Source organism: Dendropsophus ebraccatus, chromosome 10 (genome assembly GCF_027789765.1).
Source record: "Dendropsophus ebraccatus isolate aDenEbr1 chromosome 10, aDenEbr1.pat, whole genome shotgun sequence".
In the NCBI taxonomy this organism is placed as follows: domain Eukaryota; kingdom Metazoa; phylum Chordata; class Amphibia; order Anura; family Hylidae; genus Dendropsophus; species Dendropsophus ebraccatus.
In genome coordinates, this window is record NC_091463.1 from 91,335,596 (window position 1) to 91,407,684 (window position 72,089).

At 44.7% G+C, this 72,089-nt stretch overlaps 3 protein-coding genes and 1 long non-coding RNA gene across 7 annotated transcripts; 1 reads left to right on the forward strand and 3 right to left on the reverse strand.

Annotated features, from left to right (window-relative positions):
- Positions 1-3,097: 3,097 nt before the first annotated feature.
- Positions 3,098-17,464, forward strand: DDX39B (DExD-box helicase 39B). 2 transcript variants are annotated; one of them, XM_069943912.1, is made up of 11 exons: positions 3,098-3,306; positions 5,644-5,875; positions 6,115-6,242; positions 7,540-7,632; positions 8,065-8,248; positions 8,619-8,737; positions 14,784-14,915; positions 16,080-16,189; positions 16,300-16,444; positions 16,680-16,827; positions 16,923-17,464. In XM_069943912.1, the coding sequence occupies exons 2-11, from the start codon at positions 5,665-5,667 to the stop codon at positions 16,937-16,939; spliced, it is 1,287 nt and encodes a 428-aa protein (XP_069800013.1). In that variant the 5' UTR covers positions 3,098-3,306; positions 5,644-5,664; the 3' UTR covers positions 16,940-17,464. The 2 variants fall into 2 exon arrangements, with proteins under 2 accessions (XP_069800013.1, XP_069800014.1); XM_069943913.1 differs by having other exon boundaries at positions 3,098-3,301.
- A 2,422-nt stretch (positions 17,465-19,886) lies between these two features.
- Positions 19,887-25,271, reverse strand: LOC138765766 (decapping and exoribonuclease protein-like). The gene is made up of 5 exons (XM_069942821.1): positions 25,048-25,271; positions 22,743-22,962; positions 22,519-22,654; positions 22,144-22,238; positions 19,887-21,464 (listed from the first exon to the last, which is right to left on the reverse strand). The coding sequence occupies exons 1-5, from the start codon at positions 25,223-25,225 to the stop codon at positions 21,341-21,343; spliced, it is 753 nt and encodes a 250-aa protein (XP_069798922.1). The 5' UTR covers positions 25,226-25,271; the 3' UTR covers positions 19,887-21,340.
- A 6,989-nt stretch (positions 25,272-32,260) lies between these two features.
- Positions 32,261-56,877, reverse strand: LOC138766349 (decapping and exoribonuclease protein-like). 3 transcript variants are annotated; one of them, XM_069943923.1, is made up of 7 exons: positions 56,859-56,877; positions 45,713-46,076; positions 45,330-45,556; positions 35,781-36,000; positions 35,557-35,692; positions 35,180-35,274; positions 32,261-34,966 (listed from the first exon to the last, which is right to left on the reverse strand). In XM_069943923.1, the coding sequence occupies exons 2-7, from the start codon at positions 46,009-46,011 to the stop codon at positions 34,858-34,860; spliced, it is 1,086 nt and encodes a 361-aa protein (XP_069800024.1). In that variant the 5' UTR covers positions 46,012-46,076; positions 56,859-56,877; the 3' UTR covers positions 32,261-34,857. The 3 variants fall into 3 exon arrangements, with proteins under 3 accessions (XP_069800024.1, XP_069800023.1, XP_069800022.1); XM_069943922.1 differs by lacking the exon at positions 56,859-56,877 and adding an exon at positions 55,116-55,739; XM_069943921.1 differs by lacking the exon at positions 56,859-56,877 and adding an exon at positions 55,104-55,739.
- A 7,305-nt stretch (positions 56,878-64,182) lies between these two features.
- On the reverse strand, positions 64,183-68,868 carry LOC138765768 (uncharacterized). The gene is made up of 2 exons (XR_011358634.1): positions 68,772-68,868; positions 64,183-64,590 (listed from the first exon to the last, which is right to left on the reverse strand). It is a non-coding gene; the product is annotated as an uncharacterized lncRNA (long non-coding RNA).
- Positions 68,869-72,089: the final 3,221 nt, after the last annotated feature.

Genomic DNA, 72,089 nt, shown 5'->3' on the forward strand with positions numbered 1-72,089 from the left:
GATGGGAGTTGTAGTGCAGCAACAGCTTAAAGTTGTTAAGCTGTTCACCAAAATGTCTTTCAAATCAAACTTGTTCCAGATATTTGTAACTTACACCTATTTAAAAATCTCCAGCCTTCGAATACTTATCAGCTGCTGTATGTCCTGCAGGAAGTGGTGTATTCTTTCCAGTCTGCCAGGGCTCTCTGCTGCCACCTCTGTCCATGTCAGGAACTGTCCAGAGCGGCAGCAAATCCCCATAGAAAAACTTTTCCAGTTCTTCTGACTAAAGAATACACCACTTCCTGCAGGACATTCAGCAGCTGATAAATACTGGAAGACTGGAGATTTTTAATCTTTGGCACTTGCTGTGACCAGTTTATCTGAAAGAAACATTTTTGGTGAACTACCTCTTTAAGAGCTACAAGCTGTGTGAACACTGCTGTATAGATCTAGGGTGGACAAATCTTACTGCTCCTCCTCTCCATGGACTACAACCCCCAGTCTTTCATTCATTCTATCCACTTCTGTTGGTGCAGAGTGTGTCAGAGCGTTTACTAAGGCATCAGAGTATTCAGAGACTCTAGTCTTAGTGTCATCAGTCACACTGCTGTATACCCGGGGTCAGGTATGGAACAATGCCACCCAGTGCCATGTGATAGGTGTCAGGTGATCAGGACACTTACCCTTAGTCTCTGCGGCTCTGGATTATAGTCAGGATGGACCTAAAAGCAGAAGGATAAAGTCAGAGTTACTACAGAGCAGCAAATAATATTACTACAGAGCAGCAAATAATATTACTTCACTTGACATTAGAAATATCACAGGATGCTGGGAGTTGTAGTATTTGAAGGACAAGCTGGGAGCTGTAGTTTTCAAAAAACTTAATTCTGAGGAACTTGTCAGTTCTATAAGAGCATAAGGAGCAGATGCATCTATATAAACATTTGATTACTAAGGAATAGTCACCTGCACCCTGACAACCCCCAAACGTTACTTAAAGGGGTTGCACCAAAAAATGTAAACTTTCATCAGGAGGATAGGTGACCGGCATCTAGTCTGTGGGTGTCCCAGCACACTGGATTCCCTTGTCCTATGACTGGGGGAGCAGCATGCACTATAGGGATCTCTCTAAATACTGAGAGCTGTGCTGCCACAGCAAGGAAACAAAGATGGTGTGCCCATATGCTGCCCCTGTATGCCTGACCATAGGGATCCCAGCAATCACATACATCTCACATAACCTGTGTACAGGCAACTGGTAATAATGGGATAACACAATTGATGCTGGATTGGCACAACCAGCTCACAGCAGATCAGGGTCTAGAGGGTATATGGAGGGTACCAGGGTCCCTACACATATAGGGTATACGGGTCCCTACACACATTGGGTATACGGAGGGTATACGGGTCCCTACACACATTGGGTATACGGGTCCCTACACACATTGGGTACACGGAGGGTACATGGGTCCCTACACACATTGGGTATACAGAGGGTACATGGGTCCCTACACACATTGGGTATACGGGTCCCTACACACATGGGGTATATGGAGGGTACCAGGGTCCTTACACACATGGGGTATATGGAGGGTACCAGGGTCCTTACAGACAGTATATAGAGTGTATCAGAGCGTTTACTTGAACTTCATGAGATATCAGAGACTCTAGTCCAAGTATCATCATGTACACTCATGTCTTGTCAGGGGGGCTGGTGGGCACAGGCGGTGACCCCCCCCCACCCAGACTAAACCAGTACTGATCGCCACTCCAACAATGCAGAGTAGCTGAAGCTACAGGAATCCTCACCTCAGGCAAAGTACAAGACAGGAGGGAGCAGTGCATGATGGGGAATCATGTGACATCTATTCATGACCTATGACCTGGCATCAGTCTGCGGTCTCACCTCCATCCATTACAGCTGATCTCCGCTCCGTACAGTTCAGCAGCTGTAAGAAGAGAATAGGTTAGCCTCGGGGGGGAAGGGGCGCCGACTGCGTCCGAGAGGTGGAATGGTCCGTCAGAACGCTGCGTGGATAACATCACATGGCGAGTCAGTGAGTGAGATCATCATGATGGAGACCATACACGTGTGATAGATGGATGGAGATGAGCCACGGGGACTTACCATCCTCAGGAGAACGGCCCTGCAGCGCCACCTAGAGGGTAAAGCACAAGAGTCAGGAAGGCAGAACTGGTTACACCTAACAGAGTGGTACACAGCGGCCAGGGCCGCCACCACCGGTACACAGCGGCCAGGGCCGCCACCACCGGTACACAGCGGCCAGGGCCGCCACCACCGGTACACAGCGGCCAGGGCCGCCACCACCGGTACACAGCGGCCAGGGCCGCCACCACCGGTACACAGCGGCCAGGGCCGCCACCACCGGTACACAGCGGCCAGGGCCGCCACCACCGGTACACAGCGGCCAGGGCCGCCACCACCGGTACACAGCGGCCAGGGCCGCCACCACCGGTACACAGCGGCCAGGGCCGCCACCACCGGTACACAGCGGCCAGGGCCACCACCACTACAATGGCTGGCACAGGTTTAGATGCCAGCTCGGGAATGGGCACTGACCTGTTTATTTGTAGCCAACACCCCTAAAAAAAAAAAAAAAAAAAACTAACACTACTCCACCTAGAGAAAAACTACAACTCCCATCATGCCCAACAGCCTAGGACTATCCAGAGCATGCTGGGAACTGTAGTTTTAGAGTAAAAGCAGCGCCCTATACTGTTTAGGAGCCACGTGGAGCCCTAATCAGTGCAGTCACATGATCACTTCCAGCCAATAAGCACCAGTATCTACATACTACATAAAGAGCCGGCAACCTATCACGTGACTGACCACCAGAGAACATAAACGCTGCACAATAAGCTTCCGCTATGCCTCACACCACCCGGTCTACTTTACAACTAACATTACTTCTATATGGCTGACACCAACCCGCACCGATATAATCGTTACCTTTACACATATATCGCAGGATGGCAGCGATATCGCGTAGATTGCGCAGATCACCCGCTCCACTACAACGTCCACCCGCCATGTTGGATTCACAGGAAAGAACCAGCAACGCGTCGGGGCCTTCTTATATCCTCGCTGAAGGACCGCCCCTCCCGCGCGCAGGTCTGTCCCATTGCCGCCACTAAAAGCGGATGTCTTTGTTTTTTTTTCAGGCACAGAGAAGGGCAGCTCCGGTTGGCAGACGCGTTAAGGGGCTTTACTGATTCCCAGTCAATTTGCCAACCAGGCGGCGCTTTCCACCGGAAGTAGAATTCCTGACGTTGGCGCCTTTGGAGAAGAAGGATAACGGTGAGGTAAGGGGGTATAATCCGGCCGGTATCGCCGCCATCCTGTCCCGTGTCGGCCACCTGAGACTCTTAATTTACCGTGGGGGGAGCCGCCGTTATTGTGTGCCTGATATTTTTGTTTGGAAAACTGGAATGGCGGCGGGAGAGACAAGATGGAGGCGCCCAGGCTCTCCCGGCCATTCAGTGTGTAGCCGCCATGTCGGCTCCTGTGAGGAGAATAGCGGCCTGTGTGTCACTGGTTCTCAGTATGGCCTGGGCTGGCTGGGACTTGTAGTTGCTGATAAATATCCCGTATAGTCCAGTCCAGAGCGGCCATAAGTGTTGCCCACAACAACCAATCACAGCGCGGCTTTCACTTTACCACATCGGTCAGAACTGTAAGCTGCGCTGTGATTGGTTGCTGTGGGCAACAGTAGTGATGTAATGCCTGTCTAGCTGTTCTCAATGGAGATAAGTGCACGGGAACTATAGTACCTCACCTAGGCCTCATTCACACAGGCAGGATGGAGGGTGTTGGTGATCTGCATCAACAAAATAGTAAAATATAGCTGCTGTTTCCAAAAACAGCGCCCCGATGTCCTCAGGTTGTGTGCGGTATTACAATCCAGCTCCATCTACTGTACAGCGTCCCTGTACTGGCATAGTGGGGCGTGTCTGGTTTGGGGGTCGGCCTTTCATTGCTGCGGCGGGGAGTGGATCTGGCGTGGCCTAGAGCGTCTGTGCCCTAGGCCTGTGGTGCCTTTCTCCCCTGGGCTGGATGGAGGTGGGGAAAGGGGTGCCGCAGGCCTAGGGCACGGGTGCTGTAGGCAACGCCAGATTGACTGCCCGCCGCAGCAATGAAAGCAGGTTCTCTTAAACACTGACACCAGGGAAAAGCCGACCCATGAACCGGACGTGGCGAGAAGACCGCACAGAGTCACTCTAAAGTGACTGTACCACCAGGCCCAGGCTGAAGCACTGGAGACGGGCCGACCCCCCCCCTTAGTGGGAGGAAACCCCCGCCCCTCTATGATAGGGTTTCATTGATTCTTATGGAGTCACGTCATGGAGGGGCGGGGGTTACTTCCCACTAAGGGGGGGTCGGCCCGTCTTCAGTGCTTCAGCCTGGGCCTGGTGGTACAGTCACTTTAAGGGTAGCTTCACACATTCCAGATCCGCAGTGGATTTCACGCTGTGAGTTTGCAGCGAAATCCGCTGCGGATCCATGTAGTGTGAAGGTCTATGGGGTCACATACCCACAGTGGAATTTTAATTCTGCTGCCAGTATGTGACCCGGCCCCTTTAACCCCCCACAGCATACATTACCTGCTCGGCGCCGCGGCTGTGTGTGAGGCTCCCGTCGGTCCCCATCAGCCAATGAGTGCACGGCAGCACTGATTGGCTCATTGGGAGCCTCACACACAGCCGCGGTGCCGAGCAGGTAGTGTATGCTGCAGGGGGTTAAAGGGGCCTGTTTTTTGGCGTGGATACACTTCAGGAAAAAATCCTGCAGGGTGTCTGTGCTGTCTGGCCTGTGGGTCAGGAAATCCATCAGGATAGATGTTCCTGAAGTGTGAGGAGGCCTTAGTATGTTCTCATTGAGCGGCTGCTCTGTAAACTTTCTGCAGCAGATTCATGTGCACAAGACCTAGTGATCAGTGTGTATGTGTGTGTGGGGGGTCTTCTCATGTGTCGCTATATTTTAAAGCAAGGATGGGGAACCTTTGGCCCTCCAGCTGTTGAAAAACTACAATCCCCATCATGCTTGGGATGATGGGAATTGTAGTTTTGCAACAGCTGGAGGGCCAAAGGTTCCCCATCCCTGCTTTAAGGTGACTGTACCACCAGGCCCAGGCTGAAGCACTGGAGGCGGGCCGACCCACCCTTAGTGGGAGGAAACCCCAGCCCCTCTATGATAGGGTTTCATTGATTCTAATGGAGTCATGCCATGGAGGGGCTGGGATTTCCTCCCACTAAGGGTGGGTCGGCCTGCCTCCAGTGCTTCAGCCTGGGCCTGGTGGTATAGTCACTTTAAAGCATGGAAGGGGAACCATTGGCCCTTCAGTTGTTGAAAAACTACAATTCCCATCATGCTTTAGCTTCGGCTGTCCAGACATGATGGAAATTGTAGTTTTGCAGCTGGAGGTTATTCCCATCCCCGTTTGATTTTCGGCTCCTTTGTTCTTAGAATAGAAGGATCAGAACATCCCAGTTCATGTCATCTGGGTGTTTTCATCTTTCCTTATAACCTTTACTTTTTGCTGAACATCAAATAAGCCTTGAGGAGGAGCTGATCCATCTGTAAATAGTCACTGTGCTGTGTAATAAAGCTCCATGTGCTCATCCGCAGTGTCTGTGTCCTAGATCCTGCAGCGGGAAGAAACCATGGCAGAAACAGACGTGGACAATGAGCTGTTGGACTACGAAGATGATGAGGTGGACAACCAGGCCGGGACCGATGCCCCGGACATCACCCCCAAGAAGGAGATGAAGGGTTCCTATGTCTCCATTCACAGCTCTGGATTCAGAGATTTTCTCCTAAAACCCGAGTTGCTTCGTGCCATTGTAGACTGCGGGTTTGAGCATCCATCAGAAGGTGAGCAGACTTCCCTGTATCCATCCCCTCCTTGGTTGAGCTTTATGGACATTTGTCTTTCTGCAACCATATTAACTATGTAAAAATGGAAAGTTTAAAGTGGACAATCTATATAAGTTGCAGCTTTAGCATCGCATTCATCTTCGGGTTTCCTTTGCTAGTAGATTGTATTTCCTGCCTGCTCTTTGGTTTTACATATATTCAACATATTCATCATGTTCCCTTTTACCTTTTTACAGTGCAACATGAGTGTATCCCTCAGGCTATCCTGGGCATGGACATTCTGTGCCAGGCAAAGTCTGGCATGGGGAAAACAGCAGTATTTGTCTTGGCCACATTACAGCAGCTGGAACCTATTACTGGACAGGTGAGTGGTTAATTTCTTAAAGGGCCCAGAAGCATTCATCAGCTGGCCACTGAATAGGGGATAAAGGCTACATTGGTGGGGCTGATCACTGACCCATTCTACTCCAGCCACAAGGTCATGGAGGGAGGTTGAGTTGGTTAGTGGCCAGGCATGTGCTCGTCTGGCTTAGGGCCCTATTCCAAGGTACGATTATCGTTCACATAATCGTTAACGATCTCAATCGACCCCTATTGCGAAATACCTGAAAACGTTCACTCATTTCCATGGAACTATAATCGTTACTTATGATCGTATTTGCGATCGTTTCTTCTTCGCTATTGCGTTCGTATCTACTGCAAACGACCGAATGATGTCTTATTCAATGCGACCGAGCAACGATAAAAATAGGTCCAGGTCTTATAAAGCGATCAACGATTTCTCGTTCGGTCGTTAATTGTTAACTGCTATTCAAACGAACGATTATCGTTTAGATTCGAACGATTTAACGATAATCTGAACGATAATCGTCCGGTGGAATAGGGCCCTTAGAGCCCATTTACACAGAAAAATTATATGGCAGATTATCTGCCAAATATTTGAACCAAAAGCCAGGAATAGATTTGAAGCCAAAGCCAGGAATGGGTTTGAAAAGGGGAGAAATCTCTGGCTTTCCTTTGTGACCTGATCCCTGTTTATAGTCTGTTTCTGGCTTTAGCTTCTAATCTTTTTGCAGATAATCTGTCGGCTGATCATTGATATAGGTTAGAACCTATAATTGTTGGGCGCCAACTGCGCACCGCTACGTGTAATAGTGGTGCGCAGCCGGCGACTGTCCATCTACATTACCTATCCACACTCCAGGGCTGCTCCTGTGGTCTGCTTCTCCCCGATCCCGTGCGCTCCAGCTTCAGAGCATCCTGTCTGAGTTGACAGGCCGCTCAGCCAATCACAGGCCGGGACCGCCAATCGGGCCGTGTAATAGGCCTAGTAAACGAGCGCCGATCTAGCAGATCAGCGCTCATTTACAGTTGTTATTGGGCCCCTATCGACCCGTCTAATAGTACCCTTACTCAGTCCATTCTTCCCAAAGATCCTACCCCTCCCCCCCACTACACAGATCAGGAACAAATATCAGTCCTCTGTTCTAGTGAAATGTTATCACATGAATAGAAACAACACTTGCAGAATCTCCCTGTCCACTTATGCAATGAGGAAAAGATGATGATCTCGTCCCCTCGCCTCTTCCCTTGTCAGATGTTGCGGCTCCTTTGTGACATAGACTGTATAATATGTGATAACATTGTCATTACTTCACCAGGTTTCCGTGTTAGTCATGTGTCACACCAGAGAGCTGGCCTTCCAGATCAGCAAAGAGTATGAACGTTTCTCCAAGTACATGCCATCTGTGAAGGTAAGCGGATGATTTCCTATGTGCTGTGTTGCTTACTTCGTTTCTAGGTTCTACTTGCTTATGTTTTTAGTGATTGAATAACCCTTGTGCCTTCAGACCACACTTAGGAATATAACCAGGTGTTTGTGAGACTCTGGGTTCCTTAAAGTGCGTGTCTGGTATTTATGAGAAATTACTATTGGCCGGTACTTTGCATGATAGTCATTTCTCTCATTTACATCTGTTTTAAATTTGGCATCAGAATAGCGCCCCTTTGCTATAGACTTAGGGCCCTATTACACCAACAGATTTCTGACCAATTTATCTGACAGATTTTTTAAGCCAAAGCCAGGAATTGAGGGAATTTTTATAATTTTCTATTTTTTTTTTTTGGCTTTGTGTGATTATAGGCTTTGTCTCTTACTCATCTCCCTCTTTACTTTGTCCCACTAGGTGGCAGTGTTTTTCGGCGGCCTTTCTATTAAGAAGGATGAGGAGATGCTGAAGAAGAGCTGCCCCCATATTGTGGTGGGCACCCCAGGCCGAATTCTAGCACTGGCAAGAAACAAGAATCTGAATCTGAAACATATCAAACACTTTATCTTGGACGAATGCGACAAGATGTTAGAACAGCTAGGTAAGTGAGGGCTTGGCATAAGGAATAACCTCTGAAATAAATAGCTGTTTTGAAGTGTGTGTGTGTGTGTGTGTGTGTGTGTGTGTGTGTGTGACACCTAGTGGTCATATGTATAATAGTGATTTAAACATAGAAAAGTAAAAAAAAGTATATTGAAAAACTGCTTGCCATCACAACCCCTGTTGATTCCATTATTTAAAAAAATATTTTAGTGTGGCAATTTATTCATGGTGGGGTCTCATTGGCTCACTTGACTGGTAGAGTGGCTAGTACTTTGTTTGCCCTGCTGCATGGATGGGTTGTTAAATATCTGGCAATGACATCCACGGAGGAGATTGACTTTCAGTATTTTATAACCTTTCCATTACAGACATGCGCAGAGATGTTCAAGAAATCTTCCGTATGACTCCTCACGAGAAGCAGGTCATGATGTTCAGCGCAACCCTGAGCAAGGAGATTCGCCCAGTCTGCCGGAAGTTCATGCAAGATGTAATAACCAACTCTTCACATCCCTACTCCTCCTCCTGCATCATCCCTCCAGCAGCCCCTGCCTGAATTGTTATCAAAGAGATGTCGCTGAAACAAAACCTGCAAGCCAAGGCTCTGGGTCTAACTTCAGTCCTGTCGTGACCCTGAACCAACCAGCCAGATGGGCTAACCCGATGCAGGCCTCATCTCTGCTCTCCCCTCCCATCCATCACAGAATCATCAGTGTGTCACGGCAGCTAGGTTTTTTTTCCCCCCTACTACTTGTTACGCACCACAATTTCAAGGTGTGTTACATACGTCAAGCAATGGCAATGAGTTTTTACAGTGTTCCTTATTTAGTCAGTGTTACACGGGTGAAATTTATCACTAAAAGTTAATGACCTAAATGACCTGAATAACAAATGTCGCCCAGGTCATTGTCACATGTCAGATCTCTGTGTGATACACCCGCAACAGTATTGCACACTGCCTCAGATACACCAGCACTTGTGCTACATTAGTCAGGATACAGTATCCGGTCCTGTGTGACACAACTGCATAGACCACCAATCTAACAGATAGGGGAGAGCCTCCTAGTAACACAGCACAAGCAGCACGCTCAGTATATGAACAACGTGGCCACTGAAAACACACCGATCACATGTTACACCACCTCATACATAGCCATGTCTAGTGACCCCACTACAGCTTTTTCACCCTAAAAAGTCCTCGAATGGGACACGCCAGCCACCAGATTCCACCTACATCCTCATGACGCAGCAGAACACAGTCACACTAGTAAGTCCTCCACCCCACAACGCTGCACATGACAGAATTTTTCTTTTTTCTTTTTTTTTCTTTTTAAATTCTAAAAGCTGTATATTGCAGCACTTTGCATCCTTTTTTCATTTTTTTTTTTATTTCAAGGGACACAATTTTCTTATTTAATTTTTTGTGTCTCGAGTTTAACATTTTTTTTTTCTTTTGGATTTTCAGCTGGAAATTTTTCAGGATTTGTTTAGGTGCTTTAATGCAGCATCGTAACCCTTTCACGACCTGGGGTCATTGATGTTTTAGGACATCAGCTTATGGGATCATAATGATCCCATAAGCTGATGTCTCAGTGTCTGCCCCCTCTCCTCTGTCCCCTGCCGCTATCTTCTAACAGCGGCAGGGGAGAGAGAGGAGGGGGCAGAGCTTAGGGTGCGCACCCAGCCTTCCCTCCTGACCCCCCCCCCCCACCAGCTTCCGTAGCCAGGTTTCCATGGCTACCATCAGGGCTGTGCGATCACTTAGCAGAGCCCCGATGGACACCGGACAGAGAATTCTCCCTCTGTAGAGGGAGAATTCTCTGACTGGAGCCCTATAGATGCTGCGGTCGTGCTGATCGCAAAATCTATAGGGTTAACTCTCAGCACTGGAGTGCGGCGGGTCTCCGGCCATCACTGATAGCAAGGATCCACTGCGGATGACACAGGCGCACCTCCTGCGCCTGTGTCATCCTGGATCGTTAATTAACGTCGCTGCAGCATCGGGCATAGGCTGCAGCGACATTAATTAACAGTGCGGCAGCGGGAGGGGGTTAAAGTTAGGGTGAGGAGACAAGTAATAGGAAGACTTTTCTGGATATTATATTTGGGCTTTGTCTTCCTGGTGGATCTTAGTTTTTTTTTTTTTTTTTTATCTATTTCCACCTGAAAATCCTATCTAGTCTTGTTGAGGGATGAATCCAGAGCAGTCACGCTTTTTTTGTGACATATTATTGTCACTTTTTATTAATATCATAGAATGGGGAGTTTTTGCTTTGAAGAGACGGAGAGGATGTGCAGGTTGTCCTAGGGATCAGTTGTTCTATAGATAGGCACCTTATAGAGTGTATAATACAAGTTGGTCTACCAGCAGATAATTCAGCAATGAGAGCCGACTCCTGTAAGAGGTGGCCATACCTTTCATCAGTATTAGACTGTAGAAGAAAAGGTGGGGGATGGGCAAGGACCGGTTGACAGTTCGGAACTAGGGCAGAATGTCAAGCGGAGTCCACGCCGCAGACCCTGCCTGAAGTCCTATTGATTGAATAGAATGCCTCATGCACTATCTTCCCAAAGAATTGATGTCAATCCTTTTAGATGGATGGCAGAGTGCATGTGAGGCTTCCTATTCAATCAATGGGACAGTTCTGCCCTAATTCTGTAGTGTGAATAGGTCCTAATAGTGATCAGATGCAGAAACTATCAGTAACAGTCAGTACATAAAAGTATAGGTCAGATGATGCCAGGATGAGTTCAGGACCCATCTTTATTTCTTTTGTCTTTCTTCTTCCTCTCATCTATTTTCTTTGAAGTCTATTTCCTGTACGTGAATGTACTTTGGCTATGAGACTCTCTGGGTGCATGCGTATGTATTGAATTGCGCACATACAGATCGGCATTCTCCTTCCATCTTAAGTATATAGAATGTGACAAGTCAATTCCATACATACGTGACTGTAAGTCAAGGTGTACATTTTGGATCTGTGGTGTGTTTGCATGTACATAGTGTTTGTGATGTTTCCGGTGTACATACGACCTCTGTAACTAAAATACACATTAATGAACATGATTGGACCGCAAAGCACATAACTGTGCAGTGCTCCTAAGGATGCTTTAGAGCGGAGTTTACCCCAACAGTGCGGGACTGGCGCCGAGGAGTAAGGCAAGACACATACCTTCCTCCTTAGCATCCCCGGTGCTATAGGGGGCTATCAGCAGGTTAGATTAGTCTAAGCTGCTGATAGTTCCCCTTTAGCGTACGTGCACATTACAGAATGGCGACAGAAAATTCCTAAGCTCGCACCCGCTTATGGACTGTGGCGGGCGTCTCCGTTCATGTCATAGACTCCATTCTATGCTCGGGCGGATTCCGTCGTCCATTCAAAGTGTGAACCTGATCATTCTTTGGACGGAAGATTGAATCCGCCTGTGCATAGAATGGAGTCTGACGCAGACGGAGACGCACGTGCCCGCCTCAGTCTGTGAGCAGGCACGGGCCACAGGTTTTCCGTCGCCATTCCTTAGTGTGCTTTTACCCTTAAGCTAACAACAGATATCACAATGTTGATCTGATCTAGGGAGAATGGGGCTGGGTATGGGGTCTGATGGAAAGCCATTGGTTGCTGCCTCATAGAGGAACTTCTACCTATCTTGATTTAATTTCATAACCTTTTTGCATTCTCCAGGAGGAATAACGAGAATAAAACATTTATCTTTAAATAAAAAATTTAATATTGAAGGGGTTATCCCGGATTTGGGGGAAAAAAACAAGCTATTTCTCTGCAAAAACAGCACCTATGTCTTCAGGTTGTGTGGGGTATTACAATTCATTAAGTTGCAAACCCCCACCCATAGGGTGGGTTCACACTGAGGAATTCTCGCGGATAAACGCTGCGGAATTCCGCCGGCTGTATGCGCTCACGGACGTGCGCCTTTCCGCCGGCTCCATAGACACCATTCTATGGGACGGCTGATTCCGCATTCCACCGAAAGAACTGACATGTCAATTTTTTTGGCGGAATCAGCCGGGACAATAGAATAGTCTCTATGGAGCCGGCGGAAAGGCGCGCGTCCGTGAGCGCGTACAGCCGGCGGAATTCCGCTGAGTTTATCCGCGAGAATTCCTCAGTGTGAACCCACCCATACTGAAGACAGAATTGCTGTTCCTGGGAGAAAGTAGCCATATTTTTATAATCCTGAATAATTCTCTTAGGGAGAACTGACATCTTCAGGGTACGTTCACACTTACCGGATCCGCAGCAGATTTCATTTAAATAACTGAACACAGCATCAAATCTGCTGCGGATCCTGTAGGTGTGAATGCAACCTCAAGATGTCCCAAATTCTCCAGTGGTCAGTATATGAATGGGAATAGACTGCCTTTTTCAAAGGTTCTGACAGTCCTCCGTCCACCATCATTGGGCCCACACCGTCTGCTTTTTATTTGTTAGGTGTATATGATCATCTAGGGGATATATTTCAGGGTTGGACAAATTCCATGTGATTTTTAAAAGCACGGTCAATTTTAGTGGCGGGACTAAAGGTCTGGCTTAAGAAATCTTTAAGAAGCTGCAGCCGATCACACATAAAGTATTACATGCCAGCCATCCTAATGCTGAGCTATGTTCTGTGAAGGGGTCCCTCCCTTATTTAATCATTATAGATCTCGGTTCTTGAGAGAGCCCCTTTAAGAAAACTTCCACAGACATCAATAAAAAAACAGCACAAAAAGTCAATTAAGGGTGGATCATTTTTTTTTTTCTGCATTGACTGCCTTGATCCTGGGATTTGTCCAGCCCTGTTGGTTCATTGGTTCATGAATTAGTAGATGAAACCACAATTACTTGTTATGATCAGATGCTTTTCTGGCAATGTCCTTTTTTTCTGTTTTCACCAATACTTCTCACCCTGTCTTTTAGCGTTTCTCTGATACCTTTGATCCGCTCTATGCAGTTCAGTTCTCAAAAGATTAGAGGAAGTTTCGATGTATTCATATCATCAGTATAACATATTGTCGTTGTTTAAGCGATCTGTACGGCATCTTTTTGCTCTATTAGTAGCTGAGCACGTGCATTGCCCATAACAGAGAAACAACCAGTCGCCTTCCTCTAATCTTCAGAGCTTGTTGTGGCTGGTACTGTCCTGTGTGATACAGTGAATGCATGTCAAGAAAATGTACACCTTGAAGTGCCTTTGGTAACCTCTTATTTTGTAAGTTGTACCCCTTCTTTCACAGGCTAAGATGGCTTCTCGCATTTGTCCTAAATAATGTTTTTCGTTTAGGGTTGGTGATCAATGGAGAGTCTGTCAATATTGTGTCTGAGGGCAGCCTAGGGTAGAGGGAAAAATGCAGAGCTCGGGAAAATTCTTATCTGTCAAGAGTAGTCTTTTATCCTATTGCTGCCCTCAGATGAAACGCCTGACAAAGCCGCTTCATTGCTGTCTTTATAAGTTCCATGAAATTATTTTTCAGAACGGAAGCAATTTTGTAGAAATCGTTCCTGATACCTGTTGTGTAGCTTCACGTACGCAACTGCAGGCTGGCATTATGTATCCGTACGATGAGGGGAGTTCCGAACCTGTGCAAATCTAACTGCTACTGTACTGACTCGTACTGTTACTGCCGCGTGGCTGTGTCAATCTAGTAGCTGGGAGATTTGAACAGGTTTGGTGCTCCCAGGATCATAATGATACATGATGACGGGAGTTCCTGATGCTGGCTCCCAGCTTCACATTGCGTAGAATCCATGATTTACGGAGCCTTTCAATGCCCCATTAGCCTAAAATGAACAGCTTTAAATACACAACTCTGGATACATGTTATAAAGAAGAACCCTAGAGAAAGCTGTCAGTGTGGAAACATGATGAGTGTCCCTATGGATACAATGTGTTGTGGTTAGAGTTGAGCAAACCGGGTTCGAGTTGATCCGAACCCGATCGTTCGGCATTTGATTAGCGGTGGCTGCAGAACTTGGATAAAGCTCTAAGGTTGTGTTGAAAACATGGATACAGCCAATGGCTATATCCATGATTTCCAGATAGCCTTAGGGCTTTATCCAAGTTCAGCAGCCACCGCTAATCAAATGCTGAAAGTTCGGGTTTGGATCGACTCGAGCATGCTCCAGGTTCGCTCATCTCTAGTTGTGGTAGTTATGAATGCTGATGTCGGGCACCGGTTTTGTTCTCCCAGGATCAATGACAAGGAAGTCTCTAGGCTTCACCATATGTGATGCCTGACTCCCAGGGAAGATGTATTGGTGCTTGGGGAAAGAGAAGTTACCTGTTTTTGTTTTTTATTTGTTTTTTATTTATGTAACACAGGAATCTAATTGGTCGCTATAGATAACTTAAACTTTCCTCTTTTGCATAAATCTTCCTCCTTTTTATATGCGAGACGCCAACTTAGCCTGAGAAAGCTGTTATTATAGGACGCCACCTTGATCCAGTCCTGACCTGTAATAGGACATCTCAAAGAGCTATATCAAAAGCCGGCGCCGCCCCTTACTGTTTAACCCTTAATTTCCCACCCCCTCCTCCAGCCAATGGAAATCTTCGTGGACGATGAGACCAAGCTGACCCTTCACGGCCTGCAGCAATACTATGTCAAACTCAAGGACAATGAGAAAAACCGCAAACTTTTTGACCTCCTGGACTTGTTGGAGTTTAATCAGGTGAATTAAGTTTATATTGTACTTCTAGCATGAAACAGTGAAGGAAGGTGGCTCGGGCTTTAAAGGGAATCCTATCAACATGGAACTGATTACATGGGTCAAACCTATCAGCAGTTGAAAGCCCTTTTACATGGGTAACCAGTTCTGATGTCTGTGATCAGCTATTTTTTGCTGAGCCTCCACCACGATGTACTCTGGCTGTGTGATCATTAGTGCGGGCCTTTTAAATTCAAGGCTTGCTAGTTTGTTGACTTATCGCTGGCCCTTTGATTGATGGGAACTAATGTTCCTACAAACATGGCCAAATGGCCATGTAAATAAGCTTTAACTTCATATCAAAAGTCATCGCTAGTACATACTTAATTGTTTAAAGCGGTTGTGCCACCATTAAAGGGGTATTCCAGAAAAAAAGAAACTTTTCCTCTATCCACAGGCTATCTATCAAAAGTAGGAAATTGCAGAGGTTCCGAGCACTGTACTCACCCGCCGATCACCGTATGTGACCCATGGCTCAATTCATTCCGGTGGAGCCGATGGAAAGAGCAGAGTACAGCAATCTTCCGGCATACTCTGCTCTTTCTGTCACTCAATAGGAAATAATAGAGCCACGGGTCACGTGCCGTACCTGTGGCACTATTCATAATACAGAAGCGGGGGGCCAAATACAGAGAGAAGCGAAGGATACAGATCGGACTCCTTGTGATCTACTTTTCTCCTAGCCTGTGGACAGGGGAAAAGTTTGTTTTCCTTGAATACCCTTTTAATGCATTTCCCTATCCATAGAATAAGAAATAAGTGTGTGATTGGGACAGTCCAATGATTGGGAAACCCCTTGCAGTTTTAGCTACAAGCTACTGTCTGAGTAGACTAGTGATTGAGAATGAGCCGTGACATTCGTTGTCTGTGGGGGCGCCAAAGATAGATGAGCGATCATGCGTTAAAGTGTACCTCTAAAAGAGTTTGACTGACCCGACTGGTCAGTTGATCGATTGTGGAGAGAAGTGTGTGGCTGAGCACTTCTCCCTGTTCTCTATGCACAGTCAAGACTGGAAAAGAACATGTCCATTTCTACACGGTTGGCCTAATATCTTTAAAGATAATAATATTGCCGGGGGGTAAGGTCTGGCTGGGAAGCAACACTCATTAAATGTTATTATACTTTAGGTGGTCATCTTCGTCAAGTCTGTGCAACGCTGCATCGCCCTGGCTCAGCTCCTTGTGGAACAGAACTTTCCTGCAATCGCCATTCATCGTGGGATGCAACAGGAGGAGAGGTAAGGATGATGTTTATTGCAAAAGTGAGCTATGGAAGCTAGGTACCTCAGCCTTGGGAGTTACGGATCATTATTTTTATTCATTCATTTATTCATTTTTCCCCTGACAGACTATCCCGATACCAACAATTCAAAGATTTCCAGCGCAGAATCCTGGTGGCCACAAATCTGTTTGGTCGCGGGATGGATATTGAAAGAGTGAATATTGCATTCAATTATGACATGCCAGAGGACTCGGATACTTACCTGCACAGGGTATGTGCACTGGCCACAATGGGACACAACAAACTATTAATACTCTGTAATGTGCTTAGTGCAGGGTTGGAGGGAAGGGTTCGTGATACAGGGATTCTTTCTTAAAATCTGTGTCACGCCTTACACCTTTAAGTCTTATATTAGTATAACGTGAAGTGTTCCTGTAATTCCCTTGTGATGTCTTAATTTTGTTCCTGTCAAATGCATCCTGTGACTTGTCGTACTCTATTCTTAGGTGGCACGAGCTGGCAGGTTTGGTACCAAGGGTCTCGCCATCACATTCGTCTCTGACGAGGGGGATGCAAAAATCCTGAATGAGGTTCAAGATCGCTTTGAGGTCAACATCAGCGAGCTGCCCGATGAGATCGATATTTCGTCATACAGTGAGTGCTGCCCTTGTTGCTTCTGGAGTGGAGAGACCCCTCCTGCTATCTTCCTGTATAGCGGACATTTCTAAAATCCTTTTTGTCTCTTCCAGTTGAACAGACACGATGAGGTTGGTCTCCTGTTCCGGACACTGCAAACCACTCTTGTTTCTCCCTGCATCGGATTGGGATTAGCAGTCACCTGTTTGACGTGGAGCATGGCTCTTCCCATCTGCATCCAGCAGATTGTTGCTCTTGTGTTTCCCTCCTGCCAGTGATCCGTTCTCCAGAGTTACAAAGACAATGGAAACCCTTTTTTAAAGAAAATTTGCAGGAAAATAATTTACAGAGAAATGTAAAGCTCTGGCAGCAGTGCCGCCATATTGAGTGTTCTGTTTAGTGTAGTTCCCAGCCGCACAGCCCCATTCCTTGATTTATGGCAGATTCGGTTGTCTCCTGTCTGTGGTTGATGAATGAATGTTAGAAGCCAAGGGGCCCGCATCCAGCCCACTGACTTGTTTAGTTCTGGTGTAGTATTTAGTTCCAGTTTTATACAGTAAGAATGGTATTTTTTTTTTTAACTGCACAGTGTTGTATTTAGTGACCTATAACACAATGTCACATGATTAAAAAAAATATTGTGTTTCCTCAGTGATTTTTGTGTGGTGATATGAAATTGTATGCTGCATCTGGTATTGCACCTTAAAGAGTCACTGTCGTATTTTTTTTTTTTTTTTTTGCAGAAATCAATAGTCCAGGCGATTTTAAGAAACTTTGTAATTGGGTTTATTAGCCAAATCTGCCATTATCTGCATGTAAAAAGCCTTTTCCCAGGTCCCCCCCTCCTTCCTCTTTTTCATCCACTCTGAAAAATCTGAAAATTGTGACTTGTTGCAGGAGACGTACCCTGTCTGCTCTATGGAGAGGGGAGGGGGGAGGGGGAGGAGGGAGAGGAGGGAGTTAGCGGCAGCAGAAAGCAGATAACAGAGGATTACAGGCACAGAGCTGGGTGACAGCTGTAATCCGAGCTCAGACAGGTCACTGGTGACTGTCACAGGAGATATCCCCTGAGGGATTTGTAGATTAACTCTTTGTTGTCCTGTTTTGGTCTTTTCTTTAGCTCTCCATAGGAGAACAATGAAGACAGGGGGGAGAGCTTCAAACTGCTTTTTCATGATAAAAATGCATTTTTCGGATAATAAACCCAATTACAAAGTTTCTTAAAATCGCCTGGACTATTGATTTCTGCAAAAAAAAAAATCACGACAGTGACACTTTAAGTAAAGGGGTTTGAGCCACGAAGAGAAGAGAAGCCTGGGGGGCTCCACTGAGAGATTACACATCATTCCAAAACACTGCATTCTTTAAGTATCTAATCCTCCACACTGGGGCCGATACATAGCAAGTGTGAATATTCCTTTCACCAGAAGTCAATGGACATAAATTGGGTAATTTCATGTTTGATGTCATTACATGAGCGCTGGATCTTAACAGTGGGGGCCTCCCGACTTTATACTGGTCATCTTTGAGGGAAGAATGATAGCACTGTCCTCCCAAAAGGTGGATCCAGTACTTGCCCTTGGCAGAAGAAGAGAAAAGAGGATGAAATGTAAAACGCGGATGTGGTCTACTCTGAAGCAGGTACTCTGCGGCAAGGGTGTCCCAAGTATGATAGACAACATGGCGACAGGGCTATGATGGAAAGAGGTTTCTGCCAATGGTCTTAAAAAGTGTGTAGGTTTCAGATCATAGCTTTATGATCAAAGCCAAGCTGGTGGGTACAGCTGCACCTATAGAATGCCAAGCAAAAGTACAAATAATGTGATTCCAAGCATATCTATAAAGTGTTCAGGGATTTCATTCCAGGACCACAATATCCTTTGGGAGCAGAGGTGGTGACAATCTCCATTATTTGCCTTTTGATAATCTTCATTCTGGAACCTACAGTTTGCAGCTGGTTGGGGAAGTCTGGCAACAGCTCCATTAGCGTCACACACAAAAAGGTCTTTACAGGTGTGGCGAGCGCAATTCAATTGGTACCAAGAGTTATGGGTACAAGTGTTCATGTCTCTTAACATGGCGAAAAATTAGCCCGAATCAGGAGTAGTCTACACCAGTGCTTCTCAAACTGTGAGGCACCCCCTAGTTGTTGGTGAGACCCAGCTGGGGAGCCAGTTTTCCCAAAAGTAACAATGATCTGCACAGTCCTTTTGCTGTTTGCAAAAAGTCTAGATTTTAGCAACATTATTAATGTATTTAGTACTTGCTTTATTAGCATAAAGAGATTGGGAGATGGGTGAAAGGTAGCCCTACCATTATCTCAAGCTTTTAAATGGACTTTCACCACAGATGGTGAGGCCCAGGTACCCTCTTGGTCAGTCTGGTGAGGTCCAGGCATTGCCTTGGTCTGTTGGTTGAAGCTCCAGGAGAAAAAGTTTGAGAAACACTGGCCTAGACAATCCATAATGACCAGATCTAGGACACAGTTGGAAGTGTGAGGGATGGAAATGGTTAATCATGCAATGTGCAGGTCTGTAGAAGCGGGTGAGGTATTGGTGCTGACGTGAAGGCCATGAGAATTTTGTATCACGAGTTTCAAGGCCTTTGCTGGAATTTTGGATTAACAAGTTGTATTACTAATCTACCTGTTATGCGCCAGATACCATCCTTATTTGTAGTTGACACTTTGCTTCAATCAAACTGAAATGAATATGTATTTGACATCTAAGCCAATGGGTACCTGGGAACCACCCTTGCCATGTTGGCTTTATACCTTCTTTGTTCTATATAAATATGAGTTTGCTTTGATACCAAAAATTGTTGGAACCTGATAACAGAAGCAATCATTTGGTTTCTACATGAGACAACCCCAATTATGACTATTTATATAAAGTAAGACTCTTCATAGACCATTTTAGTGTCGAGTTTTCTCAGACAAAAACTCCCAAGAAGTGCATCTCAGTAGTATTTTTTTTCTCCCGTATGTGATTTGCACATTTTAGGCAGTTTTTTTTCCTTTTTTTAGTTAATATGTTCACACAGTTTTTACTACAGTTTATTCTGATCAAATTCTCGTATATGCATGCTTGATTTGTATTTTATAAATTGATGTGATACATTTTATCATTTTTATAGGTAAATGATTCATAGTCTATATATAGAGAGATATGGATGCAAATACACATTACATAATATTAGTTCTACTATTTCTTGTGTTACACAATTATAAACCTAGGTTAACACATGTACCATATATATATATATATATATATTTAGATTATTAATTCATATCTATTTCTAATTATATGTTCATTTATATTTTGTTAAATCCATCCTCTTCACTACCCCCAGAAGAAGCAGAGTGTGAAACGCACATCGAAGGGGGAGGTCACAGCATCTTCAGTAAGTTATCGTTTTCGTCCATAATGTACAATATGCAAGTATCTTTTAGTGGGTGTATTTGCTTAGTGCATAATTGATAATTGAATTTATTTGTAACTTGTTGAAACCCTCACTGGTCAGGAGAATGAGCCAAAGCATATGGTAGCACGCTGCTGTCATTCATACCCATCCACCAGCCCTTATAGACTTATAATGGATCTGCCTGGACAGAAATTGTTGCAAGTCATGGAGTGAATTGTGCTACTCCCAGTTCATTCTCCTTATCAGTGGGGGTCTTGGCATTGAGACCCCTACTACTTTTGTCCCTGTAACATGTCAAGATTTTTTTCTTTTAACGACCGTGCCCATTTAAGTGAAATGTCAAGCCAGGTTTTTACATACTTAATTGCATAACCAGAAGATTCTTTTTTTTTTTTTTTTTTCAGTCTTAAAGGTAATGTGGAACCTATGTTTTACATCACATTATATTCTTTTAAGAATTTTTAGTGATTTTTTTAATTTTAATTTTATTTTACTATCTATGTTATAAAACAATCCTGAAATCTTTCAGTTTTCATTCTCACCGTTAAGCCTAAAATGTAGCCTGTTAGACTTGCTGTTTTTTCTTGCGATGATGATGAGGCTGCTGTAAAGGGATCTGTATAAGAATTACAGACACAAGTAGGTATAAAGGACAGTAGATAAAGCTCACAGCTCTGCCTCCCCCTCCCTATGGAATGACCTCTGCAAAGTCCACGGAGCATGCCAAGAAACTTTTCCCATTTATGTCAATGGAAAAACATCCTCTATTGTTGTCTAAGTCCATGGGGCTTGCTTTAAAGCATATCTAATTGCTTCTATAGTGAAGACTATGGGATTATTGGATCAGACGCATACAGTAAGTCATACATGGAGACTGTGACTACAATTTTCAGGCTTCATGTAAAACCTGCACCAGGAGTCGACCAACAGCTGAATGATGAAGTAGATGTGTGATGTAGTAGAACTACTACTGATGATTTGGGTTGATATGGAAAAAGTCAAAATGTAATGTAGAAAAGAGTCAATTCAATGATGATTGTTCGTGCTGCAGCCCCATTTTTCCATACTGACAGACCTTGGCTCTTTGCTGGATGGAGGTTCAGTGTTTTCATTTTCCAGACATAGATGATAATTCCCACTCGTACCAGTGTGGGATGACAGGATTAGCAGAAAATTCCTCAACAGTAAAAGTGATGTCTTGATTCGGCTCCCAGGAGAAGACATAGACCACCCTGAGAAGAGAGAGTCTGTGTGATAATGGTGCATCAACAACAAGGTCATAGACAGCAGGACCCCAGTAAATAATATCACCTGATAGGAAGCCACCTGTATACAGGGCCGTATTAACAGCTGCTGCTGCCCTAGGCGCTAAACCTGAAGACGCCCTATCTTGGGAAGCGTGGTTTCGTCCACATGCATTTCTCTACATGTAGAAACGTTGTCTGAATCGTGTTTTTCATGGTTTTTAACTGAAAAACGTAAACTGTGACTGGGTAACACCGCCATACCAGACCTGACCAGAGACTAAAATTTTTTTTTAAAGTTGTTTCCTTCCCCCTGCTCCCGGGTGCTGCCCCCCTGCAAGGTGCTGCCCTATGCACCAGACCCGGCCCTGCCTGTATATAATAATACAGTGTCCAGGTCCTGGTATTGCCATTTTATGTTGCTCAGCCCAAGGACAGTGGGGCTTAAAAACCTGTTTCTTCAACTCTTTTCTTGGCTTCCGATTCTGCCCAATATGCAATGGGCTATGTTCTTAATCAGATCTGGAGACGGGCTTGATCCCACCCCCGCATACATGGACGTCCCCAGCAATGACATTGGACCCGCCTCCACTTTAGTGCAGGAGTTGAGGTGACATCTACGTAAAAAGATCATCAGATCCGCCCATCATTGATGTCAGCTTCTTACCTGGGGTCATCTCTGGTCACCACCTGCTTGATATAACTGAGGAAGGCGTTACAGAAGTTCATACACACGTGCTGATTCCAGCTCTGCCAGTGACCCTGCACAAAGGACAAAAGCATTGGGGGAGATTTACTATTGCAAATGCGCTAGAACCGTGGTGCAATTTCCAACAAGGTTCACACTATTAGCAGTGTCTGTTAGATGTATACCTCAGGGGAAGGTTCAAACATAAAATATCCAACCTATAGCCATTTCCATCATACACAAGGTCATATGTTAAAAATTGTATACCATACATACATATGTTTTTTTAATGGGTTCCAGTAGGATGGAGTAACATCATTATTGAGGTGATAGCCAACAGACAACTCATATTACCAGCACTAACGAAGGGATCTCTGATGTTCTGAACTTCTGTAGAGATCCAATTCTTCCTTGCGGATTCCGATATCCAGCGATGATGACTGGAATCCCAAGCAGGAAGGACTGGCTCCACCACTTCAGGAGCTTATACCTGGGGAGACAACATAAAACCTTCATCTTCTGTACAGAGATTGGGGGGACGGGTAAGTAATACATCTATAATTAGCTATGACTGGCACCTGCGAAAGTTGTAGTGTTGCTGAGGGCTTAGTAGCTGGAAATTTGTCTTCAGCTCCACGTAGCAGGATGGGGGTGAGGGATCAGGACTGCTCGGGTCTTTGCAGTCCACCTCTCCAGAAACCAGAAAAGAATGGGATCCCAGTTGGCCCTGCACAACGCTGCAAAATGCCTCATTGGTGTTCACAACGTCATGGGGACGAGGAGCGCCACCAGGAGAATCTGGGTGGGGAAACATGGGAAAAATTTTATACATCATCGAAGGTAGACTGGTAATCAATGACCGGCTCATCCCCGAGAAGGTGAAGATTCATGTATGTATTATCAGAAAATAGCCTATTGTTTAAATAAAATGTCATTTTTTTAGGCGTACAAAGTAGTAGCTATCACATTCTGGGGGAATAAGGGGGCAATTATCACCTTCTGGTGTTCAAACTATTTTTTGCCTGTTTAGTACCGGTAGGAATGGAATGACTTTCGGCCCTCCTGTCCCGCTACAGTACACGTTTTTTTGGACTACAAGCATCCTCATGGGCAGCAGGACAATGATTCCTCATACCCCTGAGGATGCTGAGGTTTGGTAAAACATGTCGGGGGGCTGAATGTTTTTAATACCGACTGGCTTGCAACTGCTATAAAAGCAAACAGCTATGACCTAGAGGCACTTCTCCAGTTTTCTGTACACAATGACAATAGAAAGTATGTCAACATAGAGAGACAGACAGTCTCTAATTATCCTGAGAGTTATCAGTCACCTGTTTCATATATACCATTATAATACACCATAAAAGTCTCATGCGGATGTTTGTGTATTTCATGCACTGCTTGGACGGTAACCCATAAGACTTTGCTGTATAACATGGTGTTTAGTCTAAATCTCATTGGCTTATCTTGAATTTCAAAGTTACTCGCCTACGATAGTCAGATTGGTAGGAGTAAGTTCAGCAATGCTTAAAACTTGTAGGTTAGGTGACTGACTTCTAAGTAAGAGAGGTTTTCCATTTTTGGGGCTAGATTTTCCATTTATTGGATAGAACTTGAAGGGCCACATGTATCATCCCGCGAACGGATGATTTTTGGCGGAAAGTGCCGATTTGCGTATTTTTTTATACGCAAATGGCCGATTTGCGAATAAAATAAATCCCGGCGCGCACGGGATTTATGTAGAGGCAGTCCGCCTCTACATAAATCTTTGTAGCGCCAGTGCTGCGGGGGCATTTTTAAGTCCGGCGTAAAAAACGCCGGACTTAATAAATGCCCCCCGAAGTCTTCTCCTGATGGTCCACTGATTTATCTTCGCACTAGTCCACAAACAGCGGCAGCAGCAGGATCAGAGAAAGGAGAGGATTAAAGAGGATGTACCATCAGGTACATCCTCTTTAATCTGACCCACGGATCGAACGGTGCTGTCATAGGGAAGCTGGTGCCGTGGTCCGTTTTTGGAACCGCGGCCCGGTACCCGTGTACAGCGCTGTACTATCCAAGGGTCCCAGGCCGGTGCTGAAGCACAGGAGGCGGCCCGGCCCGCCCCCACTGGAAGGGAATTCCCTCCCCTCTATGACGCGCCTTCATTGATTCTAAAGGAGCCGCATCATTGAGGGGAGCGAATTCCCACCCAGTGGGGGCGGGCCGGCCTGCCTCCAGTGCTTCAGCACCGGCCCGGGACCCATGGATAGAACAGTTCCAAAAACAGACCAAGGCACTGGCTTCCCCGTGACGGCGCCGTTCGTTCCGTGGGTCAGATTAAAGAGGATGTACCTGATGGTACATCCTCTTTAAGCACTGAGCTGCTACTGTTATTGCTGCCCATGATAAACTAAAGATAGAGGAAGAGAGGAAAATAAACTGCAGCTGACATACAGCAGTACATACACTAGTATTTAATGAGGGACTGCTGCTCTTAGCTTTATAGGTGGTAAAAAAATTAGAGAAAAGCCTTGATTTACCTTTTAGGAGCAGTGTGAATTATCTTCAGCATGCAGGCTGGCTTGCAGTTACACAGCCCAGGCCTTCTCAGGCTCTCTTCCGTTACAGTGCACATGCTAAACCACACCCCCACTTCCTGTAGTCTGTCCTGCTCTAGTTGTTACTAGAGACAGTTTTCCCCTGACAACAGGCAGTGGACAGTAGATTGCAGGGAAGGGAGACACCAAGTAGCCGGAACTCTAGAACCGCCTTTTTAGGGTAAGGAGCCATTTATGTTACAAATCACTGACTCAAATTGAGGGAAGTTTGTCTATTTAAGGGGAACCTACCACTAAGACCTCACAGATGAGCAAGGACAGACAATCAGGTAAAAGGGCTGACCTGCACACATGTAGCTCTCAAACTTGTGTCCAGAGTACAACAACTTCTCAACATCCTTAGTCCTCTGTTTCCTGTTATAGTAAGCGGCTGGGGTCTCCCTCTCGTTGATATACAAGGTGCCCTTAAACAGAGGGACAGCCATGATCCAGCCTTCTTTGGTCTCATACGGGGTGCACATAATCTAAGCTAGGAGACGCCGCCTGGTGACAAAGTCTTGGTTCACCGGCCTGGAGACAGGACAGACAATGTTATTAGAAAGCAATTGCAATTATAACATCAGATGCTCTGTCTGGACTCCCATTTATCCTGACTGGCTTCTTCTCTAGTAAACTTCCAGTCAGTACAGCCAGGGAAATCAAAAGGAAACAATCCATTATATTACTGTCTGGTGCACAAACAGAAGAAAGGGGATCTGGTCTACTTACAGATCAGAGCTTTCATGAACAGGTCTCAGACTGGAAATTCTTAGCAGGAAATGTGCACAAAACCCTAAGCTGACTATAAGTTCTTAGGGCGAGTAGTATGATCTCAAGCTTCCCCCAATCTATATTCTATAATAATTGGAATCACTCTTCACCTTATGGAGAGGCTAACTTGTAGGCTTCTCAGCAGAGAGGCTGCCACTAGAGAGGCTACCTTCCCCCTGAGAAGAGGGTTGGGCTCTGAGTATGCTCCTCCCCTTTTTTCTGGAAGGTTCCATAAGATAAACATGGTAAAACAATACAACACAAAGCAACATTACATCAGAACAATACAGAAATATGAATAAATAAGGCACAGATGAACGACACACAATAGGTGGCCCCACCGGGATCTCAGTGGGACGTTGCACATATTGTGGCAATCTGCCTGCTGAAGAGGCATTGCTGTGCAACTAAAGATATATATACACACACACACTCGCCTCTTTTCCTGTTACACACATGTTGCTCCTATAACCTCCATCTCCTTGCACAAGTCCTATGTTCTCTTTTATCCATGTTAAAATATCATGAAGATATAGTCCCACTTTTTCATCATCATTACATGGTACGTAGCGATCCTCAAATCCATCCATCAGGTCCCATCCCGGAGAAGCTCCTCCAGTATCCATCCCCGCAGGGGGACTAAGATAGCGGAGACGTCGGGCATCGCCATGGTAACATCCCTTCCCATCCAGAGAGAAGTACCCCAGCTCTGAGGGGGTTGTGTATAAGGGTGGCTGGAAGAGGTAGGAGGAGGGATGTGTTTTTAAAGAAGCCATGTTAGAAGCCATCCCTGGACTATGATAAACCTGACGTGTCCTGGTGGCGGCCTCTTACGTGGGTTCCCTGTGAAATACAGAACATGACACAATATAGTACAGCATAGTATATGGAAAGGCATATGTGGCAATACAGGCACTGACGTAAGCGCAACTGGAGCGTGAAAAAAAATTGCAAGAACATTCCTCTCCGTGGAAACCTTAGAGTTCAGAAGAGAACCCAGAGCATGGGTAATGGCTTTCTAAAGTACAAATTTCATAATAATTTTTCAATATTTTTTCACATGGCCTCTTTTTGAGTAGCCAGAAAGTTTCTGGATAAGAGAGCACTCAACATCCATGGTAAAATGACTGCCACCAACACTCTAATAAACACCATGGCAAAGTGACCACCATTGATGGCCCTCATGAGAGTTTGCCCAACACTATTACCTATAGGGCAGCATGATCACCACTAATGCCCATATGGCAGCACGAACAACCCGAATAGTCCTGTAATACTATGACCAACGCTACTAGTCCGGTGATAGTATGACCAACACTAATGTCCTTATAGCAGCGTGACCACCACAGATTGCCCCCAATTATAGCATGACTACTACCAATGGCCCCCATAGCAGCTTAACAATAACAGACACTCGCAATAACATTGTCACTGCCACCAATGCCCCCCAACCACCACTGATGCCCGCCATGGTTCTGAACCACAGCTTTACTTTAACTACATGTCCCAGCATGTAAAAGTACAAAACCGTATAAATATAGATCTTTATCGTTAAATGCTAAAAAATCCTTACCTTCTCTGTCTGCCCTATCGTGTCTGGGATGGAGCTTTCTTGGTGTCTAGGATGGAGCTGTCTTGGTGTTTAGGATCGAGTTGTCTTCGTGTCAAGGATGAAGCTGTCTAGGATAGAGCTTTCTCCATGTCTAGGATAGAGCTGTCTCCGTGTCTAGAATGGAGCTGTCTCCGTGTCTAGGATGGAGCTGTCTCCGTGTCTAGGATAGAGCTGTCTTGGTGTCTAGGATGGAGCTGTCTCCGTGTCTAGGATAGAGCTGTCTCCGTGTCTAGGATAGAGCTTTCTCCATGTCTAGGATAGAGCTTTCTCCGTGTCTATAATGGAGCTGTCTCCGTGTCTAGGATAGAGCTTTCTCCGTGTCTAGAATGGAGCTGTCTCGGTGTCTCAACGATCAGCTGACATACACGATGATGGCTGATTGTGGTCTTTCAACAAGATCAGCGATGATCTGCAGTGCATCGCTCCATGTAATAGCAGACCGCTGCTGACTTCAGTGGGCCACCCAAACAATCTAAGGATTGTTCAAGTGGCCCCTCCTGCTGCTCCTTGCTCACTGTCTATGCGTGTAATAGCACAGTGCAACAAGTGGAGAACGAGGGGCAAGAGAGTGCCGATCTGAAAGGTCAGGTCGATCTGTAAAATATCGAGAGGTGTAATAAGGCTCTAAGTTTTCAGATTCAGAGGAGGTTGATATTACTTAAGACTAGAAAAGAGCGGAGCTTGAGCATGCTCAAATTGGATTGCTCAGCATTTGAATACTGGTGCATACCTAGGGAGTCCTGTAAAACATGGATACAGCCATAGGCCATAGGTTGTATGCATGTTTTCCAGGACTCCCTAAGGCTGCAACCAACTTCTTCAGCCACCAATATTCAAATGCCGAGTTTGAGTCACACTCATCTTTACTTTCATGCAGGCTAAGGCTGTGTTCCCACGTTGCAGTTTCATTGTGTTACTGCATCAGTCACTTGCAGTACTCAATCATTTCATTGTGTTACTGCATCATTTTATTGTGTTACTGCAATGAAACTTCAGTGTCTGTGAACATAGGCTTAGCACAAGTACTATGAAATGTAAAACTCACCAGAAGGCAAGCGGGAGCATAATAAAAAAAAAAGTATACTTACCCATCCACCTGTCCCCTTAGTGCTGCTTTACCAATATTTCCCTGCCGTCAACATCCAGCAGCTCCTTCTGCCGCAACGTCAAGTACCTTGTTGATGAATTGCCCGCCTGGCCAATCAGTAACTGGGGCGGGACACTGCTGCAATCACTGCATGGCTGATCGGGCAATCCAAATGGCGAAAATGGCATCGGGTAGCTGCCAGAGAGACCGAAGAGCAGCGCTATGGGGGCACGGGGATGGTTAAGTATACGTTCTTTATTATATTCCTGCACCCCCTGCCTTCCAGTGATTTTTACATTTCATGGGGCTTTCTCTTTAATTATTACATTATCATTATTGCTTAGCCAGTCTATTGAACTATCAGCGTTCTATCATTCGGACAACCAATCAAAAAGCACCAACTCTGCACTAATGACATAATCCTTTTGTGTAATATATACAATTGTAGGATTTCTTTGCTAAGTTTCTTAGCATATTGTCATGTTTCTATGTTTCTTTTTCAGATATGCCTCATTTTTGCATTAATATAGCAGGTTTTTTTTTGTTTTTGTTTTTTTTTACATATGCAGAGAAGTCACTTTTACATCACTGAAGGCAACTCCTCTGGACCTTGAAATTAGCACCAATCAGCAAATTTAGGCATCGTATTAATTTTCAGCACCACAAAATTAGTTGGATTCAGATGTTTTCATCTCTGAACCACTTTGGCTGTAGAACAGTGTAATCGCTAACAAAGGTAACTAGGAAGACTCATTCGGCCGGTTATTGGCCCTTGTAAAAGTGCCAGAGGATTGGCTGAGGCAGTAAAATTCATCGTCCGCACGTCTCTCTGCATACACAGCAGATGTGCGGCCTATAACGATGCATGTAAATGGCTGCACAAACCATACAATGATCATCGATATGTATTGACTTGTAAAGGCAGTGCAAACGAGTGCCGATCTTGCTGGTCACTGCTCGTTTGCTTATGTGCATGGCCGTATATTGGACTGTGTAAGAGGAGGCGATGGTAAAACATATAGTATAGACCATACACTGAAATTATTTAAAGTATTTAGAGGATATTGAATCCAGGAGGCGTTTTTGGTCTGCAAGGGTTAAAGCAAATGTACCATCAGGAGCCGCATCATAGAGGGGAGGGGGTTTCCTCCCACTGGGGGGCGGGCCGGCCTGTCTCCGGTGCTCGGTAATAGACCGGCACCGTGAGTGGGTACCTGGCCTTGGTTCAAAACAAGGGCCACAGCACCAGCTTCCCTGCACCGGCGCAGGGATGTACCTGATGATACCTTCGCTTTAAGGACAAAAGTGTCAATTCACACTGCGTACAATTTCTGAAAGAGAGGGGGTATGGATAGTTTTCACGACTGTGTGAGTGAAGTTCTAGCAGCTATTAAATATGATGCACATTAGTGCAGATAGAAAATGGGAAATGTTGGGTAGAAATATCTAGTTCCTCAGGAGTTCCAAGTGGTTCATGCACGGTAAAGCCATTGTAATGCTGCTTTCCACTGCTCGATCGTGACGGTTGTACCCATTTGATCATGTACGGTATTCAGTGAATTTCAAAACACTGTACATGATCTGTACATACAGTGGAAATGATTCAGACCCCTTTAAATTTCTCACTCTTTGTTTCATTGCAGCCATTTGGTAAGTTCAATAAAGTTCATTTTCACCACATCTTGGCAGAAAAAAAAATGTAGATATTTTTGCAAATTTATTAAACAAGATAAACTGAAATATCACTTGGTCACTTAAGTATTCAGACCCTTTGCTCAATATTGAGTAGAAGCCCCCTCTCTACCTTTTGAGCTAGTACAGCCATGAGTTTTGTGAACAATGCAACAAGTGTTTCACACCTGGATTTGGGGATCCTCTGACATTCTTCCTTGTAGTCTAAAATGTGCGTCTTTTGTACCGTATTCGTCTGTTTTTTTTATCCAGCTGAATAGGACTAATTTATCATAGTATTCATAAATTTGTACAAAAACAAAATAGTCACAAACAAATTCACCTGGCACTGACCAGACGGAGGCCTGCACAAGTTTGTGTGACTTTTTTAAAAAGTCGCAAATGACAAATTGGGCGCAAATCCCGAATTATGCGAATTTGTGGGAAAATATTCAAAGAAGGCAGATTAAAAAAAAAAGTTGCATCTAAATATGCTGGTTCATAAATAGAACTTAGACCAAAAAAAGAGTGAAAAATTCAATTATTCAAGTAAAAATAGGCGCAAAGCTCTTCATAATATGATTTTTAAATGGAAACAGAATATTTATATTACAGCTAATGCCGTGATTTCAGTAAGCAGTGGCGCTTCATGTACATTGAATAATAACTAAGCCAATGGATATTGAATGATGTGATTAGAAAGTGAATCACTACTTATCTGGAGGACCAATCACTGGCCCTGCTCCTGTACTCTATGCTGACTGAGCAATCACAGTTTAGCGAGTAAGAAGTTTATCATCCCATCCGCTAACTGCTGCACTTATGTTTTAGCCATCGACGAAGAATATAGTGTAAAGAAGAGAGCTATGTGTTATAAATATTACTACCAGTCAGATCGTGACTAGAGATGAGCGAACCTGGAGCATGCTCGAGTCCATCCGAACCCGAACTTTCGGCATTTGATTAGCGGTGGCTGCTGAAGTTGGATAAAGCCCTAAGGCTATGTGGAAATCATGGATATAGTCATTGGCTGTATCCATGTTTTCCAGACAATCTTAGAGCTTTATCCAAGTTCAGCAGCCGCCACTAATCAAATGCCGAACGTTCGGGTTCGGATCAACTCGAACCCGAATATGGTTTGCTCATCTCTAATCGTGACCCATTTCGTGTGAAACCATGTTTTCCCAATGACAAGGCTGCTATGGGGCCCACCACATCAGGGGGCCCCATTGCCTGCTGTTGCAATACGCTGAATCCCCTGAGCTGTCTGCAGTACGCTGAACCCCCTGAGCTGTCATCCATTTTTCACCAGGTGGCCAAGCAGGCCTCCGGAGTTCTGCAAATGTCCCTTTAACTGCAAGCACTCCTGACGAGCACTTGCAGTTATGACTAGAATTAAAGGCTTAGTGGTCAGTCGGGAAGGAAGGGGGTCCCAATAAAAAGTTTGCGATGGGGCCCAGCCATTTCTAGTTACGCCCCTGCCCAATGATCTCCCCTCTGCTCACCTGTGATCGCCTGTCATTCATCCCCATCATCTCCCTGTGATTCACGCACACCCATCACCTTCCTTTTACTCTCTCACAAAGTGGCTACAGTTCAACATGGAGGGACGCAGAGAGTTGAACTTGATCAGCTCAATGGGCCTCTTACTGACAATTTATTGGCCAGAACCCACCCCTTACTTATGCCGCCCTTTGGTGCAGCAGAGTTATTAGTTATCTTATACCACACCCCAATATACTGCATGACCAGAGCCAGGACAGCAATCCTTTCTACATGAGAGGACCTCAATTATGACTGTTTCTATAAAGTAAGACCCTTCATAGACCATTTCAGTGTCAAGTTTGCTTCCCAGGCAAATACTCCAGAGAAGTGCATTTCCATAGCTGAGTCCCTGGTATATTTCTTCTGATCTTCTCTCTCATTCAAAGTCACTATTAGAGATGAGTGAGCTGGGCCGAGGTTCTGGTTGGTACGAATCCAAACTATCAGCATTTGAATCCCATTGCCGTTCCGTTCCGTGAGGAAGGTGGAGACAGCCTGAGTCGCTCCTGGAAACAGGGATACAGCCTATTACCCAGGCTGTATTCCCGTTTTCAAGACGAGACTCGCCCTGTCTCCACCTTCCCCACGGAACGGAAAGACAACGGGATTCAAATGCTGATGGTTTGGGTTTATATTTGTACGAACCAGAACCTTGGCCTGGCTCGCTCATCTCTAGTCACTATGAATCACTATGATCATTATTTATTAACATGGCACTCATGCACTCAGTTACCACTGGGCGGGATGGGGCGCCACATTGTCACTGTTAACTACTCACCTGGAAAAAAAAAAAACATGGTAGAAAATAATTATATTTATTTTTCGCATTTGGTTTTCACTTTTTTTTTACACAGTTATTCCTTTATTTTTTTTTTTAGTTCACATGTATAATACACACAGTGCATCACATTTTATATTGATCAAATTCTTGTACATACACAGTTGAGTTGTATTCTATAAATTGACTTCACTTCCAAGGGCAATTCATTTTTAGTTTATATACATATATATATATATATATATATATATATATATATATATATATATATTCATATGGATGCATACACACACCATACATATTATTTCTAATATTTCATGCCTTACACAATAAACCTAGGTTAGCACATGTACCGTATGTATTTACCGTATATATTATTTATATATTATATGTTATTATTTATATATATTTATTTATATTTTGTTCATTATATTAAAATTATTATGGTAAAATCGTGATCACAATCATAGTATTTCCATCAAAAGCATTTGCATGGTTGTGTATCCTATGGTGGCTACGAATGACAATGTCTATATCTGATTTCTTCCCTTTAATTGTTATATGGCATTGATTTGTTTCTGATTGTTTGGCTTCTTACCTAATCACCTATCTCACCCATAATCCCCTATCTCCCATCCACCCTACTGCCCCCAGAAGAAGCTGAGTGTGAAACGCACGTTGGGCAGTGAATCGGAGGTCACAACATCTTTATTCATTTATCATCCATTGTGTTTAGTACATGAATATATTTGGGGCTTTTTTTGGATTTTTTTTGCTTAGTGCTGCCTGGACAGAGATGGCTGCAAGACAGAGATTGAAATTCATTACCGCACACATTTCCCAGTGTAATCTCCCGACCGTTAGGGGTCTTGGCAGTGAGACCCCAACTTATGTTCCTGTGACATGTCAAAAGCTTTTTTTTTTTTTTATGACAGTGTCCATTTAAGTGAAATGTCAAGCCTGGTTCGCACATACTTATTTGCATTACCTGAAGAATTTTTTTTCAGTTTTAATGGGAATGTGTAATTAGATAATGACCTATGTTTTATATAAACATTATGTAATTTTTGGTGATTTTTTTCCTAATTTTCCATTTTGCTATCTATATTATAAAATAATCCTGAAATTTTGCAGTTTTCATTCTCACCACTAAGCCTAAAGCTAGGCCCACAAGACTTCCTGTTTTTCCTGCAATGATAAGGAGGAGGCTGCCGTAATGGGATCTGTAAAGCATCACAGTAAATGGTGACACCAGTAGATAGAGACGACAATAGATGAAGCTCACAGCTCAGCCTCCCCCTCCCTATGAAATGCCAAGAAACCTCCCATTCATGTCAATGGCAAAAATGGTCTTTTTAAAAAAGCCATTACTCTGGATTATGAGCTAAACTTCAGGATATAGACTGGAAGCGGCTGTTGTCAATTACTGATACAGATAATAAATGGGAAATCTTCAAATCCACAATAAATTACTGTACTGCCAAATATATTCCTATGGGTAACACATATAAACGATTAAAATCAAATCCTGCATGGCTTACAATCGAGGTAAAAAGAGCTATAAATGACAAAAAAGGGCATTCAAAAAATACAAATCAGAGGGGTCAGCTGTAGCCTTTAAGCATTACAAAGAGCTTAATAAAACCTGTAAAAAGATAATAAAAGCAGCAAAAATTCACAATAAAAGACAGGTGGCCATAGATAGCAAAAGAACCCTGAAAAAAAGATATGATTAATACATGACGCAGGTCTTATATAAGGCCCTGCACCCTTTTTCGCGGCAGGATTCACTAAGAGGCGCGCCTGAATCTGCGCCTGGCGTACCAAATCTACATCTGCTTCCAGCAGGTGTAGATTTGCGTCATGATTTGGCGTAAATCATGATAAATGAGGCGTGGGAGCCATGCCTCCTCCCCGCCTCATCACGTCTCTGCAAGCTCCGCCAGCCCGCCCATCGGGCGAGCGGGGCGCACGGGAGGCGTACACCAGGGAGAAGGGGCGAATCTGCACCTTCTCCCTGGCGTAAGCTTCATAATTCCCCCCCCCCCCATAGTGTACACTCCGGCAGGGATCGCTAGCGGCAATGCAAGAAACTGACACGTCAGTTTTCTGTGGCCGCTATTCATTGAATAGCGGCTGCAGAGAACCTGTCAGTCCACACAATAAAGCATGTGGCTCCGGCCGCATGCTCCATTGTGAGCAGCGGGGAATTTGGATGCGGGCATCTGAATTCAGCAGCTGTGAAGATCATCCGGCCGGTGTGTTACACCATGTGAACATGGCCATAGACAAGTTCTTAGAACAAAATATCATTAATTCATATGTATAGAATCTAGCCATCCCCCACCTCCTTCATCCATGCCCTCCTTTGTTGAACTTGATTGATGTGTCTTTTTTAACTACACTATGTAACTATGTATATGCTTTAAAGCATATCTCTAACTGCTGTTAGCTCAGGCAAGATGGCTGCCCCCATAATAACATACAAAAAATGGAAAAAAAAAATCACGATCAGAAAATAGATAAAAAAAGAACTGTGCAGTAGAATGATCATTACTACTATTGATTTCGGTTTATGTTAAAAAGAGTAGCATGTAGAATGTAGCGTAATTCAACTGAGGTTCAGAGTCTTCATTTTCCAGAGAGAAATCTATGATAATTCCCGCGCGTACCAGTCCGGGATGACAGGATCATCAGAAACTTCCTCAATAGTAAAAGTGATGTCTTTATACGGCTCCCAGGAGAAGACATAGACCACCCTGAGTAGAGAGAACATAATGGTGCATCAACAGGATCTAATAATTCCTCGACTATGCTCTTAATCAGATTTGGAGACCGACTGGATCCCACCCCCGCATACATGGACGTCCCCAGCAATGTCATTGGACCCGCCTCTGCTTTAGTGCAGGAGTTGAGGTGACATCTACATAAAAAGGAATCGGATCCGCCCTTTATTGCTTTCGGCTTCTTACCTGGGGTCATCTCTAGTCACCACCTCCTTGATATAACTGAGGAAGGCGTTACAGAAGTTCATACACACGGCCGGATCCCAGCTCTGCCCGTCACCCTGCACAAAGGACAAACACATTGGGACTGATTTACTATTGCAAATGGGCTAGAACCGTGGTGCAATTTCCAACCAAAAATGGATGTAGGCTTGGTATACATAGGGGGAGTTTCAGATGAATATATACAACCTATAGCTATGATGGAAGCCACTTTGGCATCCATCATACGTAGGGTCCCGTATTTAAAAATTTTATACCATGCAGTATATAAGTTTTTTTTTATAGGATTTTTTTTATAGCATCATTATTGGGGTGATAGCCAACAGACCCCCTCATATTACCCGCGCTAAGTAAGGGATCTCTGATGTTCTAAACTTCTGTAGAGATCCAATTCTTCCTTGCGGATTCCGAAATCCAGCGATGATGACTGGAATCCCAAGCAGGAAGGACTGGCTCCACCACTTCAGGAGCTTATACCTGGGGAGACAACATAAAACCTTCATCTTCTGTACAGAGACTGGGGGGACGGGTAACAAATACATCTATAATTAGTTATGACTGGCACCTGCGAAAGTTGTAGTGTTGCTGAGCGCTTAGTAGCTGGAAATTTGTCTTCAGCTCCACGTAGCAGGATGGGGGTGAGGGATCAGGACTGCTCGGGTCTTTGCAGTCCACCTCTCCAGAAACCAGAAATGAATGGGATGCCAGTTGGCCCTGTAAGACGCTGCAAAATGCCTCATTGGTGTTCACAACGTCACGGGGACGAGGAGCGCCACCAGGAGAATCTGGGTGGGGAAACAAATGGAGGAAGATTTTATTTATCATCCAAGGTAGATTGGTAATCAATGACCGGCTCCTCCCTGAGAAGGTGAAGATTCGTCATCAAAAAAATAACCTTACATTTTCATGGTTTTTTTTCCCATTTTTGTTTAATTTTACTATCTATATTTTAAAATAATTAGAGATGAGCGAACCTCGAGCATGCTCGAGTTCATCCGAACCTGATTGTTTGGCATTTGATTAGCGGGGGCTGCTGAACTTGGATAAAGCTCTAAGGTTGTCTGGAAAACATGGATACAGCCAATGACTATATCCATGTTTTTCACATAGCCTTAGGGCTTTATCCAACTTCAGCAGCCCCTGCGTATCAAATACCTAGCGCTCGAGTTAGGATGAACTCGAGCATGCTCGAGGTTCGCTCATCTCTAAAAATAATCCTAAAATCCTGCAGTTTTCAGTCTGACCACTAAGCCTAACAATAAGGTGACACTTAAAATTTAATATATTGTCATGCTCTAGTTGGTCGGGGTAGAAATGGGGAAGACACAGACGGGGGACCCTGGGCTAGTCCCCACCTACTGCCCTGCCTACTTGCCACTATCAGCCTTAGGCAGCTACGGACAACTGGGCGGCGGTCCCTGACTTACGATATGTGCCAGAAAAAAAGGAAAACTTGGCTGCATCTCTCTGTTCATACTGCAGGTTGAAAATGTGATTGTCAGCTCACCGACCAAGAACTCTCTGGTGCCCCGGATTCACATCTGGCAAATGCGTGGTACTGTAATTCGGAAAAAGGAAACGATAATCCAGCACTTGATGCAGAGAGATTCTTTTTATTTTTCCAAAGCCAAATGTACAGACAACACCTAAGTGCAGTGACCCCACAGGACGCGTTTCAAGCGCATGCGCGCTCTTGATCACCTGAGTTGCACTTGTGAAACCCTTCCTTAAATCATCACCACTACAGGTGTAACAAACAGGTGCACAAGTTAACTGTTAAAACAAACCATGCTATCTACTGCGGTGACATATCAATTCTGTAAAAAATATATATACATAGGATATACCTAAAATACTATAAAGACAAAAGGAAGCTGACTGATACATGCATTTAACATAACACTATATTATAATAAGTACATTTTCATAATCATGCAAATGAATTCATATGAGTACAAGTGTATATAAAAGCAACAAAAATACCCCAAGCATAATAAATTATTTAGTATATGCACAATAATGCAAACTGAATGTTTTTAATATACTAATTATTCATTTATTTATTATATATTTTTATTTATTTGTTTGTGCTTGGAGTAAATATTATGGGTTGTATCAGATGGAAACAAATACTGCGTGATACACTATCTCGGTATAATAATACTTAATACCTGGATGAGTCACTAGTGATAAAAGTTATGAGGAGATTAAAGCAATGCTGTTGTGGATGATGCGGTAATGAATGATGATAACTGTGTGTGAACAGCCTCTAAGGGTGGACCAAAATAAATGTATGTAGTTTGATTCTAAACCAAAAAGAACTTGAATAATACTAGAAATAGAATTACAAATGTGACAGATATGATCATGTATAGCATGAAAGGCAAGAAAATGTATTATTAATAATGATACATAAGCTCTCAGCGTATATTCATACCATCCGGAGTTCTTGTACCAAGAATGAACTGCCAATAGGCTTCCCGATTTTTTAATAATTTTTCTGTGTCACCTCCTCTAACTTTGGTATACATTTTTTCTATGCCATAAATCATGAAATTATCACTTTTTTTATCATGTTGATTAATGAAATGCGCCGAAGCCCCTGATTTGTGCCGAAATGGATTGCCAGAAATGTCATTTAAGTGTTCCAATGCACGTACTTTAATTTTTTTGGTTGTGCAACCTACATATTTAATATTGCATCAAAACTTAATATTGAATCAAACTACATACATTTATTTTGGTCACATATGTGTCTCCACCCTTAGAGGCTGTTCACACACAGTTATCATCATTCATTACCGCATCATCCACAACAGCATTGCTTTAATCTCCTCATAACTTTTATCACTAGTGACTCATCCAGGTATTAAGTATTATTATACCGAGATAGTGTATCACGCAGTATTTGTTTCCATCTGATACAACCCATAATATTTACTCCAAGCACAAACAAATAAATAAAAATATATAATAAATAAATGAATAATTAGTATATTAAAAACATTCAGTTTGCATTATTGTGCATATACTAAATAATTTATTATGCTTGGGGTATTTTTGTTGCTTTTATATACACTTGTACTCATATGAATTCATTTGCATGATTATGAAAATGTACTTATTATAATATAGTGTTATGTTAAATGCATGTATCAGTCAGCTTCCTTTTGTCTTTATAGTATTTTAGGTATATCCTATGTATATATATTTTTTACAGAATTGATATGTCACCGCAGTAGATAGCATGGTTTGTTTTAAGAGTTAACTTGTGCACCTGTTTGTTACACCTGTAGTGGTGATGATTTAAGGAAGGGTTTCACAAGTGCAACTCAGGTGATCAAGAGCGCGCATGCGCTTGAAACGCGTCCTGTGGGGTCACTGCACTTAGGCCCCGTTCCCACTGAGGAAAGGTAGCGGAATTCCGCGACGGAATTGTCCGCCGCGGAATGCCGTTAGCCTCCCGCTCATAATGGGAGTCTATGGGAGGTGCGCGCTCCTGCTCTGTACGCGCTGAAGAATGAACATGTTCATTCTTCAGCGCGGACAGGGCAGGAGCGCGCGCCTGCCATAGACTCCCATTATGAGCGGGAGGCTAACGGCATTCCGCGGCGGACAATTCCGTCGCGAAATTCCGCTACCTTTCCTCAGTGGGAACGGGGCCTTAGGTGTTGTCTGTACATTTGGCTTTGGAAAAATAAAAAGAATCATACTGCAGGTTGCATGCTGCATGTCGCTTAAGTACAGACAAAAAAAACCAGCAACAGCAACCTACAGGTGCAAGTGCTTACCGTATATAGAGCAGGTTTTTGTTGTGTTTATACCAGAGGGGGGTGTACAAACGACAAAAAACTGCTCTATAGACATTAAAGGGACACTGTAGCCACAATCTGACCCCCCAAACCGCTTGTACCTTCGGATAGCTGCTTTTAATCCAAGATCTGTCCTGTGGTCTGTTCGGCAGGTGATGCAGTTATTGCCTTAAACAACAACTTTTAAACTTGCAGCCCCGTGCCCAACGGGCGTGGCTTAGAATATCTGTGCCCTAACTTTGCACCACCCCTCCGTCCCTCCTCCCCACCCTCTTCATCATTAAGAATGCCACTTGAAAATTTTCTCCTGTCTGGACATTGCACAGGTGCCTTAACGATCCAGCCAATGTGCCGTGCTGACACAGGTAGGGGAATAGGAGACAATCTGCCTGGGGCATTCCTAATGATGATTAGGTGTGCCAGCCTAATGCATACACACTCTAGGCCACGCCCATTTGGGCACGGGGCTGCAAGTTTAAAAGTTGTTTTTTAGGACAATAACTGCATCACCTGCCGAACGGACCCCAGGACAGATCTTGTATTAAAAGCAGCTATCCGAAGGTACAAGAGGTTTGGGGGGTCAGATTGTGGGCACAGAGTTGCTTTAAAATACGAGGATCTTAGCAAACTGTTTGATCTACAGACTGCACCATGTCACCATGTTAAGGTGTCCTCAGAGACATGGTCCCTACTCTAGCATTTTCACACTAGCAATGGCCTCTCCTGGGCTAACATTAAGCCTATAACTGGGCAGATAGGATCTGAATGATCTCTTTTTATAGCACCCTTGGGACATGGGTGGAGTGCAAGCCAACAGGAGGCAGCCACAGAAAAAAAGGAAAAATTGGCCGCACCTCTATGCCTCTGTTTACACTGCAGGTTGCACTCTGCTTGTGGCTTAAGTACAGACAAAAAAAACAACAACAAAGTGCAACAGCAACCTACAGGTGCAAGCACTTACCGTATATACTCCCAACACAAAACATAGACTAGACAGACAAACAAGTAAGGATGGTCAGCAAGCCGAGGCCACAAAAAATGTGCAGCAAAGGTACAGAAACGAAATCTAGGCAATAGTTAGGTCACAAAGCCAAAAGGTCAGGGCAGGCAGAAAATCAGGAAAGTCAGGGTACAGAAATCTGGGGTTAGATAAAGCCAGAAAACTTGCACAGGATAAACACAGCGTACGGCGGGCACTCTAGATAAACTAGACTTAGTAGCCAGCATTATTCTTATAGTACTGACACACTTAATAGGAGGTCAGGGGTCTGGTCTAGAATTGATTGGACTCGCCCTCTGATCAAGGATGTTGCCCCATGTGACGCGACCCCAGAAACGTTGTTGGGTAACCGTGATGTCACCTGGTGGGCGGCGCTGGATCCAGGGAATGGGGCACGCTTCTTCAGCATTCGTGACAGGCCCCTGAGAGTGCAGGGCAACACTCCGGACACCGCAGAAGACCTCACTGGATTGTGGTGAGGTAAGTATCTAACATATATACACTTTTACTAAACAACACCCCCAATGGCGATCATAGTCAGAAATCTAGCCATTTGGATATCTACAATGAAAGGTGACACCGATAGGTAGGTATATCTCTACACGCTGCTAACAGAGTAAAATTTCAGGCAGCATAGCTACCACCATAATAATATACAAAAAGTAAAATACAAAAATACTGTCGGAAAAGAGAAACAAATAAAAAAGAGCATGTTTCAGTATCTGTCAATCTGTAAGTCACAAATTTTAATGGGAATTTCATCCAGAAGACGGGAAAATCCAGCAGCAACTTTTTACAACTTCTCTACTTAGGGCTCATGCACACTGAGCAAAAGACGAAGAATTGAAGAGGAATCCGCTATTAAATTCTGCTTGAAATTCCTCTCGTAAAAGAATGAACAGAGCAATGTCCCATTGTGTTCAATGGGATTTCCACTCTGTCGTTCACACTGCAGAATTTCCGAGCAGAATTTTCTGCCGCAGATCTGCTTTTTGCCCAGAGAATTGACATGTCACTTCTTAGGGCGGATTCTGCTAGAGGAATCCTATAGAAGTCAATGGGGCTATAATTCTGCTTAAAATTCAGCTTGAATTCCACTTGCATTCTGCTTGAAATCTGTTCAAATTCAGCTTCTATTCTGCTCCTATTCTGCCAGAGCAGGAATTTCGAGCAGAAATCTTTCCTCTTCAATTCCTTGTATTTTGCTCAGTGTGCATGAGCTCTTATTGTCAATCTGTAACATGACCTGAGTGTTTCACGGACGACCAGAGATCACACAAGAGCTTACACACTAGGAGGACTGGGGGGGGGGGGGGGGACACAAGAGCTTACACACTAGGAGGACTGGGGGGGGACACAAGAGCTTACACACTAGGAGGACTGGGGGGGGGACACAAGAGCTTACACACTAGGAGGACTGGGGGGGGGACACAAGAGCTTACACACTAGGAGGACTGGGGGGGGGACACAAGAGCTTACACACTAGGAGGACTGGGGGGGGACTCAAGAGCTTACACACTAGGAGGACTGGGGGGGGACACAAGAGCTTACACACTAGGAGGACTGGGGGGGACACAAGAGCTTACACATTAAGAGGACTGGGGGGGTGACACAAGAGCTTACACACTAGGAGGACTGGGGGGGGTGACACAAGAGCTTACACATTAAGAGGACTGGGGGGGTGACACAAGAGCTTACACACTAGGAGGACTGGGGGGGGACACAAGAGCTTACACACTAGGAGGACTGGGGGGGACACAAGAGCTTACACACTAGGAGGACTGGGGGGGCACAAGAGCTTATACACTAGGAGGACTGGGGGACACAAGAGCTTACACACTAGGAGGACTGGGGGGACACAGGAGCTTACACACTAGGAGGACTGGGGGGGGAAACAAGAGCTTACACACTAGGAGGACTGGGGGGGACACAGGAGCTTACACATTAGGAGGACTGGTGGGGGGACACAAGAGCTTACACACTAGGAGGACTGGGGGGGGAAACAAGAGCTTACACACTAGGAGGACTGGGGGGACACAAGAGCTTACACACTAGGAGGACTGGGGGGGGACACAAGAGCTTACACACTAGGAGGATTGGGGGGGGGACACAAGAGCTTACACACTAGGAGGACTGGGGGGACACAAGAGCTTACACACTAGGAGGACTGGGGGGACACAAGAGCTTACACACTAGGAGGACTGGGGGGGGGGGACACAAGAGCTTACACACTAGGAGGACTGGGGGGGACACAAGAGCTTACACACTAGGAGGACTGGGGGGGACACAAGAGATTACACACTAGGAGGACTGGGGGGGACACAAGAGCTTACACACTAGGAGGACTGGGGGACACAAGAGCTTACACACTAGGAGGACTGGGGGGACACAAGAGCTTACACACTAGGAGGACTGGGGGGGACACAAGAGCTTACACACTAGGAGGACTGGGGGGACACAAGAGCTTACACACTAGGAGGACTGGGGGGGGGGGGAAACAAGAGCTTACACACTAGGAGGACTGGGAGCATGAGAGGTAGTAAGTGCCTTATTTGCCGATGGTCCAGCCTTTGTAAAAGAATTAGAAAGTCACCCGACAGGTACAAAGTGCATGGAACCATGGGAGATATAGAGTATAAGGTGAGGGGACAGCACATTTAGCTAACAATATTTTCACCTCTTTTAATGATCCCCTGATTTCTTTCATAGACCCGGTGGTGAATTCCGAATCAGGAAGATTCAGGACACTTATGCTGTTGTGCTCCACTAGAGTTTCCAGAAGAAGACGGGAGACAATTGAAAGGGGCAAATAGGAGGGAGAGCACAAACAGTAGGTTTCTTTGGAGAAAAAGAAGGAATAATATATGGGCATATAAAAAAAAGGGGGGGGGGGGAGTTTTAGGGGCACCAATTGAGCTATTGTGTCTGTTTTGTATTCTGATTTCTGGTATCCTCAAGGGTAACAGGACAATGATTCCTGGTACCCCTGAGGATGCTGGAGGTCTGGTAAAACATGTTGGGGGGGGGGCAACGCTGCTGAAGGTTTTTAATACCGACTAGCAACTGCTATAAAAACAAATAAAAAATAAGCTATGACCTGGAGGCACCTCACCAGTTTTACTTCTGTACACAGTGACAAGAGAAAGGCAATTCCATCTGTCAACACAGAGAGACAAACAGTCTAGGCATGAAACACTAGAGTGATAGGGCAAGACAATCACAGACCTTACTTAAAGGAGTTGTCCAGGAAAATACAACTGATAGCCTCTAGGGTTATTGAGTGGTGGAGATCCCTTTTTTTGACAGAAGGCAAGTGTGTATGTGGTGATGTATCTGTGATGTATCTGTGGTTCTTTATCCATCTGCATATCGGAGTATGTAAGTACACATCTTTTATAATTTTATGATACCATATTATGACAGGTATCCTGAGGGTTATTACTCACCTGTTTTATATATGCCATGATAATACCTTATAACATTTTACGCATTGCGAGGATTTTAACCCATAAGGCTTTGACTGTAGAATGTGGTTTTTAGTTACACACCTGTCAGACCGGCAGGAGTATGTTCAGCGGCGCTCAAAACGCGTCGGATATGTAACTATTTAGTATATTTCAATACAGTGAGTTTAAATTGTTGATGCTGGATTTTCCATTTTCTGGATGAAACTTTTAGTCCTCACCTGATGGTTCACCAGTTTATCCATGCACTTGTCCAGAGACGCCATTGTGCAGACTGGTGAGTTGTATGGTTTTACCTATTTTTCCTTAAAGGGGAACTATCAGTAGGTTAGACAATTCTAACTTGCAGACAGATCCCTAGTTTGCACATTAGTAGTTAGGAGCACTGGAGGCGGGCCTACTGCCCATGAGCACCAATCCGGCTGCCCCCATGCATTGATCATCATTAGAAGGGGCCAGCCACCCAGGGGGCCAATGACACCACCCCACCCACAGCGATCCGTTCCTCCAGCCAGACTGCCCCCTCCCCCCCCAATGATCATCAATGGAGTGAGCAGGCCGAAAAGGCTCTTGGGGGGTGTTAGCCCCACCCCCAGTGCTCCTAACGGCTTACGGTGCAGAGGATTTCAGAACAAACATCACAGGAACGGCGCTGAGGATGACAGTAACATCCACCTTCATCCACAGTGCCCCCTGCTCACTAGGGAGTGATTGGTCTAACCTGCTGATAGTTCCCCTTTAGGGTAGCTACACACGCACCAGAATTTTCATTTCACTGTGGATATGTAGGCCGGCCCCTTTACCCCCCCAAAAAAAATTCTGCTGCGGATATGTAACCCCATAGACCTTCACACTACCAGGATCCGCAGCGGATTTTGCTGCAAACTTGCAGAGTAAAAAGCCGCTGCGAATCCGGTACATGTGAAGCTACCCTTAAAGCAGTTAACCCTTCAAGGTGATGTTAGCGCTGTCACTGCTGTTACTGAGCCTTGGGGGTCCTCTCCATGGTGCCCATTTGTTTCTCATTGTCTATATTTCAGAACCAGGGCTGGGCTGTTGTCAGTTGTACACATGGGTGGACTTCCTTTCCTTTTCTTCTCTGTCCAATCAGCATTCAACATACTCCTCTCTGCTATACCAAGTCCACTGGGCAGTACAGACTGGCTGATTACACCGTATATTACTAAATGGTATATGGATAAAGAAGGGGTTACTGATGCACTGACTTCCCAGCAGCAGCATGATCAGAGCAAGGAGAGGGATACATTAGGCACTGAGCTGCTACTGTTACTGCCTATGAGAAACTAAAGGTGGGGGGAAGGGGGGGGGTCATCACACTGCAGTAGACATACAACAGTAAATACACTGGTACGTACACAAAAGATAGCTGCCCTGAGCTTTATAGATGATGAAAGATAAGAGGAAAGTCTTGATTTACCTTTGAGGAACAGTGTGGATTATCTTTGGCATGCAGACTGGCTCAGCTTGCAGGTACACAGCCCAGGCTTTCTCGGACTCTATCCCCTTCAGAGAGCACATGGTAAACCATATTCCCACTTCCTGTAATATGTCCTGATCTAGCTGTTACTAGAGACAGATTTCCCCTGACAACAGGCAGTGAACAGATTTTAGAGAAGGGAGGCATCTAGTGGCTAAAACATTACAGTTTGTTTATATTTAAACACTGGCTTGAATTGCGGGAAGTTTGACTATATAGAGGGAGACAGAGCAGCCCCCACAGATGTTCTCACACTTTGTAATATACATATATTTCACTGACCTGCCTGAGTGCATTATATGAGCAAGGACAGTCACGAAGGCAATGGAAATGGACAAACCTGCACATATGTAGCTCTCAAACTTGTATCCAGAGTACAACAACTTCTCGACGTACTTGGGCCTCTCTTTCCTGTTCTTGTAAGCGGCCGGGGTCTCCCTCCCATTGATATACAAGGTGCCCTTAAACAGAGTGACCGTCATGATCCAGCCTTCGTTGGTTTCATACGGAGTGCACATAATCTTAGCTAGGAGACCCCGTCTGGTGACAAAGTCTTGGTTCACAGGCCTGAAGACATGATAGACAATGTTATTATAAAGCAATTTTAATTATATTAGATGCCCTGTCTGGACTCCCATTTATCCTGACCGACTATATAAACAGTATATCTATCCGATCCTATATATACACGAACAACCCCCCCCCCCCCATCCCATTACACACCTGTTGCTTCCTTGCACAAGGCCTCTGTTCTCTTTCATCCATGTTAAGATATAGCCAAGTCCCACTTTTTCATCATCGTTACATGGTACATAGCGATCCTCAAATCCGTCCATCACGTCCCATCCAAGAGAAGCTCTTCCACTATCCATCCCCGCTGGGGTACTAAGATAGCGGAGGCGTCTGGCATCGCCATGGTAACATCCCTTCCCATCCAGAGAGAAATACCCCAGCTCTGAGGATGCTGTATACGAGGGTGGCTGGAAGAGGTAGGAGGAGGGATGCGTTTTTAAAGAAGCCATGTCGGGGTTCTTGGACTGTGGTGAACCTGACGTGTCCTGGTGACGGCCTCTTTTATGGGTGCCCTCTGAAATACAGAACATGACATAATATAGTACAGCATAGTACATGGAAAGGCATGGGGGGTACTGGACAATACAGGCGTTGGCGCTAGTACAAATTTTATATTTATTTAGCTTTATGTCATTAAATGCGGCTTGTGATATTGAGCATTGGTTATTTATTTCACTTGGTCTTTTTTTTTGGTGGCCAAAAAGATTCTGGATTAGAGAGTATGTAATTGCGATCCCTTAGGAAAGTGACTTCCATCAACACCCTCAATAAACACCATAGCAGCACGACCGCCAATGACCCTCATGACAGCATGGCCATATGGAAGCATGACTGCATGACTACCAGTAACAGTCCTGCGATAGCATGACCAGCACTAATGTCCATATAGAAGCATGACCACCATCGATGGCCCTCATGATAGCATGACCAACACTAATGCCCATATAGAAGCATGACCACCACCGATTTCTCTCATGATAGCATGGCCATATGGAAGCATGACTACCAGTAACAGTCCTGTGACAGCATGATGAACACTAATGTCCATATAGAAGCATGGCCACCACCGATGTCCCTCATGACAGCATGACCACCACTAATGCCCATATAGAAGCATGACCACCACCGATCACTCTCATGATAGCATGACCAACATTAATGCCCATATAGAAGCATGACCACCACCGACCACTCTCATGATAGCATGACCAACACTAATGCCCATATAGAAGCATGACCACCAGTAACAGTCCTGTGACAGCATGACCAACACTAATGTCCATATAGAAGCATAACCACCACCGATGTCCCTCATGATAGCATGACCAACATTAATGCCCATATAGAAGCATGACCACCACTGATTACTCTCATGATAGTATGACGAACACTAATGCCCATATAGAAGCATGACCACCAGTAACAGTCCTGTGACAGCATGACCAACACTAATGTCCATATAGAAGCATAACCACCACCGATGTCCCTCATGATAGCATGACCAACATTAATGCCCATATAGAAGCATGACCACCACCGATTACTCTCATGATAGCATGACGAACAGTAATGCCCATATAGAAGCATGACCACCAGTAACAGTCCTGTGACAGCATGACCAACACTAATGCCCATATAGACGCATTACCACCACTGATTGCCCTCATGATAGCATGGCCATATGGAAGCATGACTACCAGTAACAGTCCTGTGACAGCATGACCAACGCTAATGTCCATATAGAAGCATGAGCACCACTGATGACTCTCATGATAGCATGACCAACACTAATGCCCATATAGAAGCATGACCACCAGTGACAGTCCTGTGACAGCATGACCAACACTAATGCCCATATAGAAGCATGACCACCACCGATCGCCCTCATGATAGCATGACCAACACTAATGCCCATATAGAAGCATGACCACCAGTAACAGTCCTGTGACAGCATGACAAACACTAATGTCCATATAGAAGCATGACCACCACCGATGACCCTCATGACAGTATGACCACCACTAATGCCCATATAGAAGCATGACCACCACCGATCACTCTCATGATAGCATGACCAACATTAATGCCCATATAGAAGCATGACCACCACCGATACTCTCATGATAGCATGATGAACACTAATGCCCATATAGAAGCATGACCACCAGTAACAGTCCTGTGACAGCATGACCAACACTAATGCCCATATAGACGCATTACCACCACTGATTGCCCTCATGACAGTATGACCAACATTAATGCCCATATAGAAGCATGACCACCACCGATCACTCTCATGACAGCATGAACAACACTAAGGGCTAAATAGAAACATGACCACCACCAATCACTCTCATGACAGCATGACCAACACTAATGCCCACATAGAAGCATGACCGCCAATGATCGCCCTCATGACAGCATGACCACCACTAATACCCACATAGAAGCATGACAAACACTAATGCCCACATAGAAGCATGACCAACACTAGTGCCCACATAGAAGCATGACCAACAGTAATGCCTATATAGAAGCATGACCACCACCGATCACTCTCATAACATCATGACCAACACTATTAGCCATATGGCAGCATGATAACCACTATTAGAACTGTGACAGCATGACCAACACTAAAACCCTTTTAGAAGCTTGACCAGCCTTGTGTCAGCATGACCACCACCTATGGCCATATAGCAGCATGACCAACACTAATGGTCATTTAGCAGCATGACCACCGCTGATCGCCCTCATGACAGCATGACTAACACGAATGCCCATATGGCAGCATGACCAACACTGATTGCCTCTAATGACAGCATGACAACCATCTATGCCCATATGACAGCATGACCACCACACATGGCCCCCATGACCAACACCTATGCCCACATGCCAGCACAACCACCACCACCACCGATGACCCCCATTGCAGCTTAACAATGACAGGCACTCACCAATGCCTCGTCTAGGCCACCATAATCACCAGCTGAACTTCAACTACAACTCCCAGCAAGTATAGGTCTATATAAATACACATTGTCTCTATTGTTAATTTCTTGAAAAAAAAATCCTCACCTTTTCCGGCTGAGGGCACAGTTTATTCCTATATCTGTCGGGTCTACGATGGAGCTGTCGTGGTGTCCCCAAGAACTTCTGGCAAGTTAAGGAGTTAAGCAGCCTCTGAGGGAAGAGCCTTAGGATACTAGTGCTGAATAATACATAGGGAGGCAGAGCAGCGTCCCTGACCTCATATATAGAATGGGGAAGAAATGAAACTGAGATGTGCTGGGAAAGAAATGAAACTTAGATGGACCAGACAGTATGGTCTGCTGGAAGTGGCTGAGGAGAAGGAAGTTTTCACATAGCATAGTAAAAATAGAAGACGAGGAAGGGAGAGGAGTGTTGACTTTACATGGGACTGTAAAGGAGGGGAATGATATTTACATGGGACTGCATATTGGAGAGGCTGAATGGAGAGGAGTGACATTTTGCACTTAGAACAATATATATGCTTGAGAAGAAATGGTATTGATTTTTTTTTACATGGGACTGTATGTTTAAGAGGGCAGAGTGATGTTTTTAAATGGGGCTGTGGGAGAAGGCTGATGGGATGGAGGGGGACATGGGACTAAATTGGGGGGCAGAATGGAGGTGGAGGGGGGTTATATTTTGTTGGGGTTTTTACATGGGGCTGGATTGTGAAGGGGTTAAAGGGAGGGGAGTCATCCTTTTACATGGGACTGAGTGTTGTAGGAACTTATAAAAGAATGGCCTGGTGTTACCATTGCAAGTGAAACAGAACTGTACCGGTGTAATTTGGGCCAAAAACTGTTTAACCTGACTTTTGCCACATTTAGTGAGTTTGGTCTCAGTCAAAGGGGTGTGGCTTAAGGAAAAAAGGGGAGTGGTCTACACCATTTCAGAATAAAGCGAAACTTTGGTGCTCGATTCTGGTTTAAAGTAAGACATCTAATATTAATCCATCTAACGGCCTGAGCCACTGCGATCAATATGGCGGGTATGAAGACTGTCTATGAATCTGACTGTCAGCATGTGGCGCTCTTGACAGGTTCCCTTATAGCTGGGGCTATATGGCGATTCCCTGCTGCATGACCAGGAATTGCTGTGTTACAATGCCTATTGGGAATGGGGTCCCACTTTATTACGGGCAAGATTGCGTCTGTCTGTGAGTCACAACATGACCCCAGTCACTGGGCTAAGTGAAGGGGAAGGGCGGCAGGCAGTGAGACACGGGAATTGCCAAAAGTGTAGATGTTAAAGGTATAATTATTCATTAAAATAATCCGGTTATTTTTTATCTTGACTTTTATTACGTTCTCGTCCCTACCATGTAGGATAGCATAATCCCCTGAGGAAGCCTAAATGACTTTACCAGTAACTACAGACCAGGAAAGACTTTTTATAATGTGGTTTTATGAGTCTATTTGCATTAACCTGGCCAGCAGCAGCGCTACCAAAACTTGTAAATCTGGATATGGAGTCCACAAACTACATAAGGAAAGTCTTTCCTGTTCACGTCTCACAACACTTCTTGCAGATTCACGTCAGTGAATCTAGGACATTGCCCCCTGGGAGGACAAATTGTGGTGGGTGATACACTCTGGTGTTGTGTTCTACTACCGGTCACACACTGAAATTGTAGCGGTGGCGCCACTTCTATGGTGGTTGGTAGTGCAGTATAGCCTAGCCAGTGATGGTAGTGTCGGGACGCCAGTGCTAACTCAGCACACAGGTGTCGTGGTATACCTGCTTTGTTTGGTGGCTGGCTATACTGGTCCCCTGAAAGGGTCGGTGACTTGCCTGGTTGTGATGGGTCCCTTGGGCTCTTGTCACAGTGGTCCGGAGTGGGAAGATGACCCACCTAGACTGTGGGTACTGCCACCCACAAAAAGGGGAGAGTAACCCAAGGATGGTGTAGCCGGTATGTGTAGGTGCTGGTGCAAATATCACTGAGTCCTAGTAGAATAAATAAGATGGTTTTCCTGATACTTGTGTCCGTGTTTTACTAAACCACCTTCTGCCCTGCAGTGTCGGGGTACCCGTCCTACGAGGGTGACACAAGCCCCAGACTAAGTTACCTGGGCAAAGCTAAGTGTCCAAGGATGTCCCGGTTTCACCTGCCCTGTGAGATAGAGTACGTAGACCTTGGTTATGGTTGCTTTGCTCTATCAGGGTCAATTCCTCTGTAGCTAGGATACCGCCATGCACTGTTAAAAAAGGTTCACAGCATGTGCTGGGGTGATTTCTGACTTGTCCTCCTTTGGGGGTTAACACTGCATAGTGTCTGTAGTTATAGCTTGGAATTGAAAAGTCTCTGGGTTCTCTATATACGTGTGTCTGACCACAGCTGGCCTGTCCCGGACAGGAAACCTGGCAAAGCCAGGCCCTGGCTAAGTACAGCAGGGATGCCTGGTCTGTGTGTGTCCTACTCCTCAGAGAATCAGAGGGAAACTGATGCTACACTTCCTCTCCCCAAGTGACTACTTCCTAAAGGGTGTGTAAGAGTCCATGTGAGTGATGGAGAAGAGAGTGTGCATAGAAAGGAGAATAGAGATAGGTAGAAAAGAAAGAAGCATCTCCACTGGTCCACATAATCACATAACAAAAAACAGTAACCCTATAATGACTACAGCTGTGCAATACATACATACAAAGTTATACATAGAACACTAACATCTGGTGGCGAAACTCATATACAACCTCATCACCACCTTAAGTTTGAGTATTAGGCTTTTGTGACAGGTGCCAGATAAGTAACACCCGTGGTGGGACACCACACCATCACATGTTTCTCAACGTCAGTGAGCTAGCCAGACTTTTTACTGGGAAGGAAAAACCAAGCCAAGAGCTGGTCTCCAGTAAAGGAAACCACCTTCCAACAAGCAACAGTCAAGGATGACCTGGTTTGGGAAACACTCAAGCAAGGTATCCATCCACAAAAAGCTGTTTCGTGTATTCGTCCCTCATCAATGTGTAGCAGAATTATGGCTAGTAAAAAGCCTAGTAAGAGCATTCAAGGGAATGATGGTTGACCTCAGGGAGATCAACCAAAACACAACATAGACACCATCATATGTTTCTCAACATGTCAATCTAGGAACATTGCCCCCTGGGAAGACAAACATGCCAAACAACTGCACAGACACCATCACATGTTTCTCAATGTCAATGAGCTAGCCAGACCTTCTTACGGGTAGGAACAACAAAGCCAATGGGGGTCTCCAGTCAAGGAAACCACCTTCCAACAAGCCATAGTCAAGGATGACATGACCTGCAAAATACCCAAGCAAGGTATCCATCCACAGACAGCTGTTTCGGGGTATTTGCCCCTCATCCATGTGGAAAAACACAGAAAGAACAACTCAACTCACAAACAGATATGATTATGACATTTCCCAAAAAATTGGAGCTATTACCAGAACTAATTGTTGGTGTTACTAGGCTTCCCTTAGGACAAATGCACCAAGGAAGAAAAACGAGAAGATCTGAAGGAATTAGCAAGACAATATTAAATATTAAAGGAGAAGTCCAGCCAGAAGTCCATTTTTTTTAGCAAGTGCTGAAGAGAAGGAGGATAAAAGAAATAACATGATCTTACCTCTCCCGCTTCAGCGGTGGTGGCCGCATCCTGCTGCTGTGGTCCCTGGACACTTTGTGGTCTCAGCAGGGCCTTGTATTGTGACTTGTTAGGTCTACGACCGCTGGTTGGCTGAGCAGACCTCACACGCCACAACTCGGGTCCCTGCTCAGACCAGAAAGTGGCAGGGAACCCGGAGACTGGAGCAGCAGGATACGGGCACCAGCGCTGGAGCAGGGGAGGTAGGGGAATGGTATTTCTTTTATCCTCCCCTCCCCAGCACTTGCTAAAAAAATGGGTCTGGCCGGTCCTCTCCTTTAAATAACTATAATGGATCCAGGTTTCAAGCGACAATCTGACAATTTCAAGAGAAGCACAAGAGCACTAAGGGATATCACGGAATTAACAGTTCCCAGTTTCCTCAATGAAATAAATCAGACCAGGCAACCTTTGTGGTAAAACATAAAGCATATAATAAGGGTATTCGTAATAACAACAGTTTAGTATGAACCATAATAAAGACCATCTATTCTAAACCAATAAACATTTGTGCCATAAAGCCAAACTGTTCATAGTCCATGTCCACCCAACGTCATCTGGGCTACTATACCCTGCTATCATATACCCGAGAACAATGCAATCATAACAACGGGAAGGGTGGGCGGGCGCTTCTTCTCCTTCCAGGAACTGGCGACGGACTGACAACCACAGCTTGTTTAAATACAGCTCCTGGTCTCCCGCTCAGTTGAATTGCTCCAGACAACTGACATCAACAATACAATAACTGAATGTAAACCTGCCTGGTATATACATATATGTATACTAAGGTAATAAGAAAGGACATGCTAAAAGGGCCGACGAGATGGTCCAGGTGGTCTTTTTCTGCCAACAAGTTTCTATGTTTCTAAAAATTCAGAGACATGCAATGTATCACCAAATCATGTAATAGCTTTACCTATCTTCTGATTTAGATGAGAAGCCATTGAGCGTATAAATTACCCAAAATTATCTGACCTCAAAACAATCCTTTTGTTCTTAAATTTCTCACCCCAAATAACCATAGCTACCACTAATGAAAATAGTTCCGACAAGACAGTATTCTTAACCAAAGCTCTTATCCAAGTATCCGGCCAGGCTGCAGCAGACCAATGACCATTGAAGAATGCACCATAGCCCATTGAACCAGCCACATCAGTAAAAAGTAACAAAGACTCATAAACAGTCCTAGTTAACCATATATGTGCTCTGGGGGAGTTCAATCCCCTTGTTGACATATATAACCTTCTGCAAAAATCCTACCCATGCGAATAATTCTTAAAGGGAATCTGTCACAAGGTTTATACTGCCTTAAATGAGTGACAGAAATGCTAAACAGATTGGTACATACATCATTCTGTTCAGCTGTTCTCCTAATGGGTAGGAGAATAGGATTCTTGCCGCACTCCTGCCCTCCAGCTGCTGATTGACAGGTGACTGCCTTCACACAGCATGGATAGATAACTGCCAATCAGCAGCTGGTGGGCAAAAAGTTTGCTGGTGCTCATGAATATCTAGGACTACTGATAACATGCACATAATGGAGAGGACTACTTATTGTCCATGTTATTCAGGAGGATATCTCAGAATCAGTTGCACAGAACAATGTAAGTGATACATTATCCTGTTCAGCTTCTATGTTTATGTTACACTGAGATAGGACAGCAGAAACCTATTGAAATTTTTTTTAAGGCCCATTCACACTCCATATTCAGAGCGGGGATTACGCAGGGAACCTCCGCCTTCTGACTCTGTGCCGAATCCCTCCTGCTATGTCCTTGAATGGGAGGGCTTCCACGCCTCCGCTCTCCGCACCTCTCCGGTCAAATATTTCACATGTCAATTCTATGAGCGGAGAGCGGAGGCGTGCAAGCCCTCCCATTCAAAGACATAGCAGGAAGGAGTCCACGGGCGGAGGTTCCCAGCGGAATCTCCACACAGAATCTGCAGTGAAGTTAAGTAAACCCACCAGAGATTGAAGATCTTTCAACACAACTCGAAAATGTCTCTATTATACCTTGTTTAATGAATGAGAAAGCTGAAACTCCATGTTTACAGTATCAATAGTTATTCCCAGAAACTCCAGACAATGACAAGAAGGAACAACTTTCTCTTCAGCCAGAATACCAAATTCCACCACAATCAGTCTGAATCTTTCCAACAACTGGGTGAATGAGCTCTACCAGTAAACAGAACATCCTCACGATAGTGGGCAATAACGCTATCCGGGCAACCGTAACCAACAACCCAATGAACTAAAGATGCAAAGCATTCAAAATAGTAACCTGAAAAATTAAATCCCACTGGCAAAAAAAAACAACAACCGACCATTCAAACTAAAACCTAAAGAATTAAAACCATCCTGATAAACTGGGAGGAGCTGAACTTAGATTAAATCTCACTTTTGGCTCGTAATGCACCACAACCAAACGGATTCACAGATGGTGAATTAGTCTATATTCATATATATATTAATTATCAGCACTCTTTCAATCACTGGTAATTGACTTGCCCCTAGCGCTCCGTAACCATAGATTGAATTATATATATATGTACCAGACCAAACATTTCTTAAAGTCATGTTGAGGGACCTATTAGCAACCAAGGCACAGACTTGTTTAAAGGCATCGTTACTGAATAATCATTCCAGGGGCGTAGCTAACACTATAGCAGCCATAGCAGCTGCTATGGGGCCCACCACATCAGGAGGGCCCCATTGCCCACTCCTGCAATACATTGGGCTCTTGAACTGTCATCATTGGCAGCACCAGGTGGACAGTTTAGGGTCAGTCAGGAAGGAGGGGAGCCCAATTAAAAGTTTGCTATGGGGCCCAGACATTTCTATTAACGCCTCTGAATCATTCCATACAACAGTAGGAGACTGCACAACACTGATCTCACCCACAGCTGTACCAGAGGGTGCTGGCTCCTGCTGCTGTGTCCTGCTCTCCGAGGTTGGCTGATGTTCTGCTCCCCTGCCATGGCACCCGTGATCCCACTCCCGAGCCTCGCTACTACCAGGGAGGGCCAAAGGAGGCCCAGATTGAGTGGCTCTTTTACGCTTCCGCTTGGCCTGCCTAGCGTCCTGGAAATGCAACTTTGAAGCCTCTGGCACCTCCTCCTCGATGATGTCCGAGACCACCACTTCCTCTTTTGGCAGCAGGATCCTGCAAATAACCTGGGATGATGAGCCAGCTTCTTCTCCATTTGGTCCGGCTTCCCTCAGACTGTGGCACAGCCCATCCTCTCCTTCAGCTCCTTCAGCATGGTGAATCTTTTGGGCCAACAGCTCCTCCATCTTCTGGCTTCTGGCAGTGGTGGTGGCAACTCTGGTGAAGATGCAAAGAGTGTTGGCGGAAGGTAAGTATCTTCTTCCCGCAGCTTCAGCTTCTTCCTCGCAGACTTGAGAGATGGTTTGATATGCACTCTTCACTTTGCAGCTCACTGCTTAACTCATCTGCTTCTATGTCCGCAGGACTTGTAAGAAGAGCTTGGCCCACCGGATTTAATCTTTCCATCAGGAGCCGCTGCTTCTTCCAGGAACTGGCAACGGACTGACAACCACAGCTGGGCACAGCTTGTTTAAATACAGCTCCTAGTTCCCGCTCAGCTGACTTGCTTCAACATGAGGGAGGGAGGGTGGTATGGGGGAGAACAACTTCGGGAATAAACCAAACCATTTACCCTAGTAAAATATGACCAGAGAAAGTGGTGTGGGGGTTCGCAATGCTGTGCAATTACAAGCACGTCAATTCTTTGAGCGGACACTGGATCCACGGCAGAATATTCCGCGCGGAATATTTCTGAGTGGAAATCCCATTGAAGACGATGGGACATTGCTCTGTTCACATTTTACGGGCAGAATTTCAAGCTAAATTAAACGCAGATTCCGCCTGCAATTTGGAAGAATTCTGAGACAATCTTCATTGTATTTCAGAAAACCTGGATTATGATCATAATTCCTTCCGGGAACGTGATTGTCATCCAAATCACTCGTATAGCAAAGCAAATTTTCCCATAAGAAAAAATTGAAATGCAGACAATTTGTTCCAAAAATAAGGTGGGTAAGATGTTCTGTATCCATAAAGAACACTGTATCAGTAAGAAGTTAAGGCCCTATTACATGAAGCGATTATCAGCCGTGTTTGGCCGATTATTGCCCATTACGGCCGATAATCGATTTGTGTAATAAAAGGCAACGATCAGCCGACATGCGCAATGACGGCTAATCGTTGTCTTTCAACGTCTTTCAACATTTTGAAAGACTAAAGACAACAATGGCAATGATCTGTTGCTGTCGCTACGTGTAGTAGGAACGTCGGCAGCAGAGCGCGGACGCGGACGGGCACCAGAGGAGAGGCGGAAGGTGTCCGATCACCATCAGAGTTGATCAGGGTTACAATGAGAGGGATTCCTACCCAGTACAGTATACGGATGGGGGCACAGGGGGCTTGTATTAAGAAATCATGCTCATTTACCAAGTTAAAGTTTTTAAAAATTACTAGCTTTTTTTTTTTTCAAAGCGCTCTCAGACCAAGTTACTTGTAATCCAAGGGTTCACTGTACACAGGCTACAACCATTAAATGCTTAAAGGGGTATTCCACTCATTTTAAACTTTTGCTGCCCTGGCGGAGAACATGACAAACAGCTCTTACCTCTCCATGCTCCCCCAGTGTCCTCCTACGGCCTCTCCACGTCCATCACTGCACACACCAGGCCAACAATTAACATAAATAGAACACAAGAGACATAAACTGGATGAACAAGGGCGGGGTGATTATTCATAGTTACCTTATACGTAACAATATCAATAAGCCAATAAATAAGGGATGAACATAAAACAAATCATCATGATAAATTATAGAACATTTCCAGAATTACCTGTCTCCCCCCCCCAGGGATTGGTGGGTCATCACCCCATCTAACAAACACCACAACAGTCCTGATAACTTTAATAATTCTGGGTGGGTGGTCGGCACTACCATCTTCTCTGCTTTGACCTGGTGATCCTGCTTGCCTGTGAAGATCCGTGCCTCCGTCTCTGGTGTTGCTGCTGGTGGGCCCTATATGTGATCCCAAGCTCCCACCATATCAGCTGACTACCTCCTGAATTCTGCCTGGATACCTGTATCTGCAAGGAAGCTTGTAGAATAAGTAACGACAAAAGGGACGAAACCTGCCAAGCATGTGGAACCTATAACCTATAGGTCTGTGTGTGCCCATGTGTAGTTTGAGCCAAGGAAGAAGGAATTTCACTCAGCCCTGATGATATTAACATCTATCTATATGGGGCACAGAGAGGGCCCAACTATTATGTGGATGTACAGGGGGACCAAATTACTACATTGGGACACAGAGGGGCCTAACTACTATATAGAGGCACAGGTGACCTAACTATTATGGGGGACATTTATTAAGTACGACGTTTTTTACACCGGACTTAAAAATGTCCCCGCAGCTCTGCCGGCACGAATATTTATGTAGAGGCGGACAGCCTCTACATAAATCCTGTGCGCGCCGATGCGCACAGCAGAAAACCTACGCCAGCTGAGAGCTGGAGTAGGTTTTGTGCGTATAGTTAGGAGGAAACAGTGATGAATCGCGCGGAATATGAGTCCGCGCCCCAGGTTTCGCCCCCTCCACACCCCCTACCTGCCCGGCGTACGCAGCGGAAAGTGCCGGTATGCGGATATTTTATTTGCAAATCGCCCATTTGCGATTAGATTCATTCGCATATTGGCACTTTTCACCAACAATCCACATTATGTCGCATGATACATGTCCCCCTATATGTTCTGGAGCAAAGAACCTAAAATGTTTCTCTGGCAGATTGTAGACAGAGGGTTTGTGGCCAGGAGAAGGTTTCAAGATGGCCTGGGCTGGATGGAGAGAACACAGAAAAGTGATCAACTGTGATCAGAGAAGACGCCCCCTGTGAGTCACTGGATGTAACTGCAATCTCCTATAGGGTCTGTAGTGGTAGTGATAGTGATAGTGGTCATTGTGTTGAGGTATTATATATGTGGTCGTATTATTGGTAATGTCTTTGTTTTGTTCAGTAGCAGTATGGAGGCAACATATAATAACTATATGGTGGTAATAATGTTATAAGATAACTATGTTATCAACACAGTAGGATTTCTGTAGGTTGAACTTGATGGGCTCTTATCTTTTTTCAACCTTATCCTCCATGATACTATGTATGTGATAGGGCACTTGATACTGTGTGGGGGCACTTTGAGGGTATTATACTGTATGTGGAGCACTAAGGGAGGCATTATATTGTGTATAGACACTTAGAGGGGATTACGTGGGCAAAAAAATGATTGGCAGTGCACTCCTTACACAGTATATGAGCGCACTCCCTGTATACATTCTGGCCTCATATCCTGTTGATTCCAAGATTCTGATCGCGATGTGTCCGGGATTAGTCTGAGGAAGGTGCAGAAAGCAAATTCTGCACAAAACGCCATCTACCCTAAGGCCGTCCCTGAGTGTGTCCCACCCGCCCACTCTGCCGGTACGATGCACCTGCCCCGGATGTTTTAGAGCCTTAGCAACGCCCCTGCTTAAGGATGCCTGCTATCCTCCAGACCATTCATCTGATCTCCTAAAGGTTTCAGACATCCGTTTCATCCTCTAGTGCAGCTACACTTCTTCTAATCAGGCAGTGTGAGAGTTAATATCAGCTTGGGAAGATTTTTAAGCAGCTTCCAATTGTTGCTGGAGATTTGGCTTCAGCTGCTTAGTGACCGCAGCAGCCAAGGCCTCAGATTCCTGTAGAGATGGGAGAGCAGATGTGGAGAAGAGGTTCACAGCTTCTGCTGCCTTGCGAAGATTCTGCACGTCCCAGTGCCATTCCGGGCCTAGTGTCCTGCCGAGCCCAGTGCCATTCCGGGCCTAGTGTCCTGCCGAGCCCAGTGCCATTACGGGCCTAGTGTCCTGCCGGGCCCAGTGCCATGACGGGCCTAGTGTCCTGCCGGGCCCAGTGCCATGACGGGCCTAGTGTCCTGCCGGGCCCAGTGCCATGACGGGCCTAGTGTCCTGCCGGGCCCAGCGCCATGCCGGGCCTAGTGTCCTGCCGGGCCCAGCGCCATGCCGGGCCTAGTGTCCTGCCGGGCCCAGTGCCCAGAGTGTTGGTGGGGAGTATTTTGGTTGCTGCGCAGCACTAACAGTCTATGAGGGGCCTCTCCGGTGCCTTGGTAGTGCAGATACTGTGAGGGTGCAAGGGAGGCGCATGGATCCCTCTCCGACCTTCAGTGAGTAGTGTGATCCAAGAAAGAAAGAATTTCAGACAGTCATGGTTGTATTAACATCTATCCAAACTCTTATTTAACAAAACATTTTGAAGCTTGCGCCAGAGAGGAATGCAGGCCAACACGTTTCATGGCACGCAAACAAGGTGAGAGATCGCAAGTCAATGGTGCGGGTGGTTTTAAAGGGGTATTCTGGCAATTTTTCTTTTTTTAATCAGTTATATATATTTTTAAGATTTCTAATTTACTTTATTTAAAAATCTAAACCCTTCTAAAAGTGCAATAGTAAAAGTACTCCAGAAAGTTAAATATATAAAGTTATATAAATTTGTTATTTACTTTTATTTAAAAATCCAGTACTTACCAGCTGCTGTATGTCCTGCAGGAAGTGGTGTATTCTTTTCAGCCTGACACAGTGCTCTCTGCTGCCACCTCTGTCCATGTCAGGAACTGTCCAGAGCAGGAGCAAATCCCCCATAGAAAACCTCTCCTGCTCTGCACAGTTCCTGACATGGACAGAGGTGGCAACAGAGAGCACTGTGTCAGACTGGAAAGAATACACCACTTCCTGCAGGACGTACAGCAGCTGATAAGTACTGGAAGATTGGAGAATTTTTTAATAGAAGTAAATTACAGATATATAGAACTTTCACTGAAGTACCCCTTTAAGTATGCAGCTTTCCATTACAGGTGCACTTATGCTATGTTACCTGAATAATTGTTGTATAAGATGTAAAGTGCTACCTCAACTCTGCTATATCTTTTGGCTATCAGCTCTGCTACATCATGGACCAATCAGGCATTGGCATTGCATGATGGGAGATGTAGTTTTCTGGCCGGCGCCAAGTTGCATATAGATCGGCTTTTTAAAAAACTTGTAACTATGGAGCGGAAGCAGCTAGAAAGACGGGAGACGGCTCAAAATACTCAGGGGGACTTGGCGAGTAAAACCAGCTAGGTTTGGGAGCATTTTATTTTTTTAGCTCTTGGGGGGAATACCCCTCTAAGTACTGCAGTGGGAAAGCCAACACCAACAGTGACGCGTTGTCCCGCCTGCTTATAGGTGAGGAGCCACCCTGTGAAGACCAATGGGAAACAGTTCACCCACCAAAGTGTTGTCTCTGCTACAGAGGGTGAAGAAGGTCCCAAGATTGAGCCTTTCCAGGAACGATCCCAGTGGAAGATGATCCAATGGGAAATTCATGTCCTTGGAGAACTCCTGGACTACCTGCTAACTGCAAAATAATAGAACTGTAATAGAATAGTGTACAGAGCTGATACCAGTAATGTAATAGAATAGTGTATAGTGCTGTAGAATAGTGTATAGTGCTGATACCAGTGATGTAATAGAATAGTGTATAGTGCTGATACCAGTGATGTAATAGAATGGTGTACAGAGCTGATACCAGTGATGTAATAGAATAGTGTATAGTGCTGATACCAGTAATGTAATAGAATAGTGTATAGTGCTGATACCAGTAATGTAATAGAATAGTGTATAGTGCTGATACCAGTAATGTAATAGAATAGTGTATAGTGCTGTAGAATAGTGTATAGTGCTGATACCAGTGATGTAATAGAATAGTGTATAGTGCTGTAGAATAGTGTATAGTGCTGATACCAGTAATGTAATAGAATAGTGTATAGTGCTGATACCAGTGATGTAATAGAATGGTGTACAGAGCTGATACCAGTGATGTAATAGAATAGTGTATAGTGCTGATACCAGTAATGTAATAGAATAGTGTATAGTGCTGATACCATTAATGTAATAGAATAGTGTATAGTGCTGTAGAATAGTGTATAGTGCTGATACCAGTGATGTAATAGAATAGTGTATAGTGCTGATACCAGTAATGTAATAGAATAGTGTATAGTGCTGATACCAGTAATGTAATAGAATAGTGTATAGTGCTGTAGAATAGTGTATAGTGCTGATACCAGTAATGTAATAGAATAGTGTATAGTGCTGATACCAGTGATGTAATAGAATAGTGTATAGTGCTGATACCAGTGATGTAATAGAATGGTGTACAGAGCTGATACCAGTGATGTAATAGAATAGTGTATAGTGCTGATACCAGTAATGTAATAGAATAGTGTATAGTGCTGATACCAGTAATGTAATAGAATAGTGTATAGTGCTGTAGAATAGTGTATAGTGCTGATACCAGTGATGTAATAGAATAGTGTATAGTGCTGATACCAGTAATGTAATAGAATAGTGTATAGTGCTGATACCAGTAATGTAATAGAATAGTGTATAGTGCTGATACCAGTGATGTAATAGAATAGTGTATAGTGCTGTAGAATAGTGTATAGTGCTGATACCAGTGATGTAATAGAATAGTGTATAGTGCTGATACCAGTAATGTAATAGAATAGTGTATAGTGCTGATACCAGTGATGTAATAGAATAGTGTATAGTGCTGATACCAGTCATGTAATAGAATAGTGTATAGTGCTGATACCAGTGATGGAATAGAATAGTGTATAGTGCTGATACCAGTGATGTAATAGAATAGTGTATAGTGCTGATACCAGTGATGGAATAGAATAGTGTATAGTGCTGATACCAGTGATGGAATAGAATAGTGTATAGTGCTAATACCAGTGATGGAATAGAATAGTGTATACAGCTGATACCAGTGATGTGTCCACTCGGCCATACAGTATGACTTGTTCAGCTGATTTTTAAAATGATTTAATAAATTTTGGATTTTTAACTGTTTTTTGGAGTGCCGGAACCTCACTATTTATAAAACCATTTATCTGCCGACGGACAGCCACCGCCAGGAACCGTGCACCCTCCTGCATATGCCGAGACCTAAACAGACACACGAGGAGGTGAGCTGATTTCCGCTACTTATTTAATGTAATAGAATAGTGTATAGTGCTGATACCAGTAATGTAATAGAATGGTATATAGAGCTGATACCAGTAATATAATAGAATAGTGTATAGTGCTGATACCAGTAATGTAATAGAATAGTGTATAGTGCTGATACCAGTAATGTAATAGAATAGTGTACAGTGCTGATACCAGTGATGTAATAGAATGGTGTATAGATCCTGATACCAGTGATGTAATAGAATGGTGTATAGATCCTGATACCAGTGGTGTAATAGAATGGTATATAGATCCTGATACCAGTGGTGTAATAGAATGGTATATAGAGCTGATATCGTACTTATGTTATACTGTATTAAGAATAGTTTTAGGACTGGGCAAAACTTCCCATATGAAGGGATGTTCAAAAGTTCATAATACAGTAGTGTTTGCTGTATGAATGCTGTCTCATGATAAAAGACATGACTGTGTGCTCTGTCATCATTATTTATGTGGAAAATGTATGCTGTACATGTTCCTGCTTCAATTAGACACTTAATTCAGCATTTTCTATACTTTGTTCTTTGACAAGACCACCCCCATAAATGACTGATTTTCTTTGCAAAATTGGGTGGTCGGCTCATAAAGGTTTCTCTGTATATCATTATTCTTACTGCATGATGAATAGAGTAAGTTTAATAATAAAAAAATATATATAAATTTCAAAAATCTGTAAATGGCGGCAATAAAAAGTTAAAGTTTTCCTGCAAAAAAGAAGCCCTCATATGGCTGCGTGGGCAAAAATTAAACAACGGTGTGACTCTTGGAATGCGGCAATGAAAAAAGTAAGAAAATAGCTTGGTCATTAGGGCCCAAAATAGGCCGGTCGCTAGAGGGTTAACTACATGCCTACTCAGACATGTGACCTGTTTCAAGCTTTTTAAAAAAACTTCAAACGGTTAATTTTTTTTTTTAAGTGAGGATGATCTTGAGCTATTTTCCCCTTTCAAAATTTTTTATGGATACAAATCATCAAGAACAAAGGATTACACAGCTGGACCTGTGTGAAAGCCGGTATTCAGAGGTCAGGGAGGTCAGTCAGTGCTGACTGTCAGAGGAGATAGCCTGTGATGTAGCTGTAAATTAACTCTTTGTTGTCCTGTTTTGGTGCCTCATCTCCTTCAAACTGCTTTTTCATGATAAAAATGCATTTTTCGGCTAATAAACCCAATTGCAAAGTTTCTTAAAATAGCCTGGGCTATTGGTTTCGCCAAAAAAATTTTTTAAATGACAGTGACACTTTAAGCTGAGATGCTTCTGTTCTCCAAGCTCTCTTGCTGTAGACTAGTTGTATGACAGCACATTGTTCCTTTAAAGAGGTAAGAATTGTTATCTGCTCTCTAATCTCCCTCCTCCCCCTCCCCTCTCCATAGGTTACACAGGGCTCAACTGTGTAAAAGAGTAGAGATTTCCTGATAATGAGCAGTGGATGAAAGAGAGGAGGGGGGGGGCTAGGGAAAGGCTTTTTGAATGCAGATAATGGCATATTTGCCTTATAAACCAAATTACAAAGTTTCTTAAATGCGCCTGGACTATTGAATTCTGTGACAAAAAATAAAACGACAGTGACACTATGGCCCAGGTCACACTGAGCAAGAACGGCGGAATTCCGCGGAGGAGCTCTCCATGAAGCTATGAATCTCTTTCAAACAGTGGTTAAAGTTGAGCTACAAACCAAATAAAGAAAAAAAAAATTGGATTTGGATCTCTGTTAAAGCCAGTAAGTCAATGGGTGGGCAAATATTTACAAACCATAGTGAAGAAACTACCAGGATATAACAAGAATATGCCGGAGTTCAGACGGAGGGATTCGTGTACATAGTAGACTTGTGACACCAGTAGGGAAAATTTATTAAAGCGAAGTGAATGTGCAGTAATAATGTATTATATGAACAATAAAAAAAGCGCAACGTGACAGGAGGCTATACAATGCAGAGTATCCAAGGAGCTGGGAGCAAAGTGGACCTAATAGATATTGCAATATAAAACTAAGCAAAGGCCAGAAGTTCATAACATAATATAGTACTGACATATTATCTGTGGACGCTGACAGACTCCATGCAGTCACAAGACAAGACCTCGGCCGTTGTTCACATCCGTAGCATCGGCAGGGTGCGGAGGTGCAGGGTCTTCATTCTCTATAAAAATTCCTGCACGTACCACTCTGGGATGGCGGGATCACCAGGATCCGTTTCAGTATAAAATGTGATGCCTTTATACGGTTTCCGGTAACAGGAAATCCTGAGGTAAGAAAGTCTGTGTGATAATGGTGCATCAACAACAAGATCATAGACAGCCGGACCCGAAAAGTAATCACCTTATAGTGTGCCCCCTGTGTGTGTGGGGTATATAATAATATATCACACACACTGCCCCCTGTATATAATAATGTATCTTACACACATTGCCCTCTGTATATAATAATATTGCAGTGTCCCAGAACAGAGTTTCTTCTCTTGTTGTTTCCTTCAAAGTGTATCTTTATATCTGAGTCAGTCAATATGTTATTGCCTCTGTTCTGGAAAACTATGGTCCACTGCAAACTGTATGGTGTCACCCCTCTCAGTATTCAGGTCTGCTGTTTCACTCATTTTCATGTATATTTGGTCCTATATGTCCTTATGGTGTTATGATGCAATGGCTTGGTGTCACATGACTGTCCCCTGCTTTCATGGTAACCCCAATAGCCATCGAGCTTTGGCTGGGGATGCCATGTGACTTCCTCTCTACCTCATTCCTGTCTCCTACCTTCAAGGGGACAGATTGTGTGTGTCCTCTCTCCACTGTTAAGAGAGAGATACGTGTTCTCTGCTGCTCCAGTGTCACAAGAAGTGTTCCGGTCCAGTCGGGACCTGGCTGTGTCTTTATTCTCAAGTCTCAAGATCCTCATCTATACTAAAGATCTGGGTGCCGTTCTTCAGTCATTCCTCTCGCCATCTTCTCTAATCATCAACAGCAAGTATTCAGCTCAGTTTCATTCCGCCCAGCATCTCAACTTCAGTATCACTACTACTCCCATCATTCAGCATGCTACTCTCACAGCCTATTGCAGCATCACCCATTACTCTGCCTTATCCAAGTTTGCCTTATACCCGGTTGCACCCGGAGAGACTGTTGCTCCTAGTTACCACCGTTATAATAAATACACAACTACCGTTGTTTCCGAACCTTGGCATTGGTGTGATCATTGGTGCCCTGACTAAGGACAACGAAGAATTGCTCGGCCTCCACTCGGTCAGGTTCCCGGTCTACAGCTGCTATCCCTTGTGCCAAAACTGTGACTACCATCAGGCAAGCGGCTACCCGGGTTCCTACCCAGCACTACCACCTACTACTACCCTCAGCGGAGTGGCCCAGCGAAAACTATCGCACACACTGCCCCCTGTATATAATAATATACCCCCCCCCCCACACACACACATACACTGCCCCCTGTATATAATAATGTATCACACACACACTGCCCCCTGTATATAATAATATATCCCCCACACACACTGCCCCCTGTATATAATAATATACCCCCCCACACACTGCCCCCTGTATATAATAATATACCCCACACACACACTGCCCCCTGTATATCATAAAGTATCACACACACACACACACACTGCCCCTGTATATAATAATGTATCACACACACACACACACACTGCCCCCTGTATATAATAATATATCCCCCACACCCACTGCCCCTGTATATAATAATGTATCACACACTGCCCCTGTATATAATAATGTATCACACACACACTGCCCCTGTATATAATAATGTATCACACACACACTGCCCCCTGTATATAATAATGTATCACACACACACTGCCTCCTGTATATAATAATGTATCACACACTGCCCCTGTATATAATAATATATCCCCCACACACTGCCCCCTGTATATAATAATATATACCCCACACACTGCCCCCTGTATATAATAATGTATCACACACACACTGCCCCCCGTATATAATAATTACACCCACACACTGCCCCCTGTATGTAATAATATACCCCCCACACACACTGCCCCCCGTATATAATAATTACACCCACACACTGCCCCCTGTATATAATAATATATCACACACACACACTGCCGCCTGTATATAATAATATATCCCCCACACACTGCCCCCTGTATATAATAATGTATCACACACACACTGCCCCCCCCGTATATAATAATTACACCCACACACTGTCCCCTGTATGTAATAATATATCACACACACACACTGCCCCCTGTATATAATATTATATATCCCCCACACACTGCCCCCTGTATATAATAATATACCCCCCCCACACTGCCCCCTGTATATAATATATCCCCCACCCACTGACCCCTGTATATAATAATGTATCACACACACTGCCCCCTGTATATAATAATATATCCCCCACACACTGCCCCCTGTATATAATAATATATCCCCCACACACTGCCCCTGTATATAATAATATATCACACACACACTGCTCCCTGTATATATTAATGTATCACACACTGCCCCCTGTATATAATAATATATCCCCCACACACTGCCCCCTGTATATAATAATATATCCCCCACACACTGCCCCCTGTATATAATAATATATCACAGACACACTGCCCCCTGTATATAATAATATATCCCCCACACACTGCCCCCTGTATATAATAATATATCCCCCACACACTGCCCCTGTATATAATAATATATCCCCCACACACTGCCCCCTGTATATAATAATATACCCCACACACTGCCCCCTATATATAATAATATACCCCCTACACACACCCTCTGTATATAATAATATACCCCACACACACACTCTCTGTATATAATATACCCCCCCACACACCCTCTGTATATAATAATATACCCCCCCCACACACCCTCTGTATATAATAATGTATCACACACACACTGCCCCCTGTATATAATAATGTATCACACACACACACACACACTGCCCCCTGTATATAATAATGTATCACACACACACTGCCCCCTGTATATAATAATATATCCCCCACACACTGCCCCCTGTATATAATAATATATCCCCCACACACTGCCCCCTGTATATAATAATGTATCACACACTGCCCCCTGTATATAATAATGTATCACACACTGCCCCCTGTATATAATAATATACCCCCCACACACTGCCCCTGTATATAATAATGTACCCCCACACACACTGCCCCTGTATATAATAATGTACCCCCCACACACTTCCCCCTGTATATAATAATATATCCCCCACACACTGCCCCCTGTATATAATAATGTACCCCCACACTGCCCCCTGTATATAATTATATACCCACCCGACACACTGCCCCCTGTATATAATAATATATCCCCCCCACACTGCCCCCTGTATATAATAATATATCCCCCCCACACTGCCCCCTGTATATAATAATGTACCCCCCACACACTGCCCCCTGTATATAATAATATACCCCCCCACACACTGCCCCCTGTATATAATAATGTACCCCCACACTGCCCCCTGTATATAATTATATACCCACCCGACACACTGCCCCCTGTATATAATAATATACCCCACACACACACCCTCTGTATATAATAATATACCCCCCCCCCCACACACACACACCCTCTGTATATAATAATATACCCCACACACACACCCTCTGTATATAATAATGTATCACACACACACTGCCCCCTGTATATAATAATGTATCCCCCACACACTGCCCCCTGTATATAATAATGTATCCCCCACACACTGCCCCCTGTATATAATAATGTATCACACACTGCCCCCTGTATATAATAATGTATCACACACTGCCCCCTGTATATAATAATATACCCCCCCACACTGCCCCTGTATATAATAATGTACCCCCACACTGCCCCCTGTATATAATAATGTACCCCCCACACACTGCCCCCTGTATATAATAATATATCCCCCACACACTGCCCCCTGTATATAATAATGTATCACACACTGCCCCCTGTATATAATAATATACCCCCCCACACACTGCCCCCTGTATATAATAATGTACCCCCACACTGCCCCCTGTATATAATAATGTACCCCCACACTGCCGCCTGTATATAATAATATACCCCTACACACACACTGCCCCCTGTATGTAATAATGTCCTCACACACACTGCCCTCTGCACTTCCTGCAGGACATGCAGCAGCTGATAAGTACTGGAAGACAAATCTGTATAACTTTCTAACACCAGTTTGTTTTGCTGGAGTCTTCCTTTAACAATTGGATCTAAAGACCTTGATTGATGCCACCCGCACATACTGGGACGTCCCCACCAATGACACTGAGCTCGCCTTCATTCTAGTGCAGCAGGCGACATGTACCTATATAGATCATCAGATCTGCCAGTTCTTGCCGTCGACTTCTTACCTGGGTTCATCTTCCGTCACAATTTCCTTGAGGTAATTGAAGAATTCGCTGCAGAAGTTCCAGCAAACGTTCGGATTCCATGTCTGCCTGTCACCCTGCACAAGGGACGGGCACATTAGGGCAGATATACTACTGCAGATGCATCAGAACCAAAACAACGGCTGATATAACTTTCCCTACGTTTATTATATATGGTTTTAGCCACTTTTGGGCAGAGACAAGATGAGGTATTTTGGTACTAAATGGCGCCCGGTGGATAGAGACCAACCTTACTGAATCATACTGCTATACAAGGCAAAAAATAATACTGCTACATCCTATTACCGCCACATAATAACCTGGATAATACCACTATACTGTTACTTACAGATCAATATTATCCTCATACAATATACATACATGGTATATAGCAGCTCTGCACAGGCTCTGTAGAGTATCTAAATGGTCAGGGTGCAGTTACATGCAGTCATTCACAGAGGGCGCCTTCTCTGATTAGTCATTCATGTTCCCTATTCTTTTCTATCTGGTTTGGAGGGATGTAGCAGGCCAGAGTATACCCACCGTCCTCCAGACTATACCCGGTATAACAGGCCAGAGTATACCCACCGTCAGGGGCGGGCTGGGCCGGGGGGCAGGGGGGCATATGCCCCCTGGGCTGGTCTTCCCCCAGCTGTCAGGGCCGCATGGCTGCTGACAGCTGGCTGGAGTCCTCAGTGCCTCCCCTGCTTACAGCCCCGCCCTCTTCTGTCATAATTACCTGTGGCTGTGCTGTGGATCCGGACTGTGATGGAAGCGGCCGCTGAAGCCCCGCCCCCCATGACGGTAAGCCCCGCCTCCTTTATGGCCATTATGCTTTCCTATAAGCCTATGAGGCTTATGGTAAAAAGCAAACTGCTGTACTCAGTATCTTCCTCCGGCCACCAGAGGCCGCTCTCTCCTCCCAGCTGGTTCTCCTGTGTCTGGGCTAGAAGAGCCTGAAGACCGAGAAGATGGTGTCTGCAGAAAGCCAGGTACCTACACAGCAGGACATAGGGCAGGGGGAGGGAACCAAGGCTCTCCAGATGTTGCAAAACTACAACTCCCATCATACCTGGGCAGCCATAGGCTTACCATAGATGATGGGAGTTGTAGTTTTGCAACAGCTGAAGAGCCAAGGTTCCCTATTCCTGACATAGAGGATACATATATACAGGAGGATACATATATACAGGAGACCTACACAGGAGGATACATATATACAGGAGACCTACACAGGAGTATACATATATACAGGAGGAGACATACACAGCAGTACATAGAGGATACATATATACAGAAGGATACATATATACAGGAGACCTACACAGGAGGATACATATATACAGGAGGAGACATACAGAGGAGTATATAGAGGATACATATATACAGGAGGAGACATACACAGCAGTACATAGAGGATACATACAGAGGAGTATATAGAGGATACATATGTACAGGAGGAGACATACAGAGGAGTATATAGAGGAGACATATATACAGGAGGAGACATATATACAGGGGTACATAGAGTATACATATATACAGGAGGAGACATACAGAGGAGTTAGGGCTGGGCGATTAATCAAATAAATTTGCCCAGAAGGTTATAATCGATTTCGATTAAAATCATAAATTAAATTTTCACAAAAAATCACTGCAGGCAGAGCAGCGTAGAGTGATGGGTTGGCGGTTGGGCTGGAGTTGCAGGTCAAGCAGGCGGCGCGGAGGTGAGGTGCATGGCGGGCGGCGGTGCATGGAGTGTTGGGCCGGAGGTGAGGTGCAGGGCGGTCGGGCAGTCCGCCTAACAGAGCCGCGACTGACCTGCCCCAGCTATACATATCACATCCAGTTCCCCTCCCGGCCACATGTGCAGGTCCCTGGTCTCTGGAGGAGGCTGCAGGGACTGTAGGGGTGATAGCGTCGCTTCAGGTCCTGGAGCTGAACAGCGGGATCTGCATCCCCCCCCGCTGTACAGCTCCAGTAATGGCAGTGACGCTATCACCACTAGAGTCCCTGCGGCCAGGGCCGTATTTACCACTAGGCACCTGTGGTCCGATGCCTAGGGCAGCACCTTGCAGGGGGGCAGCACCAGGGAGCAGGGGGACAGAAAAAACTAATTCTTTTGTTTTTATTTTTTTAGTTTCCCTTCTCCCGTTCAGACTTGCCAGTAAATCTGGTGTCTTTTCCAGGGGGGTGGGGGGTATGGTGGTATTGGTCAGGTCTGGTATCGCCAATAGGTGCGTGTAGATGGGGTGTCTTCAGGTTTAGTGCCTAGGGCAGCAGCAGCTGTTAATACAGCCCTGCCTGCGGCCTCCTCCAGAGACCGGGGACCTGCACGTGTGGCCGGGAGGGGAACCTGTGTGCCGGGGTGAGAGGAGGAGGGATATGTGCACTCCTGCCCCAATCACGCCCAGCTGCCCCAGTTTCCCCCAGTATGCCCCTGTCACCTCTCATTTATACCTTTATTACTACTTCACCCCTCATCTTTACCTGTACTACTACTACTACTTCTACTACACCCCTCATCTATACCTGTACTACTACACCCCACATCTATACCTGTACTACTAATTCCCCTCATCTTTACTACTAATACACCCCTCATCTTTACCTGTACTACTACTAATCCCCCTCATCTGTATTACTAATACACCCCATATCTATACCTGTACTACTACACCCCTTATCCACTATACCTCCACTACTACACTCTACCTAGATGGAGGCACCATGTGTCCCGCTATCCCCACCCCCACCCCCTCGCTTATCCCGGAAATGCCCCTGCCTGCATGTGTCCCTGCTACATAGAGGATACATATATACAGCAGTACATAGAGGATACATATATACAGGGGGAGGCATATATACAGTAGTACATAGAGGATACATATATATACAAGAGTACATAGAGGAGACATATTTACAGGAGTACATAGAGGAGACATATATACAGAAGTATATAGATGATACATATATACAAGAGGAGACCTACACAGGAGTACATAGAGGAGACATATATACAGAAGTACATCGAGTGATATAAACTATTGTAAAAATACAGTAACCCCAGCTTTCCCAGCATCTTATACTCAGTATAATGGAGGTCACCCAGCTTTCCCATCATCTTATCCTCAGTATAATGGAGGTCACCCAGCTTTCCCACCATCTTATACTCAGTTTGATGGAGGTCACCCAGCTTTCCCAGCATCTTATACTCAGTATGATAGAGGTCACCCAGCTCTCCAGCATCTTATACTCAGTATGATAGAGGCCACCCAGCTTTCCTAGCATCTTATACTC

Bases quoted from the DNA above. Each gene is read 5' to 3' on its own strand.
- LOC138765766 (XM_069942821.1), bottom strand. From the start codon at position 25,225: ATGTGCACCCCGTATGAGACCAAAGAAGGCTGGATCATGGCTGTCCCT. The intron at 22,963-25,047 runs GTCAGCCCTTTT...TTCCCCACCCAG, and splicing joins TGAGAGCTACATGTGTGCAG to ATTCTCCTGGTGGCGCTCCT. The intron at 22,655-22,742 runs GTGCCAGTCATA...TTGTCTCCCCAG, and splicing joins CAACACTACAACTTTCGCAG to GTATAAGCTCCTGAAGTGGT.
- DDX39B (XM_069943912.1), top strand. From the start codon at position 5,665: ATGGCAGAAACAGACGTGGACAATGAGCTGTTGGACTACGAAGATGAT. The intron at 7,633-8,064 runs GTAAGCGGATGA...TTGTCCCACTAG, and splicing joins AGTACATGCCATCTGTGAAG to GTGGCAGTGTTTTTCGGCGG. The intron at 14,916-16,079 runs GTGAATTAAGTT...ATTATACTTTAG, and splicing joins ACTTGTTGGAGTTTAATCAG to GTGGTCATCTTCGTCAAGTC.
- LOC138766349 (XM_069943921.1), bottom strand. From the start codon at position 55,500: ATGGAGGAGCTGTTGGCCCAAAAGATTCACCATGCTGAAGGAGCTGAA. The intron at 46,077-55,103 runs GTGAGATCAGTG...TCTGTATTTCAG, and splicing joins ACCCTCTGGTACAGCTGTGG to AGGGCACCCATAAAAGAGGC. The intron at 34,967-35,179 runs GTAAGAAGCCGA...CTCTCTACTCAG, and splicing joins GTGACTAGAGATGACCCCAG to GGTGGTCTATGTCTTCTCCT.